This window comes from Lycium barbarum, chromosome 9 (genome assembly GCF_019175385.1).
Source record: "Lycium barbarum isolate Lr01 chromosome 9, ASM1917538v2, whole genome shotgun sequence".
Lineage (NCBI taxonomy): Eukaryota > Viridiplantae > Streptophyta > Magnoliopsida > Solanales > Solanaceae > Lycium > Lycium barbarum.
Window position 1 is genome coordinate 33,544,919 of NC_083345.1, and position 72,089 is coordinate 33,617,007.

General features: G+C 37.0%; 5 protein-coding genes across 7 annotated transcripts; 2 read left to right on the forward strand and 3 right to left on the reverse strand.

Annotated features, from left to right (window-relative positions):
* Positions 1-14,931: 14,931 nt before the first annotated feature.
* Positions 14,932-17,972, forward strand: LOC132611166 (superoxide dismutase [Fe], chloroplastic). The gene is made up of 9 exons (XM_060325568.1): positions 14,932-15,141; positions 15,236-15,279; positions 15,438-15,512; positions 16,042-16,230; positions 16,820-16,991; positions 17,072-17,190; positions 17,276-17,302; positions 17,415-17,438; positions 17,546-17,972. Exons 1-9 carry the CDS (start codon positions 15,090-15,092, stop codon positions 17,750-17,752), a joined length of 909 nt encoding a protein of 302 aa, XP_060181551.1. The 5' UTR covers positions 14,932-15,089; the 3' UTR covers positions 17,753-17,972.
* A 439-nt stretch (positions 17,973-18,411) lies between these two features.
* Positions 18,412-26,551, reverse strand: LOC132611167 (ATP synthase subunit delta', mitochondrial). Its single transcript, XM_060325569.1, has 2 exons — positions 26,078-26,551; positions 18,412-19,034 (listed from the first exon to the last, which is right to left on the reverse strand). Exons 1-2 carry the CDS (start codon positions 26,333-26,335, stop codon positions 18,690-18,692), a joined length of 603 nt encoding a protein of 200 aa, XP_060181552.1. The 5' UTR covers positions 26,336-26,551; the 3' UTR covers positions 18,412-18,689.
* Positions 26,552-31,384: 4,833 nt separating this feature from the next.
* Positions 31,385-34,379, forward strand: LOC132611168 (pentatricopeptide repeat-containing protein At1g02060, chloroplastic). Its single transcript, XM_060325570.1, has one exon. The coding sequence runs from the start codon at positions 31,536-31,538 to the stop codon at positions 33,792-33,794; it is 2,259 nt and encodes a 752-aa protein (XP_060181553.1). The 5' UTR covers positions 31,385-31,535; the 3' UTR covers positions 33,795-34,379.
* Positions 34,380-34,417: 38 nt separating this feature from the next.
* LOC132611169 (cell division cycle 20.2, cofactor of APC complex-like) lies at positions 34,418-36,990 on the reverse strand. Its single transcript, XM_060325571.1, has 8 exons — positions 36,739-36,990; positions 36,519-36,617; positions 36,186-36,377; positions 35,787-36,056; positions 35,587-35,689; positions 35,184-35,500; positions 34,839-35,006; positions 34,418-34,759 (listed from the first exon to the last, which is right to left on the reverse strand). The coding sequence occupies exons 1-8, from the start codon at positions 36,823-36,825 to the stop codon at positions 34,613-34,615; spliced, it is 1,383 nt and encodes a 460-aa protein (XP_060181554.1). The 5' UTR covers positions 36,826-36,990; the 3' UTR covers positions 34,418-34,612.
* A 1,748-nt stretch (positions 36,991-38,738) lies between these two features.
* On the reverse strand, positions 38,739-44,705 carry LOC132611171 (translocase of chloroplast 34, chloroplastic-like). 3 transcript variants are annotated; one of them, XM_060325572.1, is made up of 8 exons: positions 44,546-44,705; positions 43,402-43,506; positions 42,110-42,217; positions 41,891-42,015; positions 41,099-41,363; positions 39,414-39,482; positions 39,166-39,327; positions 38,739-39,076 (listed from the first exon to the last, which is right to left on the reverse strand). In XM_060325572.1, the coding sequence occupies exons 2-8, from the start codon at positions 43,498-43,500 to the stop codon at positions 38,999-39,001; spliced, it is 906 nt and encodes a 301-aa protein (XP_060181555.1). In that variant the 5' UTR covers positions 43,501-43,506; positions 44,546-44,705; the 3' UTR covers positions 38,739-38,998. The 3 variants fall into 3 exon arrangements, with proteins under 3 accessions (XP_060181555.1, XP_060181557.1, XP_060181556.1); XM_060325574.1 differs by having other exon boundaries at positions 44,632-44,668; XM_060325573.1 differs by lacking the exon at positions 44,546-44,705 and adding an exon at positions 44,424-44,537.
* Positions 44,706-72,089: the final 27,384 nt, after the last annotated feature.

Genomic DNA, 72,089 nt, shown 5'->3' on the forward strand with positions numbered 1-72,089 from the left:
ACAACAAAGTAGGGCTAATTAAAATATAAAATTTAATGGTAAATTAAGGATTTAGGCCTAAGCCCTTGTAACGACCCGTTTGGTTATTATAGTCTTTCCGGCACTTTTGACCCTTTCCCGAGCTTGTTTAGCTCACATTTGACCCGAGGGGACAATTGACACACTTTCTGAGGTGTTTACATGCGATTCGAGTGACTTTTTGAGAAATGAGGGCTTTAAGCGAAAAAGAGTTGACTCAAAGTTGACTTTTGGGTAAACGGACCTTTTTCGAAAATTCGTCGATTCCGAGAGGTCCGGATGGTCTTTTAGAATTTGTCTGCATATCTGGTTCAGTTCCCAATGCACTCAAGTGCATTTTGGGACTTCGGTTGGGAATTTGGAATTGAGGTATCGGGGGTTGACTCGGTCAACAAGACCTCCGTTGGGAATTCCGAGGCCACGAATATGTTTGTAGCATGTTTTTGTGTATGTTTGTGTATCCGGTATGTGAGCAGATTGCCTCGGGAGTTAGTCAGAAATCGGGTAGAGTTGTGAAAACTTGGAAATTTTCTGGTGTTTGGTGCCCGCTTTGGCTGCACCAGCACCGCAGCAGCGGTACCACTATATTGGTCACCCTGCCGCTGAAGCAGCCTGTGCCATTTAGGCATGATCGCTGTAGCGGTCATGGTACAGTTAGAGCGGCGCCGCTAGAGTGGTAAGCTCGTCGCGGAAGCGGTGTCGGGAAATTAGTTCATTAAATGGAGTGTTAAATGCCCTAAATCCCTCATTTATTACTATTCCGAAATCTGAGCTATTGGGAGCTAATCTAGGATATTCTTAGATAAGATTCTTGGTGGTAAGTCCTTCTAATCCCTTTGTTATTCCATTACCCCTAATCATCTTAGAATCTCTTTATCTTGATAGTTCATTAAGTGATTAGAGATTAAAAGTTGGTTTAATGAATTATTCTTCTAGGATTTTAAATCATGATTTGTTGGTTGGGTTAACTTCTTTAAGCATTGAATTGATTATTAGAATCCTTTATTTTATAACTTCTTCCTAATTAGAGGCTAATTTGTGGAATTGGAAGTTAGGGTTTATACCCAAATTTGAGAGTTTTGCCTAGAATCCGAAATTGAGTGAAATGTTGATTATTCTAGCTTGCTATTGATGGGAATTGATCACCTAGAGGTTTAAGTCCATGTTGGGACCTTTAGATTCCTAATTTCACCCTTCTAGTTCTTAAACCCCATTATATAGGTTGGAGATTTGGGTCTTGAATAGAAGTAGAGTTTGTTTGATGATTCTTCTTGATTCTAATTCCATGATTCGAATATGCTTAGACTTTCTTGATCTCGAGGCTCAATGGAAAGGAAAGGCTAAGGTGTGATTGTTGGTGATATTATTGTTTGGCCTTCCGGGTAGGTTACGGTTTACCCTATAGTGATACTTTGTTTAGTGAAGCATATATTTGACGATATTGTCGGAGAAAGCATGTAAACCTTCGGGTATGAAGTTGGGTTAGATATTGTCTTAGGTTGGGCCCTGTTGTGTGATTGGGGTTAGCCATCTCGTTGTGTTGTGCCTTATCCTGTTCTATTGTTGTTGGCTTGATGCCACGTGGAGATAGTAGATATTGGAGACTATTGATATATCTTGTTCATGATATTGTGGTATCTTACTTGTTGATGTTTGATACGAGGATAGTTTTTTATATGGCTTGTGTAGCCTCTTCATGATATTGTAGCATCTTACTTGTTGACGTTTGATATGAGGATAGTGTTCTATATGGCTTGTGTAGCCTTTTCATGATATTGTTAGCGTACCCACGCTTGGTACTTATGATATTGATCTGATTATTGACATTGAATTCATACATTGCACGCATTCTCATCCTTCATGATATACTGTTGACACACTGATGATACTTGAGGAAACATTATGATGAGCTGGCTCAGTTGGATGAGAGTGACGTGAGGACTGATATCTGATGGTTGTCCCGGAATCAAGGTTGTGCGTAGCGATTGCCGAGGTTTTTACCGGAATCATGAGGTAGTGGTTGCCGAGGTTTGTGCCGGAGCCGTGAGGTACATGAACTTCGTGGGTCCTGTTGCGGTTCGCTTTTTATGCGGGTTTAGGGCATAAAAGGCTACTAAGAACTCGTTGGTGCTCTTTTGGAATTTATTTTAAAATAGTCGCCACCTAATTTTTAAGAAATTAGGAAAACCAATTTTGAAGGGTTTATTCAAATACCGTGAAAAAACCTTCGTAATCCAGAGTTCTAGGTAAGGGTTCTGATGATCCCCTGGGGAAGGTGTTAGGCACCCCAGTATTAAGGATCTGTACTATACGGTTGACCTTCGAATTCCAAAAAATGAGTATTTGCCTAAACTATCCATTTTGTGTTTATTCCCGCATTTTAAAGAGACTGTCATTTTTTGTAAATTGCATATCATTTTTCAAAAGAAAAGAAAAATTGAATGTGTCCCCCTTATATACGGGGTATCGCAGTTTTCGGATTTACAATATCCATATATAAATAGTGTAAGGAATATATTTTATTTTCACAAACTAAGAAAGGCGAGGTTCTTGATTTTTCTCATAGTGTTAAATTCATGTTATACTCATACTTTGGCTTGTGTCATTCCGTTTTGATACGTTCAGTCTTATCCGGAACTTCATATAACAATTGGTTTTATGTTATAAAAGAGCATTTTCGTATGTTCAAAGGAGTATATCTTGGTTGTATATACTCGTTTTTGTGGCCTTTTCCTTGGCCAAAAACTGCAATCATAGGAAAACTTTAGTTCTATTTAATTTTCCAGAGAAAAGAGAGTTGTGTATGCATTTCTTTTTGTCAAATTTGGTCCTTGTTAGTTTTAAACGACTTAAGTATGAAAATTGGTCCATTTTTCTGAAACCCGTGAATGATACAAACTTGTCTTTTTTAGAGATTATCCGTGGGCTGAGGCCCAAAATTTATCTTGAGCAGTTGTAAAAAGGAAACTCTTTTGTGTAAAGCTTAAAAAAGGTTTGTTTGAAGAAGAGTTTGTAATATTGGTAAGCTTTGGAAAATGCTTTTGTTACCAATAATCATTTTTTGACCATTTGGATTCTAAAACGTGAGTTATATTAAAAAGAGTTTGTGAAATCTCATTTTTTACACTTAGCTTTAAAACGTTGAATTTTGCCCGTGATTTTGGAAATTCGTTAGGGACCTAAAGTCATCTAAACGGTATAAGCACCATTTTCCTAAGACGACTAATTCTAACCATAATACTTTTCACTATAATATGAGTTTGGATACAAATTACAAGTACATCAAAACTTTAAACAAACAATGTAAAATGGTAATGAAAGTAAAATTAGACTAGGGGTGTACCAAGCCCCTAGTTAAGCCATTTTCACCCATGGATGGGCCTTCTGCGCGCCTTGCTATTTGCTTTGCCTTTGCGGACTCGATTTTTTGAATTAATTTCCTATTGGGCCTTTGGCCCAATAGGTGGGCTTTGGCTGGACCCAAGTGGCCATGCGAGTGAGGAGAGGGGAGAGAAAAGAAAAGGGACCCGGTTAGTTTATAAACACTAAACTTATCACTAGAATAGTAAAACTATACATAGTATGAAAATAAGAAAAGAACTCATAGTATTCTATACTTGCCCTGTTTCTCCTTGAATATATTTGCCTTGGTTGGAGCTTTTGCGATGGCATGGGGACTGAGTCCTTGCCTTATATTCTTAATGTCGCACAAGTTCCAAGGGACTTCTAAGAACCCTAACCCGAACTACTATAGCTTATCCTCAACCAGTGCACCCCAAGCAAGAGGAAAAGAGAGTATAAAGCTTGGGAGTGACAACATATTTCAAGCAAAACTCATAAACAACCAACAACCAAGTGCCATACTCTAAGGGGAGTCATTTTATCAAACATAGCAAATAGCAGCACTTAAGTGAGACTGGATAATCAACAAACATAGAAGCAATGAAAAAAAATTGGGGGGGGGGGGATTCAGTTTCGTGACTGGATGAGGACAAGGATAATGCACACAACTACTTTAGAGAGAGTACAGATAATGATCAATCAAACCATGGACTTGTTAAGATAGTCCTAGAAACATAAGAAGTAAACTGGAACCCTTCACGTATATCAAAACAAGTTCAGCAAATTTTATGGTCAAATGCAAACTGGTCTATTTTCAGACAATCATCTAGCCCAGGACTTCTCATAAATAAAAAGGAGAGGTTCCAAATTCCCATGTTTAAACAGCCTATCCTACTTATTTGTTAAGTTTCAGAACCACTGCCCAGAGGAAACAAATCTTAGTTACACTAGTTCAAATAACGACATTCATCTTATCCCAGTCAAACTCAAGATTGCTAACAAACAGGTCCAGAACAAACACAGTATTTTCAGAGGAAAGAAAGAAAAGAAAACCTAGGAGGACCTCATAGATAGCCAAGGTCATGGACATATTTAGAACTTTTAGAGTATATATTCAGAACTGGCATCCCTTAAAACTACTCCTCTTTATTAACACACCACAGACTGGTACATAAAGCAAGACCCTTAATTAATAGACAAGTGAACTTTGAAAAAATTCTACTAAGGGGAGGGAAATCTCAATGGACAAGCCAACTAAACAGTATGTCAACAATTTTGATTCCTAAAAGTGCTCCTTCAACATATTTTAGACTAATCCAAGGTTTTTCCCAAAGAACACAAGAGGAAGAAGAGAAGAGCAAGAAATGAATTGACAGCATGATCAAAGTTTTGGCAAAATAAAGAGACCAAACACCACATAAAGGACAAGCCTAAGCCAATAGACCTAATGGCAAGTCTCAGACATCAGTTGGATGAACAAGTTAGAAAAAGTAGACAGAAGCAGATGGCCAACAACAAAGTAAATGGCAAATCCAAGTGGACACTCAATTTTTCATAGGTAAACTCAGACCCACATAACACAACCATTATCCTCCTCCCATTTTACCTTTATGCATACAACCAATTTTAAACAAATAAGACTCAGAAAACCTACAAACCTTTCAGACAAAAGGATTTTCAGAAAAGCAAGGTAGGGATCACATAACACTCAGACTTGGCAAGTATTTGCAGTAGCTTATTTGGTTCTAGGTGTATCTTTCCCTCTTTGTTAGACATGATTAGAATGTTCTCCCTACCTAAGACCTTTGTGAGTCCCAAGATCATGAGGGAAAGGTCTAAGAGATGAAAGAAAAGGTTTCAGGCCCCTGAAAGGGAAACAAGATAGGGTGGGGTTATCACCTCCCCATCTCCTTTTCCTGAGTCTTTTTTCAGCTAAAAGAGATCCTGGGCCCCACTGGTCACTACCTCCAGTTCATGCCCAGGCTCACATTTTCCTCTCCTAAAACCCTTTCCCCATCCTAATGTCCTCACCCTAATCATCCAGTGACACCACTAGAGGTCCTAAGCAGATTCACAACCATCCAACCATGTCATAACTTCCCTTTACAAACTCATGAAGTTATGGTCCAGCTTTAGAGACTCTTTGTGACCAAAGTCAGTTGTAAGTACTAGGAACAAGCCTCTCATGAATACATAGCAAACAACAACAAACTCTGATTTGTAAGGACCAAGTTCACGTAAAAAAAACATTCCACCACCAAATTCCTTTATGGGTACTGGAGACAGGCACATTAGGAACATATAACAAATAATAGCAAGCATGTTCTTCCTTATAAATCCAAACTAAAAACCAAGATCATAAGAGTCTTTGCTTTTAACCACATTGTAGTTCAAAGGAAAGAGTACACATTTCTCTTTTCCATCAGGATCAAACCATACAGAGGAACACTCAGTAGACTTCAACACTACCATTTTAGCCTCGCTACCACTCTTTTTAAAAAAAACTCATCTTTCAACATCAAAGGGAAACAGAACAACATCTAGAGTAAAAAGAAAAAGACCACACAAGGGCCAGTTAAGCAAGACTTGTAACTAAAGATCCCATCATCCTTCTTTCTTTTATACTTTCCTTACCCATTAGCATAACTAGGTGGTAGGTCCTCAAAAGAATAAGCAAGGTTTTCCTCCAAACAGGACTCATAGGCAACTTCTACATATGAGGGACCAGAGGACTCACACACACACATACACACCTGACCAAACTATTAGTATTTAAATTCTCCTTTTGTGCCATTTATCATAATAAATATATTTCATTTGCTAGGTGAGAACAAACATGACAATCACCTCTTAATCAACCTGTTAGACTAAGTGATTTGCCCCTTTCTTTTTATCAAACATAGGCCATCTTAAAACTGCCCTGGACCTAGTTTATTATAGCAACCTTAGAAAACCTTTTAGACTCAAACACATCACAATCACCCCCCCCCCCCCCCCACACATGTTCTACTCAGAGGTAGTCTAACAAATTCCCATATTTACCACAAGCAGGACAACCAAATAAGAAGCAGAGCTGAGTGAAGTACTTTGGTCAAGTTGAAACTCTTTCCCCCCAAGATCACCTTTTAAAACCTTTGTTTCAGTATATATTATTATGACCCCAAAATGCCAAGTTTTATCAAATAAGTAAGACTTAAGTGAGACAATAGGAATCGGGCCAAACAAGTTGCCAAATAGAACAAGTAGAATTCCAGAAAGAGCACACAATGCATTTTACTTTTTAAAATCAAAATACCATTGGAGGACAGTCATAATTTGGCCAGGTCCAGCACATGACAAACTTCAACTCCCAAACAAACAAGATATTCAAGAAGGACAAGGTGATGACTAGACTAGGTCCAATTCTTATCAGACTTTCAATCTTTCCATCAAGTACATGATCAGATGGGACAATAATAGTCAGGCTAAGGTTCAACATAACAAGACTTCAACCTTTCCATGACACCTGTGATAAAGTAGGACAACCTATGATCAAGCTAGACTCAAGACATCAAAACTCCCAACTAACACATAGGATAGGTAATGACCAGACTTGATTCAGCATAACAAGGCTTTAACTTTCTCATGATACATATGACCAAGCAAGGCAATCTATGATCAAACTAGGTTCAAGACTTCAACTCCCAGCCAACACATAACCACATAAAACACATAGGACAAACAATGTTCAGATTAGGCAACTCACATTCAGACAGACCTCTTTGACTCTTACCAAAATACAGAACTTGCACCAAGCAACACATTAGTGTAAACCACAACCCAGACTCTTACATAGAACACTTAAAGGTGTTTAGACAGTCATGATAAAACAAGAAGTCCAGAGGAAAGTCCATATTAAGCAAACCCCTCAACTCAAACTATAGTTCTAAGTCACCCTTAAGGACCTTTAGTCACAGCTGAACAACCAATGGTGCAAGCAGGAAAGCCAAATGGGAGTCTAAGTGGAACAAGTTCACCAACTTAATGTTATAATCTAGGTTATGTGTGGAGAAAAGGGAACAACCAGTCACAAAAATCATGAGCAGAAGTCCTGACTAAGAAGCTGAGTCAAAACAACCTATCAACTTGAAACCTACCCATAACCCACATGGAACTCCTTAAGTGAGCACAATGCAGATAGAATTAAAAGGGAATCACAACAAGCACATCAGGTTTGAGTTTTGTCCTAAACCACAAACAATTACATTAACCAGGTATGATATGGACATAAACTGAAAAGAAAGGGAATAGACCAGCAGATTGACTCAAACATCTATCCTAAGCCACACACACACACCCCTTAACTAGGTATTGTGTAGACATAATCAAGATAAAAGATGACAAACAAGTATACTAACCTAAATCCTATCACAAACCACACAATCATACTGCCTAAACATAAAACAAGCAGAATCTGAGTATAAAAAAAGCAATGAAACTACTTAAACCTTACTATAAAATCCTAGCAATCTTATTAACTAAACACAGCATGAATAGAGTCTAAGTATAAAGGCAATGGACAAAAAATATCAACTTAAACACCTCATAACCTTATTGGCTGAGCACAACATAAGCTGAGTCTAAATGAGCAAAAATATTAACTTAAACCTCATCATGAAACCAACACAATCTCATTACCTGGACATAATATGAACATAAACTAGGTATAAGAGCAACGAACTAGGATACCAACTTAAACTTCATCATAATACCAACACAATTTAACTAAACACAACATAAACAGAGTCTAAGTATGAAGGCAATTAACTAAAAATACTAACTTAAACCACATATAAGCTTATTGACTAAACACAACATGAATCTAAACATAAAGCATTAAACTAAAAGGTATTTACCTTTCGTGAGTGCAACCGGGGTCAAGCGATGGATTTGGAAGCCCTTATGCTCCAATGCCAAACTCAAGCCAACAGGAACACCACACTACAAATGAAATTTAAATTTTAGAACTGGGAAAACTTAAAAAAAAACCTTAAGTTTACAACAAAATTTCGACTTTGGAACTCTTAAGACTAAAAATAGCAATTTTCAGTCTCTTTGTGGTTTCCAACCTTCTCCTTTTCGAACGAATGGGGGTTTCTATTTATAATAACCCCAGACTGCTTGTAGAACTACCACTAACGATGTGGGGCATGCAAATTTTATGCAAGTCTGACTCATAAACCCAAATATACGATCCAGATCTAAAGTGTAAAAATGAAATCATCGGCCTACAAGCCTCAAATCGCAATAATAATGCCAGAAAAATAAAAAATGAAGGGATTATACCTCTAAGGTCCTGTTTGGTCGTTTTAGTGGTGAGAGAAGGACGGAGCTTTTAATGCTTCGTCCTTTCCTCCATGTTATACGCTCATACGATGGGACATGATCGAAAAATGGGGCGGGTAGGTAGTGGAACAGGAGGCGGCGCTAGGGTTTTACCCCTAGCCGCCTCCTCTTTCTTTCTTTGCACCAACAAACCCCTGAGGTCTTCTAGAAAAATGATGGGGAGGAGTATATACTCCCTCCTGTTTTAACCTCCTAATGGACCGGGTCCTGGTCCTTTGTTGGAATGGGCCTGGGCCAGGGCCTGGTCCTTTATTCTTTTTTAAAATGCTGGGCCCATTATATATATACACATATATGTATATGCACCATGTATATTGGTATATACATGGTGTATATATATATATATATATATATATATGTATAGAGGGTCGGGGAAAGATAAACTAATAAATAAAGAAAAATTAATTATTAGTCCATTAGGACTTAAATAATTTAAAACATGACTCATAAATAAAATAAAAACCATTTTGCAGATACCGATTCTGAATTAATTAATCAGATAAAAGAAAATTAATCAACTACGCAGACGCAAACTGAATCAAGATTTAAAAGGTAGAATGGTCAATTCTTTTAATTACTCAAAATACCTTGGACAATAAAATGGAATAAAATCACCTACTAATCTAATTTTCCCTTGACTTAATTAATTAAACAAATAATTATCCAAAAAGGGTTTTCTTTCCCCTTTGATTAATTTCAATAAAAATATTCTTGACTATCACCAATTTCCACAAAATTTAAAAATTAACCTAGAGATTTCTTTATCAATTTAAAAGGGTGAAATATTATCCCAAATAATTTCATAAAAATTACCTAGACCCTTTAGGGTGCACAGGTGATTTTATTTATTTTCCAAGGACTCCGAGCTCTTAAAATAAATTGCGGGAGGTCAAAAATTAGGTGTCAACAGGTCCCCCATGGGTTGTACTACCGAGACGTCGATATTTCCGTCCGGAGTACATGTGTACACAGCATTGCATTGCATACACATTTCATCTATTATTGCATTGCATTGCACTTGGCTTCTGTTGTGATATTCTTGTGATGTACTTGTGATATACAGATTCAAACTGAGTGTTTGAGACTTGACACAATTGAGTTTAGATGCCATAACCTAGGTGACGAAGTGTACTTGACTACTGGCTTGTGTTTGACTTATACCTTGATTGATTACTTGTTTATCTTACTTTATTGATTTGATATGTCTGTTAGCTAAACTTAGTCGGCCTATGACACCTACCAGTACTTGTTGTTTGTACTGACCTGCACGTACTGCATTCTTTTATGAATGCAGAGTTCCAGGTAGAATCGACCTCTGCTTCTCGTGGCTATTTATGGTGCGAGAGTTGCTGTTGAGAATCCTACAGGGTGAGCACAGGGATGTCCGCCGCCTTGGAGATTCTTCCCTTATTTTATGTCTTACTTGATATTCCGAGACATATTCAGACTTTTGATGTATTTTGGATATTTCCAAACTCGTAGATGTTAGTTAGTTGCTCTTGTGTGATTAGACAGATTTTTGAGGTAGTTGATGTATTTCCGCACTATTCTATTTATTATTATGTCAGACTTGCGTATTTCTATCTCTTCCGCTTATTTATTTATTTATTATTTAATGTATTTGAGATTGTTGGATAAGGATTCGCCTACCGAGGTGGGAAAGGTAGGTACCCGCGTGACTTAGCTAAATTGGGTCGTGACAGCCCTAAAAACTAAATCATTTTAGATACACTATAATGGACAATTGATGCACTAAATGCGCTCAAAATGGAAATTGAAGCTTTCATGGTATACTTCAATTCTAGAGGCATTTGGTCTATGCTAAGCTCAGGCCCAAAACTAAGATTAAAAGTTACATTTGTAATTCTTCTTATTATTATTTTTTCGCTTTTTTTTTTAACATGAAGTTATTGAAGATTAGTTCGACAATTTCTGCAAACTTTTTAAAGTTAAAGACATTCCAAATATTTAAATTGCACAAAAGTATTTAATAATTGAACATAGATTCTTTTTTTGTCCCTATTTTAGACTTTGTTTTTACCTTCAAACAAATACATGACATAAAGTATCGTATTTTTTTTTTATTTGTTGGATTTTATTAAAATTTTGGACTTTGATAATTTCTTTAAAATCCAACTTAGTTATAACATATGTGTATTAACAACATACATTATGAAATATAACGTTTTCTTCCACAAAGAATTAAAATAATTTGGTTCTAGACACATCAATTATATATGCTACATTTATTATTTTAATGAGGTTACTTATAAAACAAAGAAAACCTGTAAATAAAATTTCCTACTTTACTAATATTTGAATGTTAAGTTCAACTAAACTATACAAAGTATATTGAAAATATGAATATAATTAATTACTTTTCTAAACATAATTAAACTTTCCTTTTACTTTCTAAAAAATTATGTGACGAGAAAATGACATTTTTTTTCTTTTGCTAGTTTAAACGGAGCATTATTTTATAAAATGTATATTTTAATTATTTTCTAAAACCCAAATGAAGCTTCAATGTTGCATGATTCATTTAACCGTGGTTCGCTATACTAACAAATACTGCTTAACAGTTCTCTTTTACCGCCCACCCTCACCCAAAATAAAAACGACACTCAAAATCGTTAAAAGTTACTCCCTTTTGTCACAAGTTGTTTGACATTACTACTGCTTGGAAAATTAAAAAATTATTTTATTAATTCCATATTTTTCAAAGATGTCCTCAACAATTTAACTACTCCATCAAGTTTAAATTATATTTTTTAATGTAATTTTCGAATTGTAAATTTATATTAAGAAACATATTTATGAATTCATACCAAATATTGAATTGACCGACCGCGTAGTACGCCTTACACTATTTTTTTTTTTGTAGACCAATGGAGTATGTTATGTTATTATTTTAGAAACTATGTAATATTTAAGTGCACATGTTTTTAAAAAATAAAATATTATAATATACCAAATAATATCCGAAAAAATTTAATTTTGTTAAAATGAACGATATAGCTAATTAATGTACAAACCGACACCACATATCGATGAGAAGATTCAAGCTATGCATCGTGACGTGTTTTTTTAGGTAACATTATTACAGTTCATAATTTCTTAAGCGTTTTGAAAGGAGCTTGAAATTTTCTAAATGTGGCAAAATTGGGTGTGGCACCCTAAGTAATAAAGAAATAAAGTAGGAGTAAAAAATGAGGCATATAAAGAAGTTATAGTACATGTCACATCACCTTGAAAAAAGTTAGTCTAAGGAGTTTTATATTACCAAAAAAAACTTGAAAGTGTCTTAATGTTTGTATAACACCATATTGTAGATGAAGCAATAAAAGACAAATATGAAGACAAATTTGAAAGAGGCAACATTTTAGTTGTAACGTAACCAAGATCTCCAACTAAGGACTATAAAAAAAGTTAGATTGGACCTCATTATATAGTAAAATTGCTTTCGGGTTAATAATTTTGTCTTATAAGACTTACATGTGTTCGCTCGGCATGCTAGTTATTGGGTGCCGATCACGAGGCTTTGAAATTTGGATTGTGACAAATATGGTATCAGAGCTTGGTTTGAGGTCCTACTAGTCATAAGCAATGTCTTCGTAGAAAAACATAAATACAACATCACATACTAAAGAAAGGAAAAGCAATTTACATTATCACCTAAAAGAAATGAAGTTAATTTACATTATCGCCATCATTCTCACAGTAAATTAATGTCACTTGTTTAGTTAAAAGACTCGCTAATGTCATGTCATGATTCTGTTAATGAAGGGACATTTATAACCCTAAAAATAACGTTAAGCGTAATTTTGCTCCAATTTATCGGGCGGATAATTACGCTTAACGATTCAGCTTATCGGTTATCGGCTTTTAAATATACTAATCTGCTAGCCAACCGATATCTGATATCGGTTGGTTCGGTATTGGGTTAGCAATTATTGTGCGGTGTATCAGATATATCTAGAACAGTAAAATTTAGATTAGTAAGATATAGTCCAACTTTCATCGATGAAATTAAAATCACAGCTTCTAGTAATTTGCTATTTCAGCTTCCAGTATATACGATGTAGGGGTTTGTTTTGGCTATTTCAGCCTTCTCTAACAATTCTCCCACAAAACAATATGCTCATTCACACATAGATTTTGCAGTGTACAAGGAGAAGATGACCAAAAAGGAACACTTATAACAACTGCCAATTCCCCGTAGCAATCATGGTTCTTCCTGTATAAGAAGCTGAGGACAAAACAAAAGAATCACTGCCATAGGCGCTATAAACTTCAATTAAAATAACTTATCACTCTTTTTTCTAAGTTGAAATTAATTTTAGGTACATTGCAGCAGACCCAATAATGCTTATCTAGTGGCTCGTTATTTCCTATGCTAGGAAGTGAATAGTGGGGCTATAGCATTAGAGTTTACAATAGATTCTTTATATATCAAGGGATAAAAACGTAAATATGATCATTTATAATGGGTTAACGGTTTACCCGATAAGAAAATTGAATAATTTGTCCCGTACCGATAAACCGTTAACTATAAAATTTTAATCCGTTTGCTAACCGTTAATACGATAACTCAATACAAACTAATAAACCAATTTTGCAGTTGGATTATTGGTTACGGTTCAATTTTAAGCAGCGCTAGCTCCAATAGGTAAAGGATGACATTTTTTAACCATTTTTAATACAGGACATTTTAAACCCTTTTGTGTAGTTAAAATTATACAAATAACTAGATCTAAAAATTACTAACATATTATTTTCTATTATCATAATTATATCAAATTGAATTAGAACGTTTCCTTTCAAAAATGCTTTTAGTAAACATTTCAAATGGTAAAGTGGGCATGAAATTTTCTACAGAATCACCTCGAAACATCAAAAATGGATTGTGGTGGGATGGTTGAAATTCCTCCACGCTCAATCAGAGGTTTGGACCTAAGAATGAAAAAAAAAATTGTTGGTTGCGCCGCTCGGATTAAATGGAACTCCAATACGAATACCTGACACCGTAAACTTAAAAAAAAAAAAAGGCAACTTACATAAATAACTACTTTTTAATGCTTGCTTTCAATCTGCAGCTACCTTTTTGCTACTTACAATTCGTAGCTACATTTAGGCATTTTCGCCGTATTTGACTGAAATTATTTCAGTGTATTTGAATACACCGTTCAGTTGATGTCACATGTATTTGGATTCATGCAACATTAATTTCTCTGAATACACGTGTATTCCAAATGATGTATTTAAGTGCATTTAAATACACGACGGGGGCTGTGTATTTTAGTGTTTATATATTGATGTATCCTTTTGTTTTGGGTGTAGTTGAATGTATTCGACTGTATTTGAATGTATTTCAATAAAATTTCAGATGCAAAATTTCAAATACACCGTATTTACTCGAGAAAATGTATACATATATATATATATATATATATATATATATATATATATATATATATATATATATATATCATTCAAACAACACATACAGTCAAATACATTTAGTTTGCGCCCAAAATACAATCAACCAACCACTGTATTTGAATGTATTTCAATAAAATTTCAGATGCAAAATTTCAAATACACTGTCTTTACTCAAAAAATTGTATAAAAACATATGTACATAGATCATTCAACCAACGACTATATTTGACTGTATTTCAACAAAATTTCAGATGCAAAATTTCAAATACACTCAGATCTAAGATACAACAAGGAGAAGAAGCCATGAATTTCGGTATCCGTCAGATCTGAGAAGCGCAATGGCAGTGGAGGAGGCAGTAGCGTTTTTCAAATTTAGTGGTGTCGCCGTGGAGGAGGAAGAGGCGGAGGGGGAGATGTGGCCACCACTAAAGCAACAATACGTGAGAAAACTAACTTGGCCGGAGATCTGGTATTTAGTCACAGAGACAGAGGAGACAAAGGATACGGCGGCGGCTGAGGGAGAAGAGAGGGAAAAAGGAGAGAGGAAATGTATTTGGCCGGAGAGAGGAACAGAGAGAGAGAGGTGAGGGAGAAGAGAGGAATGAGGGAGAAATTCAAGCCATGAACCTAATATATTTTGGTATAGCTATGAATGATAATTTACAAAATCATTATAGCTACTAAATATAATTAAATTAAATCTTAAAGATAATTATGCCAAGTAATTATTATTATAAAAAATGGCACCTCGAAAGCATTGAAGACTTATCCTGAGACGTGTTTCAACTTTCACCGCGGTCCAAACTTTACCAAGCTGAAATTTTGGCGACAATCAAAGTATTACAGCTAACTGTTTTCCCCATAAGTAAAGCAGCTCACAATTGTTTGCCTCAAGACTAAGGATGGCCGCCACACCTTCTGCTACTCTCCCCTCTACATTTCTTCCTTGTCCAGGTTCGCCTTTTTTCATTTTTCTTTACCCATTTCTCTATCTCACTCCTAACCACCTTTCTTTTCAGTGTTTTAATGTTTTGTATTGGCAATGTAGGCTTTCGTGAGTCATGTCGAACCTTAAATTGGAGAACCCACAAGGTATTTTATGTTTTATTTGTTGGGCTTTGATAATATAGCCAAAAAGAAAATGTCTTTCCTTTGTGCGTAGTTGAATATCCACTTGAGTTCATATAGTACACATGGTTTTCGACGAAATGCTTCTGTAAGAAGGAATTCTGTCTTTACTTTGGTTGCAGAAACAGTTGGTGAGAAAAGCTGGTGCTGTTAAAGTTAGAGCTAAATTTGAGCTGGAACCTCCACCTTATCCCATGGTATTCTTCCAACTTTCAAACAATAGCTTCCTTCAGGGATTTCTTCTTTTCAGAATCATATCTTCTTTTTGTTAACTACATCCATGTCTCCTGAAAGCGTTGGTATTACTATAATGAATTTAACTGTGAGCCTTAATAGTACTCCCTCCCTTCTTCCCAATTTAAGTGTCTTAGTTTGACAGGAAACAAAGTTTAAAAAATAAAATGCAACTTTTGAATCTTGTGGTCTTAAATTTAAGATGTGTCTAATGTACTTTGAATCTTGTGATTTTAAACTTACCATGTATGATGTTTGAACTGTCAACTTACGAAATATAGAAAGAGACATTCTTTTTGGAACAAACAAAAAAAGGAAAGAGAGACACTTAAATTGGGACTGAGGGAGTATGATTCAGTTCCAAAATTGTAGTTCTTGATTAATAATTTTGGAAAATGAAGCCTTGGAATGATGCAAAATGATTGATTATAATAGAGCAATTTATGGTTTTTCTTGTTCAATATGCTTTGACATGTGGATATCATGATGTAGAATGCTCTGGAGCCTCATATGAGCCGCACTACATTTGAATACCACTGGGGGAAGCATCACAGGGCTTATGTCGACAACCTAAACAAGCAAATAGTCGGAACAGAACTGGACGACTTGACGCTAGAGGACATAATACTTGTTACGTATAACAGAGGCGATCTCCTTCCACCATTCAACAACGCTGCACAGGTGAGAAACAGAGAAGTAGATCCCTCACCCCACCCCCACCCCCACCCCCCACCCTTTGTTATTACCTTCTTGCGGGGCTCTCTAAGTGCAATGTCTATTTTGGAGAACCGAATAGTCTCTTATCATTCAGCTTCTCAATCTGTTTGAGACGGTCATGAAATGAGATTCTTCATCAAGACTACATATTTTTGTTTTACAATTGATCCAAGTGCATTTGAGTTAAACCTTATGGTTGTAATGTTATTTGTAATTATTTGTATACAATCACAGTTAGGTGTTGAGAATAACGTAGAAGTCCGACCAATCAGATGAAGAAAAAATATCATAGAAGTCCAATGGCTCGATAGTTTTACGTGCTTCGGTTATTATTTCTCCATCTAATTTCATGTCTTTTACATCCTCTCTGTCAAAGGCGGAGCGAGGATTTAAATTTTATTGGTTCTAAATTCTAGAATAGCGATACCAGGTGTTAATAACTGGGTTCTGAATTTAATTTGGCAACATATTTAGTGAATTTCTTAATACAAAGGTTTCAGCCGAACCCATACCTAACCTTCTAAATCCACTCCTGCCCTCTTTCTCTGTACAGGCTTGGAATCATCAATTCTTCTGGGAGTCTATGAAGCCTGGTGGAGGAGGAAAGCCATCTGGTGAACTATTAGAATTAATCAACAGAGATTTCGGCTCCTTTGAAGCATTTGTTAAAGAATTTAAGACGGCTGCAGCAACACAATTTGGTTCTGGATGGGCTTGGCTTGCATGTGCGTAATTCTTTATCTTTTATCTACTTGTTCCGGTAACCCTGACTGTAATCTTAATGTTTATTTTACTCACTTTGTAGACAAAGCAAATAGACTTGATGTAGGAAACGCGTCAAATCCCCATCCTTCCGATGAGGACAAAAAGCTTGTAATTGTGAAAACAGCTAATGCTGTAAACCCCCTCGTTTGGGATTACTCGGTGAGTAAAAAATGCATTCTTCTCTATTGCTTTGGTTCATGGAGGTTTCGAATTCTAGCTCACAACTGTGTCTTATTGGATGCAGCCACTCCTCACTATAGATGTTTGGGAGGTAAGCAGTACAGGTTCTTTTGTCGATATATTTGATCCCTTGTTTTTTTGTTTTTTGGTGATTGTAATGGTTATTAAATCTAATTTTCTAAATCTTTTATTTGAAACTGCAGCATGCTTACCATCTTGACTTTCGGGTAAGCCTAGCTGATAAAATTGCTTAATTGTGTTCTGGGTTTTCCTATAGAAAAGATTGTACCCTGACTACAATCTAATGGTTGCACTGCCATCTCTTTTCCTCTAGAGTCGGCGCGCTGAGTACATATCAATCTTTATGGAGAAGCTTGTATCATGGGAAGCAGTGAGTTCTAGGCTTGAAGCAGCTAAAGCTCAAGCTGCCGAGCGGGAAAAAGAAGAAGAGAGGAAGAGGAGAGAGGAGGAAGAGGAATATCAAGCCGGTGATGAAGTTAGAGAGATGTATGTGGAAAGTACAGATTCTGAGGCGGAATAATTTGTGTTATCCCTCTCAAGTTTTCAGTTTTGGAAATTTTATCAACTCGAATTTTGGAAGCAGAAGATAGATGGCTAGTATTTCAGTTCTTAAAGTGCTATATATGTAAGGAATGTAATAGCAAGATAAAATGAGGTTTGGATGTTGGAAGTAGGAACTATAATGTGAGAAGTACATGTATAGCGGAATCTGTCTGATTTTGATTCCTTATAGTTGCTCAGTGATTGGAAGCCATGGTCTGATGCCTATAGTTGAAAAAATAAGAGGCATTTTTTGGAAATTAAAGGGCCCCCTTTCTTTCCCACAATTTTTTTAAAAAATTGTTTTCCCACAAATTCTAGTACGACGACCAGCGTCATACTAATTTCGAATGATACAAAAAGCTTTCAGTATTGCCGGTGCAAGAAGAGGTTTTTTCGTTAAGATGGAAATCTATTGGGATAAAAGGAGGCCTTTTTCATTTGACAATATAGCGGTTTTCATCCTTTACTAAATGTTGATTAATACACTTCATCCCTCTTTGGTTTGTAATTCAACTATAGGGCTCAAGGGGATGTAAATGTCAACGCTAGAAGAGGTTTTAGGCGACAATACATAAAGCAATGTAACAGCAATTAAAAGGATGCAGAGAAAGAACTGGGAAGGGGAACACCGCGGTATGAACATTTGGTAGCATGAAAATTCAGCTACCACTTAAAAATTTCTTTGAAACAATATAACTCTCATCACTGTAGTTCAGAGGTACAGATGATATGGCATCTAACCACATATACGTTAGGGAAATTTGTCCCCTGCATTTATTCAAGTGATGCAGGACTAAAAACAGGTCACACCATACATGCACGGGTAAATCTGTTGAAAATCAGTCTGTCCTAAAGGGTCTGCGGCATCCAACAGACAGAAGGAAAAGAAAATTGAACAGGAACAGAGACTGTATTTAACCGGTCAGAGCAGCATTAAGGGCACTGTGTACATCAACTCCAATCTGGGCCTCAGCTTTCTCTACATCAGTCGACGCAGTGCTTAGCTTCTGTGTAAACTCTGTGAGGCCCTTTTGTACCAAATTGGGATCGATCCGGTCAAGTGGCACAGCTTCAATAGCAATTATATCTGCAAAAGAATTTGCATGAACAAATGCAAATCCACCACTCACAAAGTACTTGGTCACATCATTGCCTTCGTGAACTGATAGGACACCGGGCTTCAGCTCTGCAATTGTCGCAACATGCCCAGGCAAAACACCCATTTGTCCTGTAGTTGCAGGGATGATAACCATGTCAACCTGCAATATGATTCAAAAGAAGGAATAAACATTTGGACTTCGAATTTTCAGATGATGGAATCCATGCACATCCCTTCTTCATATAGACAAGCTGCTCACATCACGCGACACCAAATGTGACATCCAGCCACAGGATTAAATTGAACAAAATTTAGCTTGATTCAGGCAATATTTCTAGTCACTAATCCAAAACATAATACACACTACAGTCAGATACTGGAATAGTGTACTTATGATTTCTGAAAATAACTACCATACAAAATTGCCAATTAATAATAATCTTAGAAATTTCCTGACAGCAGTGAACACCCAAGCGGATAAGACTATTGAGAAGTTTCATCTCAGAAAAGCTGTAAGAACAGCAGCTGTCCAAAAGCTTTCAATTTATCTTTTTCCTACACTATAAGCGGGGGTGCAGGGGCGTGCATAGTTGAAGCTATGGTTTTGACCGAACCCAGTAGCTTTGGCTCAGCCCGCATATGTGTTAAGAGATCTACTAAGTATGTACAAATATAACCTGGTTACTCAAATGGTCATTGGGTTGGCTCAGCCCGCATATGTGTTAAGAGATCTACTAAGTATGTACAAATATAACCTGGTTACTCAAATGGTCATTGGGTTGGCTCAGCCCGCATATGTGTTAAGAGATCTACTAAATATGTACAAATATAACCTGGTTACTCAAATGGTCATTGGGTTCAGTGGCATCCGTAACCCATAAAGTTCATCATACTTTAAGTACCAAAAAGCACCCCACAAATAGATAACTTAATTATTATTATTTTGTTTGTGAATTCTTCTCTTATCCCTCCTCTCTCTAACTTTCTCTCTCCTCTCTCTCCTCTTCCCTTCACCATTAGATCTGAGATTTAGATCAGATTAGATCTGATATCTGATATTTCAGATCCTTTTCCGGCCACTATCACATTCAGGTAATACCGGCGACCAGGTAACGCCGGCGACTTTTCCGGCTACATTTACTTTGCTTTCGCTTTTTCCTTTTTCTTCTCCTCTTCTTCTTCTCTTCTACTTTTTTCCCTTTTTATCTGCCGGATAGCCGCTGCTCAGTCGCCGGCAAATTTTTCCGGCAATTTTTCCGGTTTTTTCGATGTGAACAGTACCCCCGACGTGAACAGTACCCCGGTGTGAACAGTACTCCGCGTGAACAGTACCCCGACGTGAACAGTATTTTCCGGCGGCGAACAGGTTCATTTCGACTGGAGTTGGTACCTCCGGTTCTCATATCTATGCTTTGTTCATACATTTGTAGCTACATTTGCTGACTTTAGACCTTTGACTAATTTATTAGTTCAAACGCGTTTTCGTGGCTTTGGATATTGATGGTAGACTAGGGTCATGTTCTCGTTCAGGGACGGGGACGGGGACGAGGGTTAGGAGGAGTAAGTGGGTTAAAGGAGCATCTAGACTGAGAGTAGGTTCTTGGAACATTGGGACGTTAACGGGAAAGTCCATAGAGCTAGTTAAGACCCTTAAGAGGAGGAAGATTAATATAGCTTGTGTCCAAGAGACCAAATGGGTAGGACCTAAAGCTAAGGAGGTAGACGGGTATAAGCTTTGGTTCTCTGGTAGATCGAAGTATAGGAATGGGGTAGGCATTTTAGTAGATAGTGATTTAAGGGATCAGGTGGTGGAGGTTAGGAGAGTCAACGATAGGATGATGTCGATTAAGGTGATCGTTGAAGGGACCACTTTGAACATTATTAGTGCTTATGCGCCGCAAGCGGGCTTACGCGAGGAGGAGAAGAGGCGCTTTTGGGAGGATTTGGACGAGTTAGTGGGAGGCATACCGCCTACTGAGAAACTTTTCGTGGGAGGGGATTTCAATGGGCACATCAGGTCTATTTCGGGAGGTTATGATGATGTGCATGGAGGCTTTGGCTTCAGGGACAGAAATGGAGGAGGAGTTTCACTTTTGGATTTCGCAAGAGCTTTTGGGTTGGTGATAGCCAATTCGAGTTTTCCAAAGAAGGAAGAGCACTTGGTAACCTTCCGTAGTTCGGCGGCTAAGACTCAGATAGATTTTTTACTTCTTAGGAAGGATGATAAAGGTTTGTGTAAAGATTGTAAGGTCATTCCGAGGGACAACCTTACAACCCGACATAAGCTCTTGGTGATGGATTTAGGGATTAAGATGACGAGGAAGAAGAGGGTCGGGGACGATCGACCTAGGATCAGATGGGGGAGTTTGACCACGGCTAGTGCCCTGGAGATGGAAGAGAAATTGAAGGATATGGGGGCCTGGGATAGTAGTGGGGATGCGACCAGTATGTGGGATAGGACGGCTAGTTGTATTAGGGTTGTAGCAAGGGAAGTGTTGGGAGTCTCGACAGGTAGTCATGGTCGGCATCGAGGGGACTGGTGGTGGAATGGAGAAGTGCAAGGGAAGGTGGAAGCAAAGAAGATGGCGTATGCGAAGCTGATAGAAAGCAAGGATGAGGTGGAGATGTGGACGAATAGGGAACTTTATAAGATAGCGAGGAAGGAGGCGAAGTCGGCGGTTTCGACGGCAAAAACGGCAGCTTTTGAACGCCTCTATGCTGAACTAGAAGAGAAAGGCGGGGATAGGAAATTGTTCAGGCTAGCCAGGGTGCGGGAGAGAAGGGCGCGCGATGTGGATCAAGTGAAGTGCATTAAAGATGAGCATGGAAAAGTATTGGTAGAGGAGACTCTCATTAAACAGAGATGGCAGTCATATTTTCACAAACTCTTGAATGAAGAAGGGGAGAGAGACATCGTGTTGGGAGATTTGGAGCATACAGGGAGGCGTCACGATTTTGGGTATTGCAGGAGTATTAAGGTTGAGGAGGTTAAGGGTGTTGTCCGTAGGATGCGCAGGGGAAGAGCGACCGGACCTGACGAGATCCCTGAGGAATTTTGGAAGAGCGCGAGCTCGGCAGGTTTGGAGTGGCTGACTAGGTTGTTTAATGTCATCTTTAAGACGGCAACGATGCCCGAAGAATGGAGGTCGAGCGTAATGATCCCTCTATACAAAAACAAGGGGGATGTCCAGAGTTGCGAAAACTATAGAGGTATCAAGCTACTAAGCCATACTATGAAAGTGTGGGAAAGAGTGGTGGAGATGAGGGTGAGGAGAGGCGTGTCTATTTCAGAGAACCAGTTCGGATTTATGCCGGGACGCTCAACTACAGAAGCCATTCATCTTGTGAGGAGACTGGTGGAGCAGTATAGGGAGAGGAAGAGGGACTTGCATATGGTATTCATCGACCTAGAAAAGGCTTACGATAAAGTTCCAAGAGAAATCCTATGGAGATGTTTGGAGGCTAAAGGTGTACCTGTAGCATACATTAGGGTGATCAAGGACATGTATGAGGAAGCCAAAACTAGAGTAAGGACAGTAGGAGGGGACTCAGAGCACTTTCCAGTTGTGATGGGGTTGCATCAAGGATCAGCTCTTAGTCCGTTTTTATTTGCCTTGGTGATGGATAGATTGACGCGACAAATTCAAGGTGAGGTGCCATGGTGTATGCTTTTCGCGGACGACATAGTCCTGATCGATGAGACTCGTAGCGGAGTTAACGCTAAGCTGGAGGATTGGAGACATACCTTGGAGTCTAAAGGATTTAAGCTGAGTAGGACCAAGACAGAGTACTTAGAGTGTAAGTTCAGTGAGACACCCCAGGAGGTTGGCGTGGAAGTTAGGCTTGGTGCTCAGGCCATCCAAAAGAAAAGTAGTTTCAAGTACCTTGGGTCTATCATGCAAGGCAGCGGGGAGATTGACGATGATGTCACACATCGTATTGGGGTAGGGTGGATGAAATGGAGGCTAGCTTCAGGAGTGCTATGTGACAAGAAGGTGCCACCACAACTGAAGGGCAAGTTCTACAGAGTGGTGGTTAGACCGGCTATGTTGTATGGGGCGGAGTGTTGGCCAGTTAAGATCTCTCACGTTCAAAAGATGAAAGTTGTCGAGATGAGAATGTTGAGATGGATGTGTGGGCACACTAGGAGCGACAGGATTAGAAATGAGGCTATTCGGGATAAGGTGGGAGTGGCCTCGGTGGAAGACAAGATGCGGGAAATGCGACTGAGATGGTTTGGGCATGTGAAGAGGAGAGACATAGATGCCCCAGTGCGGAGGTGTGAGAGGTTAGCCATGGATGGTTTCAGAAGAGGTAGGGGTAGGCCAAAGAAATATTGGGGAGAGGTGATTAGACAGGACATGACGCAGTTACAGCTTACCGAGGACATGACCTTAGATAGGAAGGTGTGGAGGACCCACATTAGGGTAGAAGGCTAGTATATAAGTCTCGTTATCTTTCCTTATTAGTAGGCGCATTAGCGCATTATAATTTCTTGTGCTTTGATTTATGTTATTATTTGCTACTTTCTGTACTTTGATTACTCTATTTTATCTGTGCCGCTTTCGTGATTTGCATTTCCATATCGCTTTGAATTCCTTGATTATCCTGTTTTACTGTGTCGCTTGCATTATTTCATTGCAATATCGTTTTAAATCTTTTAACCTTATCTGACCCCCTTTTTATGCTTCTATTGAGCCGAGGGTCTCTCGGAAACAGCCATCCTACCTTGGTAGGAGTAAGGTCTGCGTACATTATACCCTCCCCAGACCCCAAGATGTGGGATTTCACTGGGCTGTTGTTGTTGTTGTTGTAAATAGATAACTTAATTGCTGCACTATTTCTTTGAAGCATAAGTAAATAAAAGTATATGCCATCATATATTCCTTTTGAAAGGCCAAATGTTACAAGTACAACTTCTTGACGAATGCCAAATAATATTCTTTGATAAGGTAGAATGCCAAATACCTAAGCCAGATACTCATGGAATCAGCCAGACTACCAAAATGTATTAAAATGAAAGCACAAATCATCAGTCATTTTTTCCTTCTGAATATAGAACAGCCAAAACCTGTTCACATCCCCTAGAAAGTGATACTATTTTGAAAAATTAAGATATAAGAAAGCTTAAATTAGATTACTTATCAATTTCATAATTAATTTCGTTGATCCAATTGAACTCTCAAATATCAATTTATCTGACAGCTGTTACCCCTTTGGTCACGATTTACTTGACCCATTTTCCATTTTAGGATGTCCAGGTCACTTTAGTCATCTACCAGAATAACAAAAATTCCATCTTTGCAAAGCCAAATTGATACAAATTAAGCTTAACTAATGCTACTTTTGGATTTGATTTAGTGTCCACTCTGGACTACCATACTTTCACATAGTTCAACTGCTATTATTTTAAACTTACCTCAGGAGATATTCATTCAAAATTCTTATACTCTAGATGCTCAAAATGGATCAATTTAAAAAGACTTGTGGGCATACTGAGATAGAAAAATGAAGAGTAGCTTGCCTATCGAAAACAAATTCCCTACTTTAGCTTCATGATTCCGTTTGATTGTTGAAGAGGTAATGCCTTTCTTTAATAACTCATATTACCTGTATTTAATAAGTTGGACGCACAAAAGATTGATGGTAGAGGAAAGTTATTGTTGAACAATGTATGGTTAAAGTGACAGGCGAGGGGCCACATTACCCTCCCCTGCCCCTACAAAAAACTCATTCAGCAAGTGCAGGAAAAAAGCAAGACATAGTCTCTGCAGTTGCATTTGACTCCCTGGTCTTTATATATTCCCTTCAATTCACAAGTCTTAACGCCACAACGTTTGTAATAAACTTTACTGATACAATTCTCCAATGTAGTAAATTTTCCAGCTTTCACTTCCATGTTATTGTCAGTTAACAAAATGTGAAATTGGTATCATCCAAGTTCGTGCAACAGAACCAGAGCTTATCTAGTGCAAGATTTCTTCAAAATACTAAACGATTTATTCTAACCGAACCATTTCAACCTTTAACATGAGAAAATTGACTAGCATGACATCTGCAAGTCATGAGCTACACGATCTTCAACGTGTCTCATGAGTATTCAGACTTCACCAAATTATAATAGGGAAAGTACCAATAGTTTACAGTTGGTTTTCATACTAGAAACTAGCAACACCAACAATTTAACTCAGTCATTAGCATGGGAAAAGATGGAATTCTATAAAATCGTTTACAACACGCACAAGATCATCATTAATAAATCTAAGGTTGTATGTATTTTGGAATCCAACCAATTCTCATTTTTCTCTGCCTCACTCAGCTTGTTAATAGTCAACAGTCAGTTTGAAAGAAACAAATCTCAAAAACAAACAACTTCCTAAGATGTCTTCAAAAGAAAATGACCCGTATATCAAAAAAAAAAGTCAAAATAGAGATAGCGATCAGAGGGAAGATAGAGATAGCATAAGGGAAAAGTGAAAGATGTGAACCGCCAACATTGTCAGATAATCAATCTCATCAATCTCAATTCTCCACACATGAAAATAGCTATCAACACCCCTATTTATAATAGTACGAAACCTACTTAACTAGAAGCTGGAAAACCTAGTCCTATATAATTTTGACTACAAATCCTATTTAGAAATGAATCAAATAAGCTAATAAATACAAAATCCTAAACAATTTGGTTTCTTACAACTTTGAATTATTCTTCCAACTCAGAAACATGAAGAGTGATCCATATGTCCCTACGAAAAAGTTGGGGAAAATGCAAACCATATGATGACCAGATATAGGAGTGTGTTACGTGTTGGCTAGATATGGTCTCACTATATGAATCATTTAAATGTGGAAGCAGCCACTAATGTTTGCATTAGGAGTCACTAGCGCTTGCATTAGGGTAGGCTATCTACATAACACCCCTTGGGGTGCAGCCCTCCCCTGGACCCTGCTAACGCGGGATGCTTTGTGCACTGGGCTGCCCTATATGAATCATCTATCTAAATAAAAAGGAGCTAAATAGTGCAAAGTGGATACAGAGGATTGATATAACTGCCCTATAATTTTGAATCGAGGCGCATTTCATCCGTTAATTGATCCGTACTAAAATTGATCCGAGGTACAAAATAATAGACCCTAAAATAGGGGAAACCAAATTTAAATTTGAAAATTTAATAGAAAGAAGAGAAGTTTTTTCATACATACCTCTTTACCGGAGAGTTCAGAGGAATAAGGAAGGACAAAGTTGACACTAAGCTTAGAAGGGATAGATGAAGGTGTTGCAGGCCTAGGGTTCATGTACGCAGATGGAGTCTTAGGTGGTTCGGTGTTAGGTATTAATTTCTTCCAAGCCTCAACAAATGTGGAATCAACGCTGTGCTCAGCTGATAGCTCAGTTGAAAATGGGCGGCGCCACGTCATCGCGGTGGCTCTTGTTAGGAGTCTTGAACCGTGTCGGAACATGATTGGAGGTGGAGATTGGCGGAGGCGATTGTTGGATTTGACCGGAAATGAGATGGGGAGTGAGCTGTGGTAGGGCAGGTTGCAACTCGCCCTTGTTGGGTTCAGACTTGAGGCTATTTCGGATCAAATTTCAGGCCCAAAGAGGGGGACTGCTTACATTCAACAAATTTGGAGAGAAATTGGGAGACAGAATAAATTCATAAATAGATAACCTAATTACGAAATGTAGCTATAGTTTGCATATTTATAAAATGTAGCTATATTTGTTAGGTTAGGTGGAAGAATTGTATCAGCTAAGGGTGGTAACCGGTTTGGTCTTACCGGTTTTAACCGGTAACCGGACCGGTTAAACCGGAACCGGAACCGGTAGCACCGGTTAACCGGTTCCGGTTAACCGTTTAATGGTTTACCGGTCCGGTTCCAATATTTTGGAAACCGGAACCGGTTAAACCGGTAAAACCGGAACCGGAACCGGTTAAACCGGTAAAAAATTAAAAAAAAAAAAAAACTAAAGTATATAAGTAAGTATATATAGTATATAGTACATATATATAAGTATATATAGTATATATATTAAGTTATACACATATATAAGTATATATATATATTAAGTTATACACATATATAAGTATATATAGTATATAAATATATATAGTATATATATTAAGTATATATAGTATATATAGTAGATATGTATATATAGTATATATATTAAGTTATACATATAGTATATATATTAAGTTATACATATACATAAGTATATAGAGTATATAGTACATATATATTAAGTATATACATATATATAAGTATATATAGATATATAGTAGATATGTATATATAGTATATAGTACATATATATAAGTATGTATAAAGTATATATAGTATATATAGTAGATATGTATATATATATATAGTATATATATTAAGTTATACATATATGTAAGTATATATAGTATATTAAGTTATACATATATATAAGTATATGTAAGTTATACATATATATGTATACGAAAAGCACTATTCTGTATTGCTGACTTGCTGTTAGGCTGTTAGTCAGTAAATATTTAAACTTTAATTATAAAGTTGTATAACATATGAAAATATAGCTACAATATACAAATAAATACTATAATATATATATATAATACAAAAAACAAAAAAAAAATAGATTTTAATCACTCCAAACCGGACCGGTTCCGGTTTGAGGTTTAAAACCGGTAAACCGGAACCGGTTAAACCGGAACCGGTTAGGCGGTTCCGGTTTTGGAACCGGAACCGGCCGGTTTCCTAACCGGTTCCATAACCGGTTCCGGTTCCAACCGGTTAACACCCTTAGTATCAGCGCATATAATTATGTGCGTGTAGGGCCTAAAATGCCTCCGAATTATTAGATTTTGTACAAAAATACTCTTCATTCACCTTCACGCTCCCAAATACCCAAGGCATTAATTTATTGGGTCTACTTTGTCCTTATTTTTAACGCTTCCATTAAAATAAAATAATTAAATATTTATTTATTATGTGGTCAAGTCTGATTGGCTCAAATTTAAACCCTTCCCAAAAAATTTTAAAAATAAAAATTCACCACTGACCCGACCTACATGTGTGAAAAATACCACCATCATGTCATCTTCTATTGAAGCTTCATAATGACTTCCATGGAGTTTTCTGCTTCTTTCTTCAGGTTCTAATCCCTAATTCGATGGTTATTCGTGCTACCAACTTTAAGTATCACCCGAATTTACAGACTAGAAATTTAAAGCAAGCTTCAAAAAGTTCCTTTAGTGGAGGCTTTGGTTCACTTCTTCAATGAAGTTTTTTTTCCAAGTATACTCAATCACGTTTGAGCTTAAGAACCAAATTCTAACATACCAACTTCAAATCGCCAACAAATATAAAAATTAAATTTTCAAATTGAGGTCAATGTTCATCAATGAATGTCCAAATTTTATGGAGGTTTCATGAGTTTAAACAAGTATTTTTTTTTCCAGTATTCAACTAAATTTTAACACAAATAAAATGCAAAATTGCTTTGATTTTGTGGAATCCGACTGAGGTTCTGCATTTTTGGAGTTGAAAAATAGGGGGCATTACATGTGTCATTGCTTCAAATCGAGTTTTTGGTTATGGGTTTTTTCATTTATGCTTTTTCTTGTTCTTTTTGGTTCTGCGAATTTGTCAATTTGTGAAATTGCTTCGAATTTTGTGGATATTTTGTTTTATGTTGAAGCATTTTCATGGTGGGTTTTGTTGTTGTTCCTTTGCTTCTTTGATTTATCTTATCTCTTCTCGTAAATTTGTGACATTTGATGGAGAATTCAAAGGGTAGAGATTTGCTGCTATTGCGATGCATCAGTGGTGTGAAGTTTTCAATAAATCGGCACCGTTGTACTAGTCTAATTTTAATTTTTTGGTTATGGGTTTCTTTATTCTGCTTTTTTAGGTTGTTAATTTGCCGATTTGATCAAATTAATTCGATACAAATGGTGATGAAGATGATGAAAGGTCTTAGGAAGATGAAGAACATAGAAGATTATTGGCAATTCATTTTAGTGTAATGGGGCATTTAGGTGGGCGGGTATGGGTCTTAGGTGGATCCCGGTTTTGAGATGGAATTTTAATTAATTAATTAGGTATATTTTAAAATTTTCCAATAAATTCGTGCCATGTAATAAATGAATTTTTTTAATTATATTTTTAAATTGGGCCATTAAAAAAAATGGCAATTTAGGTCCATTAGGTTGACGGCGAGGGTATTTTAGAGCGAATAGGTAAACGGAGGGCATTGTTGTACCAAATCCGATATTGCAAGGACATTTTAGGCCCTTTTCCGTTCTTAAGTTTTTGAAACTATAGTTATGTATCGTAAATACAATATAAATGTTTGCCACGTTGTGTAATTTTTTCATTGGGAAATAGTCACTTTTTGAATTGCTAATTAAGCTTTAGCCAGCGTTTTAAATTAATTAAACTTAAGTCATTTTTTAATACGAAAACATTGTTTGGACAATCATATCTGTAGACTAAGAGCCCATTTGTCCATAAGAATTATTCACTTTTTTTCGGAATTTTTTTTCACTTTTTTTAAAAATTAGTGTTTGCCATGAAAATTCCAGATACAACTTTGTATTTGGAATTTAAAAAACAAGAAAAACTTGTTTTTCACAACGAAAACCTTTTACATTTCAACAAGAAAATACTATTTGCAAAAAACTATGCCCAAATATAACTCCAACTCCAAAATTCAAAAAAAAAAAGTGAAAAAGTTTTTGGTTTCTATGGCCAAATGCCTACTAAATACCAAGCTTTAATTTAAAACTTCTCACGCAACTTGGAATAAGGGACTCTAGGAGCTTGTTTGGATGAGCTTATGACTTTTGACTTAGAGCCTGTTTGGATTGGTTTATTTTAGGTGCTTTTAAGCCAAAAATAGCTTTTAAGCACTTTGGAGTGTTTGGATAAAATAAAAAGGTGCTTTTAAGCACTTATTTTAAAGCCAAATTAATAAAAATAAGCCAAAAGTCATAAGCTAGAATTCCTCACTTGACTTTTGGCTTATAAGTTAAAAGTCATATAAGCCCATCCAAACGGGCTCATGACTTATTTTTAATTTTCATTTTTTTGCCTTAAAAAGAAGTGCTTAAAAACATTTTTTTATTTTATTTAAATACTACAAAAGTGCTTAAAAATTATATTGATTAAAAACACCTAAAATAAGTCAATTCAAATGGGCTCTAGAAAATATTCATTGAGTTAGAACTGACACGGATTGAAACTCCATCACAAATTCATGGACTCCGAAATATGCAACTCTAACTTTTGGAAAAATCGGAGAAACCCCAACTTCTATTAGTTCAAACTATTATAAGAATATTTTATATAGTTTATGTTTATTTTTATAAGTCGGAACTTCAAGATTTTACTAAAGTTCAGGGCGCAATCATTGAAGTTATCAACTTGTAGAAATTAAAATTTCACCAAAAAAATATACACGAATGAAATAATAATTTTCATATTATTTCACGTACCTATTTCGTTCGAATAGTTAAGATTAATTATGAAAAGCTTTGGCAGCAACTTTTTTCTAATGTCAAAGATTTCCTACTGGATAACCTCCTCTTTTATCCATCTCTAAACTATTATTCTTTACAAAGCTTCGTATTAATAGAAGAGTTGTGATGATTGTACGGATATAGTCAGTGACGGATCCCTCGACAAAAATTACACTGTATATATAAGATAATTTTTTATTTTTTATGTGTATATATAAATTTTAAATTATGTGAATACAAAATTAAAGGTTGACTTACTGGTTAAGGTATTCAAAATTCACCTTCAGGTACTAAGGTGCCGTTTGGCCATAAAAATTATTCACTTTTTTTTTCACTTTTTTCACTTTTGGGCGTTTGGCCATAAATATTCCGAATACATCTTGAAGTTGTATTCCGGAATAACAAAAACTCAAAAAACTTGTTTTTTTAAAAAAATTTACTTTCTTCACTTTTTACAACTACATTTCATCAAAAAATACAATTTCAAAAACTATGGCCAAACACAATTCCAACTTCAAAATTTTTAAAAAAATTGAATTTATTTTTAATATCTATGGCCAAACGCTTACTAAGTTCAAATCACTATATGGATCCACCACGGTGGCAGCAACCAAAAAAACAAGAGCCAGGGGAAGAAGTTGAATTGAAACACATATCCAACAAACTAAAAGTATTAAGCATGCAGACTTTTTGTTCTTTGAGATAATTGCATTTTAATTGAAAATATATATAGAGAACTTTTTTGACACTAAGAGCCTGTTTGGATGTGCTTAAAAAAGGGCCAATTTATTTTTTTGGCTTATTTTAAGCACAAATTGACTTATAAATTGATCTGTCAAACACTCAAAAACATTTATAAGTTGTTTTCACCAACTTATAAAGCAAAACGGGCTCAATGTCGCGTGTCATTTTGTGATTCACTTTTTTTTCTGATATCATCGCGTGTGATTAGATACAGTTTGACTCGAGTTAAAGTATTCATAAATAGTTATAATACCTAATTTAAGTGTCTTAATAAAAACATTTGACAAATTTAAGGAGCCCACTTAATCCTCATACATTCGAATCCTGGACTTGTATTCAATTTCCATGTTCAAATTACCCTGCGAACTCGAAAAGTGTCAAATGGACTAGCAGTGTTCCATTTCATGGCGATCACTCCTTTTTCTTCAGTAACACCCAAATCCACCATTTTCACATTTAGAGCTCCTCATTTCCAACACATTTGTAGTTATCTCTCAAGTCTTTCTCAGCTTTTCTCCCAACAAACCACTAATCCCACCAACACCAACAAACCCAAAAATGCCAAACCCCTCAATAATCCCAAACCCAAAACACCCTCTTCTTCCAAATCCAAAAAAGCTGCAAATATTGCACATATCATCAACACAAACCCATGGTCATCAAATCTTGAATCATCCCTTTCCACCCTCACTCAACCTTCCCTCACACACACCACTATCGTTCACACACTTCGCTTTATTAAAACACCTTCAAAAGCCCTTCACTTCTTTAACTGGACACAAAAAACAGGTTTTTCACACACCCAACAATCGTATTTTCTCATGTTGCAAATTCTTGGCAATGGCCGTAACTTAAATTCAGCAAGAAATTTCATTTTATCTATACCAAGAAGGTCTAATGGTACTGTACTACTTCAAGATAAGTACTTTAACATCTTGATTCGAAGTTATGGTAAAGCTGGGCTTTTTCAAGAATCATTAAAGGTATTTAAAATGATGAAATCGCTTGGAATTTCACCCACTGTGGTTACATTCAATAGTTTGTTTTTAATTTTGCTTAAAAGGGGTCGAACCGGTATGGTTTACGAGTTGTTTGATGAAATGCTCAAGACATATGGTGCTAAGCCTGATTTATATACTTTTAACATTTTGATTAGAGGGTTTTGTATGAACTCTATGGTTGATCAAGGGTTTAGGTTTTTTAAGGAAATGGAGAGGCATGGATGTGATCCGGATGTGATAACGTACAATACTATTATCGACGGTTTGTGTAGGGCAGGGAAAGTGAAGATTGCACATAATGTGTTAAAGGGTATGGTTAAGAGAGGTCATCAATTGAGTCCAAATGTTGTAAGTTACACCACTTTGGTTAGAGGGTATTGTGAGAAGCAAGAGGTCGAACGGGCTCTTGATGTTTTTGAGGAAATGATAGATTGTGGTTTAAAACCGACAAGTATTACTTATAATACTCTTGTACAAGGTCTTTGTGAGGCTAAAAAACTTGACACAATAAAAGAGATCTTGGAAGGGACTCTAGGAGGTGGAGGTCTTATTCCAGATACATGTACTTTTAATACATTGATTACCTATCACTGCAATGTGGGAAATCTGGATGAAGCGATGAAGGTTTTTGAGAATATGTCGAACTTAAAGGTTAAACCTGATACAGCAACGTATAGTGTCTTAATACGTTGCTGTTGTCAAAAGGGATACTTTGATAGGGCAGAGAAATTATTTGATGAACTAATGAAGAAGGAGGTATTGCTTTGTGATGATGGCTGTACACCTCTCGTTGCAGCATACAACCCCATGTTTGAGTATTTGTGCAAGATTGGCAAGACAAATAAGGCTGAGAAAGTGTTCAGGCAGCTAATGAGAAGAGGAACTCAGGATCCTTTTGCTTATGAAATCCTGATCACGGGGCATTGTAGAGAAGGCACATTTAATGATGCACATGAACTCTTAGTTTTAATGTTGAGGAGAGATTATATTCCTAATATTGAAATTTATGAGTCCCTAATTGAAGGTTTGTTGCAAAAGAATGACCCTAAAGTTGCTTACGATACTCTAGAGAAGATGTTGAAAAGCTCCCATCTTCCGAGATCTTCAACTTTCCATCAAATCCTTACAGAACTTATCAAGAAGAATTGTGCAATTGAATGTGCTTCCTTGGTGACACTAATGTTAGATAACAAAGTTAGACAAAACATCAGCCTTTCAACTGATACTGTGAGGATACTCTTCCAAATGGGATTAAGGGAGAAAGCTTTTGAGATTCTCAGGCGCCTTTATGAAAATGAATACATGGTAAATATGGAAGGCTTGGTTGTTTTCCTTTGCCAGTGTAGAAAGTTATTGGAGGCACGTGAACTCTTGCTATTTAGCTTAAGTAAGGGTCATATTCTGAATGTAGATACGTGCAGCACGCTCTTATCTTCTCTCTGCAAAGCGCGTAGAGCTTCAGAAGCATTTGAGATTTACTATGAGTTGCTCGAGAAAGGAGTCCAACTACCATTAAAATGCCTAGAAGAGTTAGGACTTGTTCTTGAAACTGAAGGAAGAACTAAGGAAGCTGAATTTGTTAAGAAGAGAATCTTAGGCCAATCGCAGTCAGATAGATTGGTTCAAACTCGTGCATCTGAAGCACATATATGTAATGTGTAGCATACAAGAGTTCTACTGTTTCTCCAATCGTTATCTTAACCACATTTTCTTCTGAAAAATAATGGTTGCAAATAGTACTTGGCATACATGGGTGATGCTAGCTGGGATGGATGCCTCTGGAATGTGCCTAAGAGTGCTATCAGGTTAAAGACCGGAAAATTAGCATTCCTCAACGTCTCTGGTTCACCATTTGGCCTTTCAGGCGGTCATTAAGAGAAATATGGCTCAAGTGCATGCGGAGGGGATAGGTTCTATGCTTAATTGCAACAACGTTGGACATCTTAAACAGTCAAAACCTCCATATTTCTCAGATGAACAATTTGGCACTGACTTGTCAACTTTAATAATGTTTCATTCTCCAATTTTCAGTTGTTACTGAGTCATCTGATCTTCTTCCTACCAAGCAATATCAATGATTCTTCTTACCAAGCAATATCAATGATATACAATTTTTTAAAGCTTTTGCTAGATGCCCTGGCTTCTGCAGAAGTTAAACCAAGGGCCTGATAGAATTGTACCTTGAAGTTTATACATTTAGATTTTTGGCTTTTGTAAAAAATCTTTCAAACAAAAAGAGTCAATTTTTATTTGAGTAACATTCTCCATAATATGCTTCTCAGTTCTCATGGGGGGTGTCTGTTTTTTCTGGAATTGAACTAGATGTACTGTAGCTTTCTTTACCATAGGATTAGAAATATATGATCTATCATGCTTGCTCAGAATTGACACAGAGGATTGGTAGAATACGTGACAGGCATTATTCACCTGCAAAGCTCTATTTCTTACAACATTTTCATTTACAAAGTTTAAGCAGCTGATTATCTCACTGCTGATGCCTTTAGAGACAAGAGATTATCCAAATCTGTGATATTTGCACTGCAGCCATCCCCAGGGGGGCCAAATATCTCCCAGAACCTAAGAGTCTCATCTGCTCCAGCCGATACCACAGTCAAACCATCAGGGCTCTGCATGAAAAGAAGGATAGTTACCATCTCAATTTTGATAAAACTATTACTCCTACTTTGTTTGATGTCTAAGTCTCACCTGGGAGAGATGCAGAATTCTTGATGAAGAAGCATGACGCATTGGCTCTCCTATTCTGGCCATTGAAGGATAACTCCATAAACACAACTGACAAGGAGATTCACCCGTTCCAAATCCATGGCCACTTAATATCTCTTTGTGATGCCTGTTCCATTGAAGTCCACAAATCTGCCAATTTCATTCACAACAATACCACGTATATGAATAAAATATTTATGATGGAACTTTGTGACAAATCTATAAATTGAAATATCATTGCTCAAATAGTCAAATTAGTGGAAATTGGGAACTCTAGCATCCATGCAGACTTTGCTATTAGATAGCAAAAGTGATGTTAAAACTTGCCTGAGCTCCAGTTTCAGTGGTGCTGATGCATGTCCCTTTTTGTGTGTTCCAAATCTTAAGACATCCATCATCTATTCCCCCTCCAGAGGCTAATACATCACTGTTATATGGACACCAAGCTAGGGCCTTTACTGCAGCATGATGTTCACTGAACCGGTGCATATAATGTCTTGAGCTCATCTTGGAAATGTCCCATATGTACACCAGATTGTCATTTCCACCACTAGCAAGTGCACTCCCCGTGCTAGACCACTTCATGCCACAAACTTCCCCTCCATGTACTCTCGTTAGAGAGACCAAACTATTTCTTGCTCTCACTGCCAATGAGACTTGCAAGTAAGTAGGCTGCTGTTATAAGATAGATCAATTAACTATAATATCAGTATAAAAGACTTAGTACTACCATCATGATTAATAATAGCTCTGTCTTTACTCCCTGAGGTTAAAATATGACTATTCCATGCAACACAACCCACTCTGCTCTGATGGCCTTGCAGGTCTCTCACCTGTTTATGTGAGTAAAAGGAGTCAAATTACTCGGACAAAAACAACAAGAAGAGCACTTTTTCTACTATAATGTTACCAACAGTAAACTAGTCTTACAAGCTTGGAAGTCTGAGCATCCCAGAGCTGGAGTTTGGAGGAATTACAACCAACTGCTATTGTTTTTCCATCATCAGACCATGCAACACTAGTAGGATAATCGTGTTCACGCTTTACTTCCATCAATATCTGTGCTTTTTGCACTTGAGCATTCCAGATGTACAAAATTGATCCCAGAACAATAGCAAGTATGTTGGATTTTCCCCAATCCATGATGTTTGAGTAATAGTCATCTGACAAAAGAGGAGCATCTAGAGCTCGAGTTTCTTTCTGCATATAATAATATCCCAACAAGTGACACATCAAAATAAGCATCATTTCCTAAAATTAGAGATTCTTTGTCACAATCAATGGGGTCATGATAATCTTCATGTAAATTCAAACCAATGGAAATTTTACCAAGGGAAACTTTCGATATCGCCTATTGTCATTATTTTGCAGGGGAATTTCTTCATCACTACGCCGCATTTCATCAATTAAACGTGTGGATTGTCTACCCGATTTGGGACTCCCTCTAAAAACCAGCATTCGGAATGGTCTTCCTTCCACATCCAACTTTAAATTTTCTTCCATCTTCTTTCTATATTCATCCTATCAAAAGGAACTCCAATGACACAACAAAAGTATCATACTACAAGACAAGCAAACAACTAAAATGGGGTTCCAGAAACAGAATTTCTTTCACAATCAGAAACCAATCAAGAAATGATAAGGGTTGAGGAAGAAACTAACATTGAACTTGGGTTTTCCGAGTTTCTTGGTTCTGTTGGTGAGTAATGTGTGCGCTTGATCAAGATCCATCAGGCTTCTATTCGGTATAAATCTATCTCCCTTCATCACAAACACTCAAAATCATAAATATCGATCCATCAAAATACAAAACTAGAAATTAACAAATGCAAAAAAAAAAACACACACACACACACTTAAAGAAAAGGGTAATGTGCATTACAGGAAAATCATAGTCCACTGGATTGCTTAGAAGGCGAGTTGGAGAGTACCAATCTGGTTGAAGTCTTCTTAGTGAATTTTCATCCATTATTGAACATGTCTTGAAATTCCCAGTAGCGTTTTTCCAATCTTGTTTTGTTAATTTCAGAGTTTATAATGCTGTTAAACAAAGAAGACAAAAGAGAAGTAAAGCTTATTGAGAATAGTAGTTATATTAGTTAACGCGCCAAATCAGTTTGTTCAATGCTTTAGGGAGACGATGGTTTGTTTCCCCAACGGTAAATTAGTATTTCTTTTCTTTTCAAGATAAAAAGAGGAAATTTAAAGAAAAAAACGATAAAAGAGTAAACAATCCTTTTGTTATTTCCTTTTTATTTTCCTATTTTTGTTTTTTCACCCACAAGACCTTAGAAGTTTTTTTTATTATAAAAACCCATAATAAAGTAGGGGACTAATTGGGCGGTAAAAGCTAAGAGACCAGTGAAATTGGGATTTGTGATATTACAATTCGAATTGTCACATTTTTATCACGGGAAATATCCTTGTGATTTAAGAAACATTAGTCTTCTGTCTAAATAATAATTACAAAAAAGACACGATCTTATTCATAATTATAAATCTATAAAAGATACAAAGATAATTTTCTCTGACTTATGAATTTATCCACCGACAAAAAAAAGAAGAAAAGTTTGGGAAACAAAAACGATATGACACGTCGCTCGTTTCTTTTGTCACTGATATGAATCTTCCTTGTTTCCCTATTTAAGTCATATAATTTTGCTTTACCTAGCTTTTCTATTGCCATATTTGTAGTTGCCCTCATGTAATTATGGAAAAGTCAATGTTTGAAACTCAAGAGGTGCATGCTAAAGGCGAAGGGCTTGCCAAAATTGCCGGATACCTAAGAAGAATGAATTCCTATCCTTAATTTAGCCAATGTGAGTTGCGGTTTTGCAGGAGGAAGTAGATATTGAAATGTTATAGAGACAGATCTTGTTAAGTAGAGAGTGAGGAAATAGATGGGGCTAAATTTGGCCCAAGTTTGGGTTCAGGCTGTAAAGTTATGTACATATTTTCCTTGATAATAGAAAATCATATATATATATATATATTATTCATCCTGCACTATGTTACATGACATGCTGAATAGTTTCCATTTTCCTTAGAAATTTTCCATTTGTACTGTCATGTTTAGTGGCCCGTGCGACGGACATATTTATACATTTAATATTTCATTACAGTATTGATCATTGCTATATCTCGAGTCAAATATCTGACTAGGTTAAAATTTATTAAATAAGTAATGACCAAATTTTAGTCAGAATCTCAAAATACAGCGCTAGTATTGCAAGTCAAGTCAACTTAAAATTCACATATGTTCACATATCACGTTAAACTTGTTTTAATTCGCTCCAAAATGATTGTAAAGCTTAAACCATTAATCACTATTTGAGTTTAATACAATCATTATCTTACATTATTACGTTTAAAAACAATATAGTGAGAAAACAATCTTCCTTAAAACGACTTTTTTCTTTGACAATTAACGAGTATCTTAATAAAAATCAACATTTTGAGGGAGCTATTCCCCACTGTTAGATTCATCCCGAGATTATAATGATTCGTCATTGTCTGAAGGAACAATTTCCTTTCATATAACTCCATTTATTTTTTAAGTAAATTAATTACTTTTTCGATCAAAATTAATCAAGTTACAATTACCTCCCAATTAAAATTTGTATAGAAATTGACTTGATGTGCGTTATTGACTAAAAATAGATAATCTGTTAGTGTTAAAATCACTGTTTACCCTAACTGCATTCCTCTTGGAATTTTTTTGATGGGACTGCTTAAGCTTCGTCTCAGGAACTAACCAAAGACGGTCAAGACCGCAAGATGGTACAAATTGCACAAGGCTCCAATTAAAAGAACAAAAAGATATCATCTACACTCAGCTCCTGCAATATGCTTAAAAAGAAAAATACAAGTGCAAACTGCAGATGTGCAAAGAACAACAATGAAATAACTCAGTTACTAATCAAGCATCCAACCACAGTAACAAGGCGCAACGCCAAGTTCAGCAGAACAAAGTTGAAATCCTACCGCCGCATAGCTGGTTTCTCTGGCTACTAACAACTATTAAATACTTTACCCAAAAAAAAAAAAGAACTGATAGGCTGATGGCAAGGAAATCCAAAATTCTCCAAAGAACCAAAGGGGAATTAAGTTAAATAACAAACGAGGGCCATCCCGATTATTGCTTATGCCCATGAAGGTCTGCTCTCCCTTGCAATATCAGTCTTGATCCACTTCTGAATCCTTTTCACAACAAAGAAATACTGCCAAAAGCACGACAAAGTGGGGTTGGTTAGCCATACAATAAATCCAATACTTATTAAAGCACGTGTACTTCAGATTGAGAGCTCACTTGGAATGCTAATATAAAAGGAATTAGCACTTTGCCCCTATTGTTGGGATTTGGACCTTCAATCAGTTTTTGGTCGACCAAAATACCCTTGCTTCCACTTAAAACAGCATCTGTAATAGTTTGGACTAAATTGGGTATCCATGCAGTTCCACTTGGAAGAATCTGTGAACAATAGAGACCATTTTAAAAAGGTGGTACATGCAAAAACGATGATATATAATAGAAACAAATTGAAGAATAACTCAAACCTTTTCGTCACTTTCATTCTTGTTACATCTGCCACTATTCTCAACCAAGACAACAGGAATTGAAGCAGCCTAACAGCAAAGACAGCAATATAGTTAAGCAAAAATGATCAAATATAACAGTAGTGCAAAACATATCACAGGAGCAAACGATCTTGTTATCGCTGGTCCAGGACTCTACGTAACTTGCAAGCAAGATGGCAGGTTTGCTAGCAAAATTGCTCTACAGTACCACTTCCATTCTCTCGCTTCACAAAGAAGAAGAAAGAAAACAGAAGGGAAACTGATTCTTTGCCTGCTGGTTTAGTTTTCAATATGTTACCTTTAACTATCAAAAGGAAGCGCCCCCCACCCCCACCAAAAAAAAGGGGGAAAGGCAGCCTTTAACTTTTGTCGTAGTCCCTCCCCAAGTTTCTTAACTGAGGTCAAGTCTCGTTCGCAAGCAAGCACAACATATATGTGTATCAGAGAACCCTGACCACCCCCCCCCCCCCCCTCACACACACCCCCAAACCAACACCACCCTCTTTTACAAGTATCCGAGACCGATGAAAGTATAGATTTCAATTAGCGTCCTTTTATACATTCCAACATATATGTGTATCAGAGAACCCTGACCCCACCCCCCCAACCCCCTCCCCCCCCAAAAAAAAAAAAAAAAAAAAACCAGCCCCACCCTCTTTTTACAAGTATCCGAGACCGATGAAAGTATAGATTTCAATTAGGGTCCTTTTATACATTCCAACATATATGTGTATCAGAGGAGCTCGGCAGAGGGTTCGAGAATAGGGTAGGGTCCTGTCCTTAAGATTCAGTTAACAAAAGAGTTCCAAACCTTTATGCTCCGTACAAGTGCTGCATACAAGTTCCAGCCAGGATGATTGAGAAAGATTCAACCAATTTGAACCGCTCACATCACAATAGTAGTAGCGTAAAGGCCGTAATTACAAGTATCCGAGACCGATGAAAGTATAGATTTCAATTAGGGTCCTTTTATACATTCCAGTGTCTGCAGATGAACAGACTGTCTAACAAAGACAACTACTGGGGAAAAAATTAACTTTTGTTAGGAAAGGCTCTTCATTAGCTGATGTTTGACAAAGTACCAGCCATGATCTCCCTCCCCGTGTATGTCATACACATAAATTAGAACATGTGCTAAGTATGTTTAGAGTCAAAGAAAAGGAAGCAGTCACAAATACCGCCTGACAACAGTACAGGAAGGCCAAGATCATGAACTAGACCAGAAGATGCCATGTTGTAGAATGTAAAATAAACACGTTAAGGGAATTTCGGGGAGAAGATTATGAACTAGACCAGAAGATGCCATGTTCTAATCAGCTCTTAAAGAGAATTCAGGGAAAGGAGATGGTTAATTGATCCCTTTTTTGCAATCACCAGAAGCAGGAAGACACTCGACATGGAAAGGAAGCAAGTGCGAGGTCGATGTGACTTCTTCCTAATAATGGTGACAAAAACAATCCACCTTTGAGTGAAGGACCTCCATCTTTTAATCAGACACAGAAGCTCCAACAGTTGAAAACATGATTCAGGAGAGTACGACAAAAAAAGGATCTATATTCAAATTGCGCATGCGATTTTTATTCCAGGGGAAGTGAATTGTACAAGATTGTGATTCTCCTAAAAATATAACTTGAGCAAGAAGAGAGTACAATATTGTGACCAACCTGAATCTCTTGTTTCCTAATTCGAGCCCCCATCCGGACAACTTTCAAAAGTGCCTCTGATCTTCGGGACGTGAACTCTTCATAAGTCAATCCATCAGGGGGGGAAAGCTGAGCATGAGTGAGAACCACAATTCCTCGGCGCCATATTTCCTTGCCAAAACTTTCGGTAATAGCCTTCACAATCTGCTTGTCCAAGTTATCCACTCTATATGCATCCAGACGATCCACATAAAGCAAAACATCAATTGTCTTGTTCAAGAGGAACCTGTTTGAAGTCAATTACCAAAAGAAGATCACTATAGGAAAATAAAGGAAAGAAAAAAGACCAAACAAATTGAAAAAAGGAAAGAACATTAAGGGTTTGTTTGGTTTGTCGGATAAAGGATCACAATCCTGGGATAAAACGTGGGATTACTTTATCTGCCTTTGGTTGAATTTTTTATTCTGGGATTTGTGCAACTATGGGATAACAATCCTGGGATTACTGATCACGGGATAAACACCAAAATGACCAAAATATCCTTTTCCAAGACTCTTCTCCTGAAGTCCTTTAAATAATCTAAGGTTAAAATCGAAATAAAAGTTTATCCCAACTTATCTAGTGTAAAACCAAACACGTTATTTATATTATACCCCGTATATCCAATTTTAGTCCAATGAAACAACTATCTACCCATAAAAGTATATCCACTAAATAATCCCGTCATTATAGTCCCGATATAACTTGTTCGCAATACATGACCCCTAACAGGATTAAGCACAAGAATATATTGTCCGCTTGCTAACCCTTACTTCTTTATGAGATCAAGAGCCTGGTCATTGACATATCCTCCTTCAACAAGCCCTGGGGTGTCAATTATGTTTAGTGTAAACCCGGCTCGTGAACGCGAAACCATCACCGGTCTGGGAGTTTCTGACTGAAATATCAACAACTTTATTTCAGTATCCATAACAAGAAGAAAGGCCATAAAACCGTTCAATTCTTCAATTCAATGCTGCAGCAATACATACCTGAAATGCACTAACAGCAACTGCCCTTTCCCCGATAATTGAGTTCACTGTTGACGATTTTCCAACACCTCCTTTCCCCATTACTAGGATCGTCAAAGTACTGACATTCTATGACAAGTTAAATAAAGAGAGTTGCATTAAATTACCATCTTATAGCAAGTGAAAATCAACTATTTTGCGCTAATGCAACACAAAACAAATGAATATTTTTTGTTAAGGAGCATAAAAATTAAATGAATATTAACAGCAAAGTACTAAGCACTGTCTACTCTGGGGAAATAACAAATACTAACACCTCCACTCTTTACAGTTCAACTGAACTACTAACAGGTACTACTTTCGTCGCTATTTTATGTACTACCACAACTTCCAAAAATACAAATTCCCTTACTTCCAATTGTAAAATTTCAATGCAACAATTCTTGTCAAACTAAACTTAATCTTTTTTTTATAACCGTGGTGTCCGGGATTTGAACCAGAGACCTCATAGTTCTCAACCCACTTCATTGACCACTATGCCACACCCTTGGGTGCACTAAACTTTTTAACAATTAATACAATATTTTCTCTACCATTAATACAATAACATACTAGACAAGCCTGTTATAATAATTCCATAAGCACTTCGCGAAGAAACGGCACACAGATAAGCTAGCCCTATGTTTGGATGTTGCTTGAAAGATCCTGCAATATTGTTTTATGATGACCCAGTCAAGGGAGTACACTATATCGTTCCAAAAGATTATTTTGCACAGTGACTCTGTGAGCTTGGTTAACTGGGGCAATGAGGAGCTACACAAGCAGCTACAGACTGTCTATCTATGGACAAAGGGGAGTGGAAAATGTTTTCCATTTCTCATGTTTGGCTGGTCAAAATTTTTAGAAAATAATTTCTCCTGGAAAATAAGCTCCTTAAAAATGAGGAGAATGACTTCCTTAATGGAAGTAGGGAGAACAAGTTCCACAAGACCATTCCACATTGATTGTCTCCTCCCAACCCTCGAACACACCCATCTTCACCCCTACCCCTACCCCCCACCCCCACCCCCATAGTATTTGTCGAGATTATATAAAAATACTATTAGGAAAATATTTTTTGCTTACATACCGAACACGAGAAAATAAGTAAGAAACCCACTTATTTTCCAGTAGAACATTTTCCTTCATACCGAACACACCCTCGGTCAGTGTCTATTCTGACACCATTAGATAAAATGAAACAAAGAGAGTAACAACAAATAGTTTGAATTAGCATGCCATGTAAGGAGAATTGTTAGAAAAGAGATGCACACCTCCTGTTTCAGTTTCCCCAGTAATTCAAGCAACTTTGATTGAGTGGCAGCAGGAAACTGCTGTATTCCGGCCCATTCTCTAATTATTTGAGATGCCATTGATAGCTAAAAGGGAAAACAACTCCACATTAGAACTAAAATCACAAGAAAATTAGAAAATCCACTGTAAGTAGACAATTGGAGGAATAAAACATAGAAAACGATAGAAGTATACTACAAACCCACAGTACTGATGTACTTCCTCCGTCCCAAAATAAGTGTCCCTTTGGTAAAAAAAAAATAAAAAAAAATAAAAAAACTGTCTCAAAATAAGTGTCGCTTTAGGAATTCAAGACAAAAAATAGTAGTATCAATTGTTTCCATCTATACTTGTATTAAAGAACTGTACTTTTTTGTAGTGCTCAATTCGCAAGAAACATCCAAAAAATAGGGGTAACAACACTCTGTTTGGATCGTTGTTATGTATTGTTTCACAATGTACGTATTGTATTGTCTTTTATTGTGTTGTATTGTATCGTACTGTATTGGTCTAATGAATACAACCTTTGGATAGATTGTATCGTTTCCGGTCGTCACATAATGTCACACATCAACAATTTTGAAGGATAAACCTACCAGTAGAGCTACTATAAAAAGGTAGGATAAGTGATAAAATAGAATTACTAGATAGTAATAAGTAAAGACAAAATGAGACTTTTAGCCGTTACATAACAATCGATTTACTAATACGATACAATAAAATTAAAGTAACAATAAAAACAACCATTGTATTTAAACTAACAACACAATGCAATACATTAAGTATACAACTGAAGAAAAAAGAACATACGAAACCATAAAAGTACACTAGAAAACCTCAGTACTAATCTGTCTGAACCAGTTTAGTCAACTGTAGTGATGAAGTATCTGAAAAAATTAGGGTTTTACTGCAGTAAATAACCCAATCCCAAAACTATAATATGAAATTATGACTAGTACATCCAACATAAACCATACATATTGGTAAGAATTTTCGTGGGTACCTTGTCAACTCAGTAAAGCATAAAAGTTGTGATGAAGAAGAAAAAGAAAGGAATAAAGCATACAATATTTGTATTGAGTGTATATAAAGGAGTTTCGGGCCAAAAAAAAAAAAAAAGCTCACCAATTAAATAGAGAAATGCAGTTAATAGGAAGAATTATCCTTGCAAAATCTGCCACTTGAGGAAGAGAGAAGGGTTTAAGAAAGACCTTATCGTCTTTGTATTTTGGTCCGCCCTCTCTCTCTCTCTCTCCTGCCCTTTTGGTTGTTGGGGCAACTATGCTTTTATACCTTCAATCTATCTATACTTTTTTTTTTTGGTTAATTAAAAAAAAAGTTATTGCATAAGGTAGGATTCGAAATGTCACCAACAAAGTAAAAATTCAGATAGTCACTTAACTGAGCTACTAGATCTATACTTTATTATGTTATTATAAAAAACTTTTTTTTTTTTTACTCTTTACCTTCTCCGTCTCAAAATAAGTGTCATGCTACTAAAAAATACAATGTGCAGTGTATTAAATTACTCCTATTTATTAGATGTTTCTTTAGAACTAGTTTCAGTGTACGTGTTTTACGCGTGAACAAAGCGCTTACCTCATTTGACGACAAGAATTACAGGAAAAATTGGACTTGGCTATGAACTTCGTCGTTAATCCGTCGCTATATTTCTCACAACTAAGCAAGTTTTTTTTTTTAATAATTTGTTTCTAATTCGATGCTAAAAAGAATTAGTGACGAATTTACTGTTTAACTTTGCGTTGCTAACTCTGTTTGTTTAGTAGTGATGAGTAATATATAAAAGAATATTGAGAGTTTACATTGTTATAATAGGTGTAAAAAAATAATTAAATTCATTTAGAATAGTATTTTATTTTCTTCTATTTCTTAATTTAAACATAGATATAAATTTATACAAAAAGAAAAAGTATGTAAAATCGTAATGAACATCAAAATAGATAAAACATTCATTTAAATGACAAATAATATTATTACATTGAGTCAAATGTTGTCTTTGATGCAGATAATCTAATATCTCTTTATAGCTATAACTAAATTAAATTGTGTTTAAAGTAAAAAACAATAATGTTTTTAAAATTCAAAACGTAAATAAAAAAAAGGTTAGAACATTCCTAAATTTTTTGTTTGACAAACAACAAAGTTGCTGAAAAAGTTTTCCGTAATAAAAGTAGTTAAAATTCTATTTTTAATAAGGCACTCTTCTCTTTTATTCACGTTAGAAGATTTTGGAACTGAAAATAATTTGATTCCTTCTTGAAAAGATGGTTAACTTATTGTCTCCTTCTTTCTTTTACTAAATTAACTAAATTATTAAAAAACAAAAAAACAATTAGACGTTGAAGCACTCAAACGACCCTAAATACATAAAACCTAATCTAGGAAAAATATAAGATATAAGTACAATTACGAAAATAGAAAAAAAATATGTACCTTTCATGGTGTTGTTCATGAGTCGAACCATCCTCGTTTCCCTTCTTGCCTCTACCAGCCCGAGCTGTAGCTCTTTCCCGATCTTTTTCCCACCAATTTCCTCGTCTGATTCAGTCAAGGTAACATAAGGTAAGACAAATATAGTATAAAACGTAAAAAATAAAAAGTATATCTGTTTAAGTTTCATGTATCCACAAAAGGAAACATTAGATATCGTCTCATTTGAAGTACCCACAAAACTAAATGCAAAAAAGGTACAATCTTTAACAAAAGGTTATTTGCAATAACAATTATAACTTGGTCAATTATAAAACACACGAAAAATATCACAAATCACGAATGCAAACATAAATCTAATTAGATTTCAAATACTTCACAAAATCAAAACGCAAAAAACTACCAAGAAAGCACCAGAAACACAGAGGGGGATACTGATCTAGACGATCAAGACCAGCGGGAGGCATTATAACTGGAAAGACACTAAAGAAAAAGCAACATAAAATCTAATGCTCAAATCCAAAAACAAAACGAAAAAATTCCAGAAACAAAAAATAAAACTATAGACTTTGCTTACTTTTGTCTCCAATGTTTTGGAAGAAGAACGGTAACAATTTAACATAGCAGAGGCTACATCATCCGGGGTCGATGTCCTCCACAATTAAAACCAACATAATGTTAAACAGTTGAGGAAAAAAAATGTAACCTGGCTAAAAAAAAAGTAAGGGGAAGAGTTTGAATGTAACCCTTCCCAACAACGTTTCGAGCATATCGATTCCAATTACCTGTCCTTCGGTCACGCCCCAAACCTGGACGTAACAGGTATCTGATGTTATGAACAACACCAGAAGCAACTTATGAATCGATAACCATCAAGTCCTTTTTAAATAATCTTTCATTAACTAATTAAAAGACGTTAGAAAATAACTAGACAAACTCATGCCCATAATTTAAGAAATAAAATCAGCGGAAGTCTGTAATAAATAGATTGTCAAAGCATAGAAATACCCATGAGATTCGAACAACGACTCAACCAATACTCACAAAACAACATCTATCTATGGAGCCTCTAAGATAATGAATAAATGTCTAACTCATCGGGACGTAGCCCGGAAACAAAAAGCAGTAAGTAAAATGTAGGGTGTCCCACGAATGAAGGTGTGGGCTCACCGAACGTCCGGAAAGCAACAAGTACTCCTAATCCGCGGGATCTGTCTGTACCTGCTCTTCTTTGTTACCTAACACACCATAAAAAACAACAATGGTATGCCTGAGTACTGGGTACTTAGTGAGTGTCTCGGGGACAATTAGCAATATAACAAATGATACAAAAATGATTAGTGAAAATAGTTCCAAAAGACTAATTTGAAATCAAAGACAAGATCAATCATACAACTCAAAATCATCAATGTAAAACCACCAAGACAAGTGTATATCTTTTCGGATTCAGTATACCATTTATTATCATTTGAGTCCTTTCAATTCGAGACGAATATCATCAACAAGACACTCATAGACGAACCAATCAATCGATACTTCGGGCTAGAAAACTACGGAGGCTAACCGTCCTCTGGACTAGCATAGCAATAGATGCACTGGGCTATACGCCTCGGAGGTCAATCGTCCTCTGGACTGACACAACAATAGATGCACCTGGCTATACGCCTGGGAGGTCAATCGTCCTCTGGACTGACACAACAATACTCGTATCGATAGGTTAGGATCTATAACGGATAATCGTTCTCTGGACTAGCACAGCTTGCCCATACAGGCCCAAACACAAACAATTACAATCATAGCATCGAACCCGAATCTCAGTCACAGCATGGAATCTGAATCACAAGTCATATCATGATAGTCACATTATTACTTACGGATTATGTTCATTATCCCATCATAGGGGTACATCGAGCCATTTCATTTGTGAATCGAGTTCACTTCTTTAAAAAAATTTCAAGTTCAACACAATCCATTATTGAACCTTCACATGAGATAGTCACACCTTTCAATTTTCAACTTACACATCCTTTATGGGTTAATTCCAGTTCAAGCACCAAAGATTTATATCTAACTTTTCAATCATCCTTTAAAGGGAAAAACAATCATGAATACGTATACATATATAATATATTACAAACAAAATAATGTGGGCTTGTCCCTCATGCACACAAACTACAACCAAAGAGTTCATAAAAACCGTTCAAAAGAGTATATTAAAAAAGAGACATACCTCACATCCCGCTAAAATGCTACCAAACAGAATTCTTAAGGTTCAACAATCACACTACAATGGTTTTAGATGAGAAAGATTAGAACTTTAACCAATTGTTGGGCTTTCTACCCTTATTCGAAAAACTAGGGCTTTTCTAGCCTAAAAAAAGAGGTTCTTGAACCCTTTCATTAATCACTAACAGATTCCAACCTTGTAGAACTTTCTACTCTAACCCAAACTTTATTAATACTAGAAAACTTCAGAAACTTTACCTCTTAGATGAAATCCACATGCCCCTATCTTCTTCTTTTTACTGAGATTTCAAGAACTTAGGGTTTTAGAGAGATAATTTACTATCAAGAGGGGATGAATATGGTGTGGGAACTCACCTTAGGGTTAGAGAGACTCTTCTAGGGTTCTTTTCCTCAGAAATATTGATTTGGAATGAAGTGGGAAATAGCACAATGAAGTAGGACTTAGAGAAAATTCGGAACCAGAAAAAGTAACCCGATCCGCGTTGAGCCCGCGTCGCGTATGCAACGCCTGATCATAGGGTCCGCATTGGCCACATAACACGACTCCAATGCCTAAACACAATTTTATCTGCAGCTTAATTTTTGCGCGATGGGCCCGCGACACCAGCTCAACACACGTTTTCGATAATCGATATTTGCTCAGTAAATGATCATAACTCCCTGTACGTAGCTCAGTTTGGTACCCACTATATATGGTTGGAAAGGTATTTCAGAGACCTATAACTTTCATGTTTTGAGGTTTCCCAAATTCCAAACGCAAACACCCAAAAAAATGGACATAACTGAAAACTGTCTCAGACTTAGACGAATTTCAGGATTTCTAACGAACTGCCTTACCTCGTTTGACCCCCAAAAGATCATTTAACACCTGTACCCATCCTGAAGGGATCCATATAGCTAAGATGACATCTAAACCCCAATTATTTCACATTCACACCTAACTCAGATTTACGGGATGTTACACCCTCCCATTCTCTCCTATATTTTTAAGTGTATTATAATAAAAAACTTTGTAGAATTAAAAAAAACTACATGCAATGCACGTAAGGGTGTGTAGTACGTGAGACAAACATGAATAAAAGTTTAATACACATTAGGATTCAAATAAGGAAAGATTTGATGGCAAAAAAATAAGACAATTCTTAATTTGCCAAAAATAAAGTTAGGTTTTTATTGCAGTTTTTATTTTGAAAGGAAATATATTTAGTGTTTATTTATATTAATTTGAGGAAAAATAGTATATCAATTTTGTCTATTGTAGAGTCTTTAATGAAGAGCAAAAGACTCAATCAATATTTCTAAAGCCCTTCGTACTTTTAATGTAATATAGATTAAGCAATGTTAAAGAGGGACTGCTTCTTTAATATAGTTAGAAACACTAGCCAATTTTTATCTTGGATTCCTAAGGTGACATTTATTTTGGGATAATATTTTTGTTAAGGTGACACTTATTTTGAAACGAAGGGAGTAATAATTTAATTGTTTTCTTATATTTCAAAATTTTGAAGTCAAACATTTTTTCTAATTTGAATTATAGAAGATGTCATGATACTTACGAATTTAAAATTAACTTCTAACTTATATTTTGTTTTCTATTTAATTCAATAATTATACAAAGTAAACTTTAATAACACCAGACGTCCAATGAATGAAATTACATAGACTATCAACTCCCAAGTCATTCTCCCAGACGTCCAATGAATGAACTTTAGTTATTAAGTTCTACTTCTTTTTGAAGTTTCGAAACCAATATACTAAAATTCACATAAATACCACGTAATGAAGAAAAATAAGTTGTTTAGTGAGTACCTAACTATATTTAATTGGTAGGGATCTAGTAGCTCAGTTGGTTGATTACCTGAACTTTCACCTTGTTGGTGAGGGTTCGAATCCCCACATTGTAATCCCCTCCCCATTTCCCCTTCCCCTACCCCTTATGTAATAAAAACAATTTAAAAAAAAAACTATATTTAATTGGTAAATAACGTAGTGGTATGCTCATCATAATTGTAGGCAACCAATAAATTGTAATAGTGGTTAGAAAAGTAAGCTTATATCTAAGTCTATAGCATCTCTTAGCAAGATGATAGTCCACATATGTGCCTAAGAGTAAGAGATAGAATAAGTTGCAAGCTTTTTTATCCAAAAACCTTCAGTAATAAATTTTAATTAGCTAATAGATGATACATGTAATAAAATTTTAGTCGAACAAAGCTTACATAAGTTTGAAAAAATTACTTTTTAATAGGTGTCGCCCTATCATTACAATGTGAACATTTATTCAGCTCAAAGTATCAGTTAGAGTTAAAGGTTAAATGTTGCAAGTAAATGAAAATATGTTAACAAATCACATTCGGAGATGGTGCACAAAGCAGCAAAGTTACTATCTTTACCCTCCACATATCAACGAAATTTTAAGAGGGAAATGTAAAAGATAAGAATGAGTAATAAAAAAGGATACCTAAATAAAATAGTCAGAGTTTTGCTCTGATACAAGCAATAAAGAGCCAATATATTTTTTATAGGTCAAATAAATTAGCTCTGATACCATATATATAAAATCAGACAAAAGAAGAGCAAGATAAACATATAGTCCAAAATCCTAGTCCAGAATTATCTCCAAGTCTAGGGATGTCGCCAGTCCATAGTTCAGATCTTGAAGGAGACATGGTAAATTTTTAAAACATTGCATTTCAAGACTTGCAAGATCCAAATGACGTAGATTCTGGAATGAGTTTTGATTCCATTGCACTACATAATTTAGACACATGAAGAAATTAGTAAAGGAGGTAATTATTGTTATATCCTGCATTTTCGAACGTCGAATTATTTGTAAGCTGAGGTGGGGCCCACACGTCAAGATTTTTTTTGAGACATGTGACAAATTATATGAATCACATATGTGAAGTTAAACACAACTCAAGAAGGACCCTTGGGCCAAATCAAAGTGGAAGCCCTCCAAAAGGACAATTTAAGGAAGCATTTTCGGATGATCTGACTTCTAGGGGCAAAAACGGTATTATAAGTTTAAAATTTGGGAAAACGTCCAGAAATAAAAGTTGTAGATAATTGAATTATCTTTCCATCCATAGGTCGTAGGCCCTCATACGATATCGGGATCAAAAGTTATGACCGTTTTACTGAACGAACATCCAGTCAGAAATTTTAACCCTGCGCGAACGCGCCCAGAGGGGGCGCGAACGCGCAGAAGGAAATCATTTAACTCTACGCGATCGCGCCAGAAGGAAGCGCGATCGCGATGAGCACTTTTCCAGCTGCTTCTGGCAGCTTCCAAAACAATTATAAAGATGGGGAGACCCCCTCATTTTCAATCCAAAACCACGAACACCACCCCAAAAATCCCAGAAAATTTCCCAACTTTCCACCACCAAATTGTAGCCCAAATCAGGTATAATTTCCCAATTTCAGTCCGGATAGCGTATAGTTTTCACTGCAGAATCGTATGGCAGTGCGTTGTGGCATAAAACTAAGGTGAAAAAGGGAAGATACAACAATATTAAAAGGAGAAAGGTATGAATCTCTTCCTATTTGTGTTAATACTAGTTTATTTACGAAGAAGACGCGATTAAATAATTGTATACTGAGTTAATTACTTATAAAAGTTGGAAAACAGCGTGTGGGCTGTTTTATGGAATATGTTGATATGAAAAAGGATATTATTGATGTTGGTATTGTTGTTGTGTTGTTGACTGCTGAATTAAAAATTCGGGCTAGGCATATAAGCAGGGGAGATGCTGCCCAAATTTCTGTAGACAAATAGTGAATTAAAGAATGCTAAAAGTCTTACTATTGACAATTGGTAAATGTGACCATTTGTAGATTTTGAGCGAAACGGGAATTGAATTTGGACAAGCGTAAGACGCAACTAAGGTATGTAAAGTCTTTCCCTTCATTCTTAGGCATGTTCTGAACATAATAGGCTCGGCCGCGAGCCTTAAATACGACTCCGTTCCTCGGAATTCGATATGGAAATCTGCTCCAATTCCTTCAGTAAGATTGAAACTATGTCCTTATAAAATATCTTTAAAGTATGCTTTTGTACGAAACCTTCCTAAACGGAGTCGGAATACTTTCGAATGATTATGGATGACCTCATAAGGTCTTTTATCAGTAATTTATGTATCTTGCCTCGAGTTGGTCCGAGGTGGGCCCACGGAGCCCCGATACCCCGTGAATGATCTAAATTGCCTCATTTCCGTCCGTTTTTCACAGGCAACATCTGAACTATCATCTTGAACATAATATGACTGTTTTTATATAAATCTCACAATATGGTTTTGATATCTGAAAATCTAGTTCGGGTTATGATCTGTCGTGCCTCCCCAAGTGACGTGTAGGTGCGTAGTTTGAAAACTATCTGAATACTTTGATTCGATCTGCCAGTTGGCCTATTTCTGTTCCGTTGAATCTGTCCGACGATCTGTACGTATGTGGTTTTTCATTAATCAGTTCGTGCATGTGCTATGATTCCTTTCACCGGATCCCGGGCCGGTATGTATATCGTGCGGATGGGCCGCCGAGCCCCATATGTGAATTCCGAAGTATGATGTGTCCGGTTTCGGGGTACTGTGGTATATGTCCGTCCCCGATTACCGAGGATATATTATGAAGTATGATGTGTCCGGGCTCGGGGTGCTGTGTTATCTGTCCGCCCCCGGGTACCGTGGTTATGTTATGATGTATGACGGAGATCGGAGAAGAATTTCTGATATATGTTGTGTTGTGGTATCAATGGCAGGAGTGGCGACCACGTTCCTGTACCCTATATACGATTCTGTCTGTCCGTCTGGATTATCTGTCCGACCGGTTGTGATTCTGTCTGTCCGTCTGGATTATCTGTCCGACCGGTTATGATTCTGTCTGTCCGTCTGGATTATCTGTCCGACCGGTTATGATTCTGTCTGTCCGTCTGGATTATCTGTCCGACCGGTTATGATTCTGTCTGTCCGTCTGGATTATCTGTCCGACTGGTTATGATTCTGTCTGTCCGTCTGGATTATCTGTCCGACTGGTTATGATACTGTCTGTCCGTCTGGATTATCTGTCCGACTGGTTATGATACTGTCTGTCCGTCTGGATTATCTGTCCGACTGGTTATGATTCTGTCTGTCCATCTGGATTATCTGTCCATCTGGATTATCTGTCCGACCGGTTATGATTCTGTCTGTCCGTCTGGATTATCTGTCCGACTGGTTATGATTCTGTCTGTCCGTCTGGATTATCTGCCCGACTGGTTATGAGACTGTCTGTCCGTCTGGATTATCTGTCCAACTGGTTATGATTCTGTCTGTCCATCTGGATTATCTGTCCGACTGGTTATGATTCTGTCTATCCGTATGGGTTTGGATTCTGTATGTCCGTATGGATTTTGATTCTGTCTGTCTGGACCATGATTCTGTCCGTCTGTCGGGACTATGGCTCTGTCCGTCCGGCTTATGATTCTGCCTATTATATTTCCGTGCTTCTGGTCCAGATCATGATTATGTTTGATATATTTCTGCTTTACATACTCGGTACATTTTTGTACTGACCCCCGGTTCTTCGGGGGCTGCGTTACATGCCCGCAGGTACAGACGCACCTCGAGATACGCCGCCAGTTTAGGGCATCGGTTTTGCAGTTTGGAAGAGCTCCCTTTCATCCGGAGCGTGTACTTTTGGTATATATCTTTTGTCTTCTGTATTTTCTGTATGTATGGTTACTCTGGGTACGGCGGGGCCCTGTCCCGTCATCTGATTCTGTATGTCTGTAGAGGCCTGTAGATAGATATGTGGGTTACGGGTTACATCTGTTCAGGTAGGTACGAACGATCTTGCGACTCCGTATGTATGTTAGCCTCATCGGCTTATCTGTGGATTTCAGTATGTTCAGGTTTGCACATGTGTACGCGTGCCGTATATGTATTAGCTCGAATATGTAAACACTTATTTTGAAAACATTTTTTTTTTGTATAATACGCCAATTCTGATAAGTAGGTACGTATGGGTATCCAGTTAGGATACCAATCGCGGCCCACGGGGTTGGGTCGTGACAATTATGATAGCCAAAGACAAAAGAAGAAAAGAAAAGATTCATTGAAAAAAGCAGCAACGGCTAGAAAACAACATAGATAAAGTAACCTTATTAAAGTAAGTTTTAATAAAGTAGCTACAGCAAAGGACAGATCAGCAAAAGGACAATAATATAAAGTTTCAGATCAGTAAAAGGATAATAATATAAAGTTTTCTTTTGAAAGTTTCACGTGACGATGAGGCTCAAACAACACCCGACTGAACTCAGAAAGATTCTTTAATATCTTGGAGTCCGAAGTTGAAGTCCGTCAGACGCCTATAAATAAGACCATTTGTGAAGAGGCAAAGACATCATCAATAACACTCACGAGAAAAAACCACAACATCCATATTCCCTTTCTCTTTCAAATGCCTGAACTCCTTTCCCTCACTAAAATTCTTGAAATATTATCTTCTATTATAAAATAGTATTAGTTTTCAATAATTCTCCTCGTGCGAAGTAGTTTCTGGGGTCCCCCGAAAGGGAAACCTTCCTTCGTCGTTAAATCATGTAAGTTTTCTTACTATGTTTTTTTGTACTACTCTCCCTACTATGTAAATTATGTCAATGTAAATCTATGTTTTTATGAATCTGTTACACTTAGTATATGGTTATTCTCTTAACTTTTTAATAAATTCGATGGATTGACCTGTAATTCCTAGGTGATAAAGCAGCCGTTTTAATGTCCAAAAAATGATAAAGGACGATGTTGGCTTGGCCGGGGTGTTGTTAAAGAAGAAGGTTATTAAGAACAAAGGTTAAGAGAAAGAGATGAACAGTGTAACAAGATTCATGAAAAAAACAAAAAAAAAAAAACATAATAATAATAATGGGAGATAAAGAGAAACTTAGAAATATAACTACATGATAAGAGGACATTTAGGAGTGAGGAAGTACCGAGTAGGATTGTTTAAACATTTGATAAAAATCACATTAAATTTTCCACTGAGTTCTTTGAACTTTCTTTGAAATTTTAAAATATTTAAAAAACGTAACCCCCCTCTCTTTGGTATCAGAGCAAGAAGATTTTTGGATTTTAAAACTATATTTTATGAGACGACCATTTACTGCTAGACAAAAAAGACCATCAACTGTTATTAGATAAATTTCTATGAGATAACATAGTTTTAGTAAATACATAAGTTTTCATTATCGTATGATATACCTTACTTGACAAAAACTAAGAAACACTAGAAAAACAAGAAGATTTCTTACTGAATACGTTAATTACCTAGAAACGGTACATTGAGAAGTTCTAGAAACTAACACAGACGTTTTAAGTTTTAGAAATAATCTCCTTTGGGAAATACAGTTTACAAACGATGAAATATTCAGAGCAGAAGAATATATTAGATATATAAAAAGACATGTGAAGTTTATTCCATTAGGATAATATATGCAAGATCATTATTTAAAAGTTAAACAGGAACTGTACCGAGAGTATATTAGATTAAGTAATTCTAAAGAAAATCAGCCAAGGTTACAAGAATTAATAGACATAATATCAGGATTAGAATATAGGTTATTAAGATACATAAGATCTAGAAAATCCTCTCAGAAACAAGTACAAAGACGATTTAAACCATATTAGTTATTTTATATGAGAACACAACTTTTTGTTAGACAAATAGATATTAACTATTGGTATTTATACAGGGATATAGAAAGGAGACGAGAATTAAGAAAAGTAGAAAAAGCTTTGAGTGCATATTTAGAAGTAATAAGTACAGAAGCACGGTCATCAATAATAGAAAATAGACTTTTACAAAGTTTAATAATAAAGATACAGTTAGAATATTAGAAGTAATCGAATCTTCACAAATTAAACAAAAGAAAATACTAGAAAAATTAGAACAGAATTTTGATTTCTTAAAATCACAAGAACTAGAGCTTGATAGAAATATTCAGTTTTTAAATAATAAATTTAATTTAGAAAAAATACCTACAAAAAACGAAATAGAAAAACTAGTCAAAGCTATTACAGAAAAGCCAAAAGAAATATAAATAAAGACAACCCAAATAGTAGCTCAGATAACACAACATGTAGAAGTTTTAACTAGTGATATTAAAGAATTAAAGAAGACAATAGAGGAGCTAAAAGAGATCTCTCTTTCATGAGTGAACCAAGTTTAACACATATAGAAGCCTCAAAATTAACAGAGAAATCCATTCCTTTGCCACAAGATTATAAAGAAAATATACCTACCGCTAAATCAGATCAAATAATACTAAAATAGAATATTGCTATAATCTCATTACTGCTGGAAGTTAATACAAAATTAGATAAAATAATTAGAGATACAGAAATCAGAACTAACATAGAAGCTCCAAGGACTAAAGAAGTAGATGAACTAATAGAACAATTAAAAAATGTCAAAATAACACCTCAAAAAGAAAAAGTTAGAATAGTTAGAAAACCACAAAAATGGACCTTTTTTCAATTAGATCGAGAAACGAAGGAGGACCAGAAAGACAAGAAAGACAAAGAGTAAGTTTTTCAGATAATAGAATAGGTAATAATCTACTATTAAGAATTTTAAGTAGAAGAAGACTAGAAGAAGATAACAAATAGTTAAGTGAAGTAATAGACATAGATAGAAATATACAAATTTTCCAACAAAATCAATTAAGACTACTAAATCCAAAGACTTTATACAATATAGGACAGTTCTCAAGTACAACACAATTATACAAACAGTATAGAGAAGAACAATTATCAGCCATAGGAACTAAAGTTACAACTATAGACTTAGTAAATCCAGAGGCAGCAAGACAAATAAAAAATACTCAAAGAAGTTTAATGCATATGAGATTAATAGTAATAGGTTTAAAAGGATTAATTAGAAAAATCTTGGAACTAAAGTATTAATAGTAATCTATGATGATAGGTGGTTAGACATGAAGAAGTCAATAATAGGAATAACAGAAGTAGATATGACAAATAGTGGGGGAATTTTTTACATTAGCCCAGACTTCATAATAATTTTAGCAGAATTCGGAAAACATATTAAAATAGGAATACAGACAAAAGGACCTCTTAAAATAATCATGGAACTTGAAGAAGAAAGGAAAAGGAACAAATAAAGATGGGAACTTACCCTCTAAGATGCTTTCACCAAAGAATGGAATGAATTTTGCCTCTTTCTTTCTTGAAATTGACTTTGGTGTATTGGGAATAAGGGTTCGAAGTTGGAATATTAAAATAAGAGATTATGGACCCGCTGGCCACTGTGGCGGTCACCAGACCGCTGCATCGGTACCGCTATAGCGGCCTCTTGGTCGCTATAGCGGTCCTGCTGGACAAGTCCACACTAAAATGGTCATAACTCCCTCATCCGGAGGCGAAACGCGACGATTCTTTTTCCTATAGCTTTGTAATTGCGATATGGATCTAATGGTTCATAACTCACTCAAAACAAAGTTCAGATGATCAATATGGATCCATTTCTATGCACAGACCTCCAGCGAAAACATCGAATACGAGCGCGACAAAACCCAAACCCATCTGAAACTCTTTGGAACCTCACCAAAACTTGTGGACAAGTTAAAAATCATCATATTCACATGTTGGAACTTCTAAAACATTGACACGGGGTCATCCTAACCTGCTGTTAACCGTTGTCAACTCTAACTCGTCAACTTAACTAGTTTCTCCATGAATTACTACATTTATACTCGAACCTTGCGGAACCCAACCCAATGACTTTATTAAGTCATATATCATACTAACACGACTTGGGGAAGGGGCAACAAGGGTAATTAGGTCAAAAGCACTATAACGACCAGGTGGGTCGTTAGAATAGGAATTGGAGATTTGGGATGGAATCCTATGATGGTATTGATGTGTGATTGTGTGTTCGAGCTTGTGGCCTATAGATTATTTAGGATGTATGATGTGGCTTTCTTGAAAATCGGTGGATTTTATGTGACTTGGGAGTAGCGGGTGATACCTATTTCTGTGTCTAAAGATGAGAATTCCCGTAATATGTGATTGATTGTGTTATGCTATCAATAGTGAATCTAGTTAATAAATGGAAGGATAAAATGCACCAGCGATTGTGACTGAGTTCTAGATTGAGTTGTGATGAATGATTGTGAGTGTAGGGTGAGATTACCTGTTCTAAGCTAATAGACTGATCTAGGGAAGTGGTAATAATGTATATCGATTTGATTAACCTATTACGTAACGGGAATTAGCCACCCCGATGTGTTGTGATTTGATTGTTCTATTATGCCAGCTTGATTCCATGAGTTGATAAATATTTGATTCTGTTATCGTCTTGATTACGATATTGTTGGCATACCTATTGTTGGTATTTGTGATTCGGATATATTGTTGGCATGCCCACTGTTGGTATTTGTGATTTGGATATATTTTTGGCATACCTACTGTTGGTATTTGTGATTCGGATATATTGCTGTTATATCCACTGTTGGTATTTGTGATTCAGAGATATTGTTGGCATACCCACTGTTGGTATTTGTGATTCTGATTTATTGTTGGCATACCCCCTTGTTGGTACTTATGATATTGAGCATGATTATTGATGTTTATACATGCATTGCACGCATTCTCATCTATTCATGATATATTGTTGATACACTGTTGGTACTTGAGGAACCATTGTGATGAGCTGGGCTCAGTTTGGATGAGAGTGACGTGAGGACCGATATTCGATGGTTGTTTTAGAATCTAGTGAGTGACACGGTTACCGAGGTTTGTGCCGGAATCGTGAGGTACATGGACTCCGCGGGTCCCCCAGGGTAGTGCCGGTGAGAACCCCCCGTGGGCAAATATCCGGGGTCCCGTCTGTCTATTTGGCAAGGCTCCAGGACGGGTGGCACTTAGACTTCGCGAGTCATACTGGGTTGTGCTGCCGAGACGTCGATATTTTCGTCCAGAGTACATATGTACACAACATTTTCATGGCATTGCGTCGCATTCATACACTATTGCATTGCATTCACACACTAGTGCATTGCTTTGCCTTATGATTTGATTTTGAGATGTTGGTGTTGTACTTGTGGTGTTGGATTCGAACTTGATATATTCAGACTTGGCACATTTGGGATTATATGCTTTACTTAGGCAATGACGTGTACTTGGATCCAGATTTATTGATTGAACTTGTTGAAGTATCCCATAGACTGTCCGTAAGATTAGTTATATGATTTGTCTCTATGTGATGTAGGATAACGGGCGTCTTAATGATGAGTTGACTACTAGACTAAAACGAACGATTTAATGATATGTGAGTTGCGAGATTGTTGTGAGATTGACTAGTGATTATTGGGGTGGAGTTAATGATTTAAAGGTTAGAGATGTTGTGATGCATGGTAGATAGACGTATGACTTAATTGGGTTGTTATCATGTTTATCTGTGAATTCTTTTACTGATATGTGTGTCACGACCCGACTAAGGGGCCATGACGGGTGCCCGGAGCTGACTACCGAGCACCACTCATGTCAATCATCACACTCATCCTGGACACATACAATCTCTAAGACAACACATGCATATATATAGGCCCCCACGGCTGCAAAATGATATACAAAATATACACTGATGGATTCATGAGATAATGCTACTACCTACACATACGCATCTACGAGCCTCTACTAGAGTACCGTGACATAAGAACGGGACAGGACCCCCTCATGCCCATATGTATATACACAAAATAATGCATCAAAATGGCACCTCCGGAATAATGGAGTGCTCCTGTAAATCTGTTGATAAACTCCTATGAATCTGGGCCGCCTCCCTGTCTACCTTTAGGCATGAACACATCGTCCAAAAAGAAAGGACGTCAGTACGAATATTGTACTGAGTATGTAAGGCATGAACAATGATAGCACATCGAAGACACAAAGGGAACATCAATGAGGAAACAACCTGTAACTGAATGTCACTTAAGACTGAATAATGCATGCTAACTTACATCATAAACATCATCATATCAAGTATGCATAGATAAGCTGCCCGGCCATATAGGTGCGGTGTGAATCATCATAAGCCCGCGTCCAGGCCTTCCGCGTCCGGGATAAACATCTCATGCCGCCCACTAGTGGTGTCTGCCCATGCCCTCTAGACATGGTGTATATGCCGCTCGCCTTAGCGGTGTCTGCCCGGCCATCTAGGCACGGTGTAATATCATCATCATGTACTTGTCATAATGCATGCATAAGAACCCAAGGATAAGCTATAACTCTATTGGGGTGACGTAAGGTCGAGAACCTCCGATTCCATTATGGAGTAGTCATAATCATCCTGCCTCACCTTGAAGGAACTAGCATTATAAGGTGAGTATAACAACAATGGGCAATATCAAGAATCATATAAGGATTATTACCTTTGCAGAAATATCATATCATAAGCTTTAGAATCTCTAGACCTAGACTCATCTTCATCATGATCATATTCGTAACATCTTTCTTATCTTTATCTCATGAGAAGCTCTTTATAAACATAGACTCACAGTTCCTGGAACGTAAGAAAGTCATGGAAAGATAAAGGCGATTATGTCATAGGAATCATTCCTTAAAAAAGAAGGGACTAGCCTTACATACCTTTATGCCTTTCTAACTTGCCGGCTATATGCTTCCTTCCAAGTTCGTAATTCTACATTCAAAAGAATTCCTGCTAATATTAGATAATCGATAACGTACTTAAATTTAAGCTAAAGCTAACGAAAATTGGGCAGCATCTCTTTTGTTTTTACAACTTCCTCCATATCATATAACAACTCCCAAACGTCAACAACAACACCCACAATATCACAATCAGCAATCTTCCTCAAACTATATATTATTCAATTCTCCAAATTCCATTACAAATCATTCATAATCAAAATTACCACACTAAGTTGTATTCATCAACACACAATGCTCCTTCAACACTCTTAACATCGTTCATAACAAGATTATACTGATACTATCTCAAGAGTTATGATTCATATCAACTACTATTCAAGAATACCATTATTCCCCTATTTAGACCTCATTTTCCGCTTTCTTCCATAATCCAAGACTTTTAACCTCTCAATATTCTAAATATCATGAAATGATCATAAATCTTACCTTTGATAATGTGAGAATGGTTTTTGGATGAAAATACTTCACTTGAGGAAAAACCCTAGCTTCAATCCAAAGAGATTTCTTGACTCCAAGCAACCCTAGAGACTCCCTTACGCTTGATTCCCTTGGTTTGATGAAGTTGATTTTTTATTTCCCTTAGATATGTATTGGTATAATGTGGAGAGAGTTATAGAGGTGTGGGGACAGTTCTAGAGAAAATGGGAAATGAAATAAATGAATTTGGGCCTCCTTATATAAAACTTAAAATCTGTCCCGACGGTATTATACGGACACACATACGGTCCGTATATGTGATCGTCTAATGCTTCCAGTGGAGACCTCATTTCTGGACAGGTTATACGGTCCCTTATACGGACCACATAAATTACACGGGTTGTATAAGTTGGCCGTATAACTTCCAGTTTTTCCGAAGTTGCTCTCGTCGTTTCGTTTGGCCTCCAATCCTTATGGAACCTTCTTAGCACTTGTTTAACACCTCATTAATAACCTAAGGATCGTTATAAATTTTCTTCACAATATTATTAAATCGTCATTAGCTCGGTACTTCGCAAACCCTTTTCCAAAACACGTGTACTTCGCCTTTCTTATCGAACTTTCTTCTCTTGCTTCAAACGTCTTTGGAATCTTAATTAGAATCATTTAGTAACCTTTCTTACTCGTAGAAACATCGTACACTTCTTACCCCGCGTTAGTCTATTCACTGTGCAACGACATGAAATTTTCGATGTGTAACATTTCCCCCCCTTTAAAAACATTCGTCCTCGAATGTTAAGTTCTCTGGAATTCTACAAAAATTTCGCCAGAGCTTCCCTTGTAATATGGCGCTACCATCCTGTCACAACAACCCACAATAATATCACCTCACAGGGCTACAACACAGTAGCAAGAAATTATGGCCACACACGACCAAAAGCATAAAAAGAAAACATATATACCTCATAATGTTGATATCTCATCTTGGATCTCTTTCGGGGCGGAAACAAGTGCGGATATTTGGACTTCATGTTTTCTTCTTCTTCCCAAGTCATTTCCTCTCGATTATTTTTGCCACAAGACCTTAACTGGGGCTACCTCTTTATTTCTAAGCTTCCGCACTTGCCTATCTAATATGGCAATGGGTACCTCCTGATAAGTCAACTTATCCGTAACTTGAACATTATTTACTGGCACGATTCTAGTTGGGTCTCTAATATATTTGCGGAGCATTGATACATGGAATACGGGGTGGACTGAATCAAGTTCTGGGGGTAAGTCCAGTTCATAAGCTACTTGTCCTATCTTATGTACAATTTTATAAGGCCCAACATACCGAGGACTGAGTTTGCCCTTCTTGCCAAATCTCATCACACCCTTTATCGGTGACACTTTTAGAAATACCCAGTCATAAACTTGAAATTCTAAGTCTCGTCGACGGTTGTCCGCATAAGATTTCTGGCGACTTTGGGCCGTTAGTAATCGATCTCGGATAACCTTGATCTTTTCCACCGCTTGTTGAATCAACTCTGGACCTATCAGCTGTACCTCTCTAATTTCAAACCACCCAATTGACGACCTACACTTTCTTCCATATAAAGTTTCATATGGAGCCATCTGAATATTAGAATGATAACTGTTGTTATATGCAAACTCAATTAGGGGTAAGTGGTCATCCCAACTACCACCGAAATCTAGCACAAATGCCCGTAACATATCTTCCAGGGTCTGAATAGTGCGTTCGGCTTGCCCATCATTTTATGGATGAAACGTTGTGCTAAGTCTTACCTAAGTACCCAATCCTTCTTGGAAAGATTTCTAGAATTGTTTCTGTAAATTGTGCTCCTCTATCAGTAATAATGGACACTGGGACACCATGAAGTCGCACAATCTTCTTAAGATACACCATTGCATAATCTTCTGCAGAATATGTGGTTCTGACTGGAAGAAAATGAGCTGATTTTATCAGTCTGTCCACGATCACCCATATGCAGTCATACTTGTGTCGGGAACGAGGCAACCCTACAATGAAATCCATGTTAATCACTTCCCATTTCTAAGCTGGAATTTCCACTGCTTGCAATAATCCTCCTGACTTTTGATGCTCAATTTTCACTTGTTGGCAATTTGGACATTGAGCTACAAACTCTGCTATATCTTTCTTCATTCCATCCCACCAATACATCAATTTGAGATCGTGATACATCTTCGTCGCTCTTGGGTGAATAGAATACCGAGAATAATGAGCTTCTTCTAGAATCCGACGACATAGTTCAGCAACATTTGGGACACATAATATGTGTCGATACCTAAGAACTCCATCTTTAGAAATTTCAAACGACGACTTCTCTTTCTCAGGGAGTGTATCCCTATAGTGACCCAACTGAGGGTCTTCATATTGGCGCTCCCTCACCTCCATATCTAAAGACGAAATAGCTGGGTTGTGAATACCAATTCTTGCATCACCTGAATCAATTAGACGAACTCCGAGGTTAGCTAACTGGTGGAGTTCCTGAATTAATTCTTTCTTCCCTGAAGGAACCTCATATAGACTTCCCATTGATTTGCGGCTACGTGCATCAGCTACTACATTCGCCTTCCCAGGATGATATAAAATACTCACATCGTAATCCTTCAGCAGTTCTAACCACTGCCTTTGCCGAAGATTTAACTCATTCTGCTTGAAAATATATTGGAGACTCTTGTGATATGTATAAATATCAACATGAGTGCCATACAAATAGTGTCTCCACATCTTTAGTGCATGAATAACCGCAGCCAATTCGAGGTCATGAGTTGGATAATTCTTTTCATGTTTTCGCAACTGCCTTGAAGCATAGGCAATGACTTTGCCGTGCTGTATCAACACGCAGCCTAGCCCAACACCAGAGACATCACAATACACAACATAACCATATGTCCCTTCTGGGAGTGTCAGGACTGGGGCTGAAGTTAATCTATCCTTCAATTCTTGGAAACTGCGTTCACAAGCATCAGTCCATTGAGATTTTGCTGATTTTGAGTTAGCTTCGTTAATGGTGCCGAAATAGAGGAAAAACCTTCCACGAATCTTCTATAGTAACTTGTCAAACCCAGAAAACTACGGACTTCTGTAGGCGTTGTGGGCCTTGGCCAAGTCTTCACAGCCTCAATCTTTTGAACATCTACTTGAATGCCATCCGCTGAAATAATGTGGCCCAGAAAAGTCACAAAATTTAGCCAGAACTCGGATTTTGAGAATTTTGCATACAACTCACGAGTCTGAAGAATCCCAAGGACAATACGCAAGTGGTTTGCATGCTCCGTTTTTGACCGAGAATATACTAAGATGTCATCGATGAACACGATCACAAATAAGTCTAGAAAGGGCCTGAATACATTATTCATCTGATTCATGAACACTGCCGGAGCATTAGTTAACCCAAATGACATCACCCGAAATTCATGGTGGCCATATCTCGTTCTGAAAGCTATTTTGGGAATATCTTCTTCTCTAACTCTCACTTGATGATACCCCGATCTTAAATCAATTTTGAAAAACGATTTGGCACTCTGCAATTGGTCAAACAAATCATCAATTCTTGGAAGCAGATATTTATTTTTTATCGTCACCTTGTTCAGCTGCCTATAGTCAATACACATCCGTAGGGAACCATCCTTCTTTCTCATAAATAAGACAGGTGCTCCCCACGGTGATGAACTAGGCCTAATAAATCCCTTCTCAAGAAAATCTTTCAGTTGTGCCTTTAGCTCTTTCAATTCTGCAGGAGCCATTCGGTAAGGAGGAATAGATATAGGCTTGGTGTCCGGCAACACATCAATCGCAAAATCAATCTCTCTTTCCGGAGGAAGGCCTAGAAGTTCATCTGTAAATACATCCGGAAATTCATTCACTACCGGGACGGATTGAAAAGTCGGTGGATTTGCTTCGTGTCATGAACTCGGACTAGGTGATAAATATAGCCTTTAGTTATCATCTTCCTCGCCTTAAGGTAGGAAATAAACCTACCCCTTGGAGACGCTGTATTACCTTTCCATTCCAGCACTGGTTCTCCTGAAAATTGAAAACGAACTATTTTCGTTCTACAATCCACATTAGCATAACAAGAGGCCAACCAATCCATGCCCATAATCACATCAAAATCTAACATTTCTAGTTCAATCAAATCATCTGTAGTCTGGCGATCACACATCGCAATCACACAATTTTTATACACTTGCCTCGCAATTACTGGATCACCAACTGGAGTAGATACTTCGAAAGGTTTAATTGGCTCGAGTTTCGCCCCAATACGACCAGCAATAAAGGGAGTAATATAAGACAACGTATAACTCAGATCTATCAATGCATAAACGTCATGAGAGAATATGGATAGTATACCTGTAACCACATCTGGGGAGGACTCAAGATCCTGGCGTCCGGCTAGAGCATAAACACGGGGCTGGGTACCACCTGAACTGGATGCTCCCCTTCTGGCCCTACCACGACCTGCTGGAATCTAGGGAGTCTGCCCTATCGGGTGCACAGATGAAGAACCAGCTACTGACCCTGTGTGCTGGACCCCAACTCTACCACTCATCGATGGACAATCTCGCATCATATGCCCAACCTGAACACATGCATAGAAAGTATGTGAACCCCGGCGACACTGACCAGAATGCAATCTACCGCACTGGCTACATCGCGGCAGTGGTGGTCTCAGCTGGCTAGGATCACCTCCAAACTGAGGACCGGAGACTCTCGAACTCTGACCCTGTCCAGAATAAATGGGGCGATCAAATATTCTGCCCGCGAACCGAGAAGGTACACTGGTTGCGGACTTGCCCGAATATCTGGAATACTGCTGCCGCTGACCCCATCTATACTTACTACTAGCACCAGAAGATCTAGCCCTCTTGCTCTGTCCTCTATCAATGTCACGCTCACCCCTCTGTGGTTGTTGCTGCTCTTTTAAATTCTAACTGTGGGCCTGAATACGGGAAATATCCATTCCCTCTTGCAATGAAACTGTCAAATAATCTTTGAACAAATGTGGCCCTAAGCCACTAACAAATCTGTGCACTCTATCTCCCATGCCAGCCACCATAGTTGGAGCATAACTAGCCAATGAATTAAAGTGAAGGCTATACTCCCGGGTACTCATATTCCCTTGCTTTAAATTCAAGAATTTATCAGCTCTGGCCCGACGAACCTCGGGTGGCAAATAGTGGCGGATGAAGGCATCTATGAATTCTTGCCAAACTGGGGGAGGTGCATTTTCCTTTCTTGACGATTTCCAGTTATTATACCATAGAACCGCGACATCTCTACCCTCTCCAGACCTCACGTTATGGGATTTCACTGGGTTGTTGTATACCATAGAACCGCCACATCTCGGAGTCTATAAGATGCCAACTCCACGGATTCAGTATCGGAGGAATGGATGATTCTCAACGTTCTCAGCATCACATCAATAAAACCTTGTTAGTCTTCATTCGGCTTTGACCCAAAAAATTCTGGAGGATTCAAACTCATAAAATCACGGGCTCTAGCACTAGTCGCCCTGTCACTTGGACCCGTACTCTGCGGCTGTGCCTGAGTGGAAACTAACTATGTCAATAGCTGAATATATTCGGTTATTGGTTGAGCCGAAACACCTGGTGGAGGAATTGGAGGCATAGGAACCGGAGCTGATGCCCCCTCTTGCTCTTCTAGAATAGGCGGAGTGTGAGAGGTATTAGATGGAACCTCATTATGAGATTCACCTTCTTCTATATTTGTTGGCGGCTCCCTTTCCATCTGCCTTTCTGTCGTAGCCCTGCCCTTCTAGGCGGCTGTAGCTTTTCTCTTTACCGGCATCGCTGAAATCATAATGCACAATTAGAGAGGAGATAATCTTATAACATGGTTCTATGGAATGATCAAATGAGATGAAGAATGGTCATTTTTCCTAAATGCCCCGCACCCTCTTGTTTATAAGTGTGGCGCGCTTCACACCCATAAACGAGACTCTGCTAGACACGGCTCGTAGACACACCCTAGGACGGAACCGCTCTGATACCACTATTGTCACGACCCGACTAGGGGGCCATGACGGGTGCTCGGAGCTGACTACCCAGCACCACTCATGTCAATCATCACACTCATCCTTGACACGTACAATCTCTAATACAACATATGCATATATATAGGCCCTCACGGCTACAAAATGATATACAAAAAAAAATACACTGATGGATTCATGAGATAATACTACTACCCACACATACGCATCTACGAGCCTCTACTAGAGTACTATGACATTAGGACGGGACAGGACCCCGTCATTCCCATATGTATATACACAAAATAATGCATCAAAATGGCATTTCCGGAATAATGGAGTGCTCCTGTAAATCTGCTGATAAACTCCTATGAATCTGGGCCGCCTCCCTGTCTACCTGTGGGCATGAATACAGCATCCAAAAAGAAAGGACGTCAGTACGAATATTATAATGAGTATGTAAGGCATGAACAATGATAGCACATCAAAGACACAGGGGAACATCAATTATGAAACAACCAGTAACTGAATGTCACTTAAAACTGAATAATACATGCTAACTTACATCATAAACATCATGATATCAAGTATGTATAGATAAGCTGCCTGACCATATAAATGCGGTGTGAATCATCATAAGCCCGCATTCAGGCCTCCCGCGTCTGGGTTAAACATCTCATGCCGCCCACTAGTGGTGTCTGCCTATGCCCTCTAGACATAGTGTATATGCCGCCCACTTTAGCGGTGTCTGCCCGACCATCTAGGCATGGTGTAATCTCATCATCATGTACTTGTCATAATGCATGCATAAGAACTCAAGGATAAGCTATAACTCTAGCGGGGTAACGTAAGGTCGAGAACCCCCGATTCTATTATGGAGTAGTCATAATCACCCTGCCTCACCTTGAAGGAACTAGCATTATAAGGTGAGTGTAACAACAATGGGCAACATCAAGAATCATATAAGGATCATTAGCTTTGTAGAAATATCATATCATAAGCTTTAGAATCTCTAGACCTAGACTCATCTTCATCATGATCATATTCGTAACATCTTTCTTATCTTTATCTCATGAGAAGCTCTTTATAAACATAGACTCATAGTTTCCGGAATGTAAGAAAGTCATGGAAAGATAAAGGGGATTATGTCATAGGAATCATGCCTTAGAAAAGAAGGGACTAGCCTTACATACCTTTATGCCTTTCTAACTTGCCGACTATACGCTTCCTTCCAAGTTTGTAATTCTGCATTCAAAGGAATTCGTGCTAAGATTTGATAATCGATAACATACCTAAACTTAAGCTAAAGCTAACGAAAATTGGGCAGCATCTCCTTTGTTTCTACAACTTCCTCCATATCATATAACAACTCCCAAACGTCAACAACAACACCCACAATATCACAATCAGCAATCTTCCTCAAACTATATATTATTCAATTCTCCAAATTCCATTACAAATCATTCATAATCAAAATTACCACACTAAGTTGTATTCATCAACACACAATGCTCCTTCAACACTCTTAACATCGTTCATAACAAGATTATACTGATACTATCTCAAGAGTTATGATTCATATCAACTACTATTCAAGAATACCATTATTCCCCTATTTAGACCTCATTTTCCACTTTCTTCCATAATCCAAGTCTTTTAACCTCTCAATATTCTAAATATCATGAAATGATCATAAATCTTACCTTTGATAATGTGAGAATGGTTTTTGGATGAAAATACTTCACTTGAGGAAAAACCCTAGCTTCAATCCAAAGAGATTTCTTGACTCCAAGCAACCCTAGAGACTCCCTTACGCTTGATTCCCTTGGTTTGATGAAGTTGATTTTTTATTTCCCTTAGATATGTATTGGTATAATGTGGAGAGAGTTCTAGAGGTGTGGGGACAGTTCTAGAGAAAATGGGAAATGAAATAAATGAATTTGGGCCTCCTTATATAAAACTTAAAATCTGTCCAGTTTTTTCAAAGTTGCTCTCGTCGTTTCGTTTGGCCTCCAATCCTTATGGAACCTTCTTAGCACTTATTTAACACCTCATTAATAACCTAATGACCTTTATAAATTTTCTTCACAACATTATTAAATCGTCATTAGCTCGGTACTTCGCAAACCCTTTTCCAAAACACAACGTGTACTTCGCCTTTCTTAACGAAATTTCTTCTCTTGCTTCAAACGTCTTTGGAATCCTAATTAAAATCGTTTAGTAACCTTTATTACTCATAGAAACATCATACACTTCTTACCCGACATTAGTCTATTCACTTTTCAACGACATGAAATTTTTGAGGTGTAACAATGTGTTTCTAACCATTGTCGGCCTATGATACTTACTCAGTACGCGTGGATTGTACTGATATTGCACTTGCTACCCTTTTTTTTGGGGTGTAGATCTTTTCAGGTGGTTGATTGTGATATGAAGCGGAAAGGTGCGGTGCCTATCTAGAAGGCCTCCTCCCATTTCATTCCGGGACGGAGGTTGAGTCTTAGAATGTAGTGGTAATCTGAAATCATTAGTCTCTCTTGTACTAGTCTAGATCAGGTCATGGTAAGTTGGATCGAGTCTTTAATCATTCATTTTTTGTAATCGTATAAATACTTGAGGTTATTGAATATATTATAACGTTCCGCTGTTATTTCTAAATTTCAATTGGTTTAAATGATTCATCTTTATTTAATTGAAGTGCTATTCGATAGAGGGTTCGCCTACCGATGTGGGAAAAGGTAGATGCCCAGGCGGCTCTAAAATGGGTCGTGACATATTCTGTGAATTCTTTTCCGATCAACTGCTTAGGCGTAGGACAACTTTGTTTATTGCTGGCATATAACTTTAGAAATTGTGCTACAAATACAGTTTTTATCCAACTTTTTTTTGGTATTATTAAATTGTATCATTTGCTAATTTTAACTTTTTTTTGTGTGTAGATAAGATAAAATGGGCCAACATAAGAGGAAGAGAACCAGGTCACCTTGTCCTAATGCTAGTAAAAAATCTAGGAGCTTAGCTGTTGCTAGAAAACAAGATGCTGCACACAATAAAAGAGCTACCACATCAGCACAAAAGCTGACTGATGAAGCAACCCAAGTAAGTGAGGCTCTTGCTTATGCACCTTTGGAGATGGTGATACCTTTAACCAGTGAGCAGTTGATGAGAATAGTGGTGAAAAGTCATTGGAAGACGGAAAAAGTGGCGAGAGTGCAACTGAGCAATCAGGTGAAGAGGAAAAAAATGGTGAGAGTCCAACTGAGTAATCATGTGAAGAGTAAAAAAGTGATGAGAGTGCAACTGAGCATTCGAGTAAAGAAGAAGAAGATAGAACTATGGATGGTGACATGGGTGGTAATCAGGTTAGAGAAGAAAGAAATGAGAATAGTACATCAGCTAAGAAATTGGTTGAGGATTCGATGACAGCTACATTATAAAGAGCAGAAAATAGAAAAGAACAACAACATGATCAAGAGGATGCTCAATCAGTAGCCGTTGCTGGATCAAGTAATGATACTGGTGGTGGCAATTCAAAGGGTACTGGATCATCAGGTAATAATAGTGATCCTGATGCTCTTTCAGTTACAGAATGCGCGAAGACCATTTCCATTGGAAAATATGGATTTAAGACCCACTTGAATATGTTTGGGCCTTGTGATTCAAGGATGAATGTGAGAGTCGGCTTTAGAACTCAACTAGTTAAGTTTAGAAAGGTTTTGATCGATCAGCGTATTAAGAATGGTTTCAGAAAAACTTGTTTTGGTCACTTTTTAAACTTGAATAAAGATGTAGCAATACATCTCCCAATGAAGTTGGTGCACGACCTTCTTCTTCGCTGAAATTTTTTGTGAAAAGAAAAGGAAATTTTGTGTGATTACAATGGCTTGCTTATTTGTTTTAGCATCAATGAATTCTCTATCATGACTGGACTTTGATGTCATTCTCTCCCTCCTTTTCGTCAGCAGTTAGCAAATGTTGAAGAAAAGGGTACAAGTTTGATAGATATAGTGGGGAAGTCTGTTGATAGTGATGGTCTCATTGAGAAGCTAAATGATTCAAACTTGAAAAAAAAAAACAAAAGGTGGCTGTGAGCGTGGTTTGGTTCTTGCATAGCATATTGTGTGCAAAAGATACAAAAAAGAAAAAAAAGACACCAATTGGTTAAAAATGGTGACGAACCAAAAAGTATTCGATTCATATCCATGGGGTCGAATAAACTTCAATCTTACTATTGAATATCTTTTAAAAGGATTGAATCCAACCAAAAACCAATATAACATTTTTGGCTTTCCATGGGCGTTCGCGGTAAGTAATTAAAATGTTCATTTTATGGGTTTGAATTAAATTATTACTTTGATTTTATGTACACTAAACTACATTTTACTTATTAGATAGGCTTGGGAATTTGAAGCTATTCCGACAGTTCAAGAGCTAGCTAAGTATCCTTCACTTGATAGTTCAATACCAAGAATGACTAAACAGTTGTCCGCAAAACCAGCGAAAAAGACTAACTCTAACTCGGAAAATGTTGATCCTCTTGTTCAGACAAGAAAAGAGGTAAGATTCTATATCTAAATAATTTCAATTTTGTTTTGCAATAGTGGGGACATTAACTTCAGTTGTTGGGCAACTGAACTTGTTGTTCCCACAACTGCTTCGATTGTGCAACAACAAATGAGGTTGTTCCACAACCACAAACACTAAAATAATTGTTGGTGTTGTTTCTAGATCTTTATATCTATGTGTATTTTCTTAACAGGTATTTGAAAGATGAAAAGTTCATCATGATATCATTTATGCGCACCA

What these genes read in the sequence shown, in the direction of transcription:
- LOC132611166 (XM_060325568.1), top strand. Translation starts at nt 15,090, where the DNA reads ATGGCCGCCACACCTTCTGCTACTCTCCCCTCTACATTTCTTCCTTGT. An exon ending in TGGATGGGCTTGGCTTGCAT is followed by an intron (nt 16,992 to 17,071) that starts GTGCGTAATTCT and finishes CTCACTTTGTAG; the next exon opens with ACAAAGCAAATAGACTTGAT. An exon ending in CTTACCATCTTGACTTTCGG is followed by an intron (nt 17,439 to 17,545) that starts GTAAGCCTAGCT and finishes CTTTTCCTCTAG; the next exon opens with AGTCGGCGCGCTGAGTACAT.
- LOC132611167 (XM_060325569.1), bottom strand. Translation starts at nt 26,335, where the DNA reads ATGTTCCGACACGGTTCAAGACTCCTAACAAGAGCCACCGCGATGACG. An exon ending in CTGAACTCTCCGGTAAAGAG is followed by an intron (nt 19,035 to 26,077) that starts GTATGTATGAAA and finishes ATCATATTGCAG; the next exon opens with GTTGACATGGTTATCATCCC.
- LOC132611168 (XM_060325570.1), top strand. Translation starts at nt 31,536, where the DNA reads ATGGCGATCACTCCTTTTTCTTCAGTAACACCCAAATCCACCATTTTC.
- LOC132611169 (XM_060325571.1), bottom strand. Translation starts at nt 36,825, where the DNA reads ATGGATGAAAATTCACTAAGAAGACTTCAACCAGATTGGTACTCTCCA. An exon ending in TCGGAAAACCCAAGTTCAAT is followed by an intron (nt 36,378 to 36,518) that starts GTTAGTTTCTTC and finishes TCCTTTTGATAG; the next exon opens with GATGAATATAGAAAGAAGAT. An exon ending in GATATCGAAAGTTTCCCTTG is followed by an intron (nt 36,057 to 36,185) that starts GTAAAATTTCCA and finishes TATTATATGCAG; the next exon opens with AAAGAAACTCGAGCTCTAGA.
- LOC132611171 (XM_060325572.1), bottom strand. Translation starts at nt 43,500, where the DNA reads ATGGCATCTCAAATAATTAGAGAATGGGCCGGAATACAGCAGTTTCCT. An exon ending in TGGGGAAACTGAAACAGGAG is followed by an intron (nt 42,218 to 43,401) that starts GTGTGCATCTCT and finishes AACTTGTCATAG; the next exon opens with AATGTCAGTACTTTGACGAT. An exon ending in TTGCTGTTAGTGCATTTCAG is followed by an intron (nt 42,016 to 42,109) that starts GTATGTATTGCT and finishes TTGATATTTCAG; the next exon opens with TCAGAAACTCCCAGACCGGT.